We start from the raw sequence: 70207 nt of genomic DNA, 5'->3' as shown, positions 1-70207 counted from the left end.
TCAGCGCATTCACCTGAGGGTTTTGTCTCGGGTTTGAGGTCTCCCTTCGGCCCTCTGTAAGGCCGCTGTCCTCTCTGTAGTTCGTGTCTTCTGCACACTTCTTCTGCTTTGAGGTAGAAGCATCACCTGCTCTTGACCATACATGGCCCCTTCCCTGTCTCATATCCCTTGATGTCGTTGGATAAGACACAAAGGTTCCCCATCTGTAGACCCTCAGGGAACCGTTCACACCTCAAGGGGAGAAAATGAGTGAAATGAACCAGGGAATCGAGCCAGAAGTTCTCTGTGAGGCCAAAGTCATGCCCTTGAGGGTGGACCTTATTTCCCAAGTTCAGAAGATAGAATCTAAGTCCAGTGGTCACCAAGAAATAGTCCAGGGTCTCAGTGGTACTTGTGGGTCAGGGCATTGGCCACACCAGCCACCACCTTCTGAAAAGAAGCCTGCACGTCCGGGTTGAATTCATTGCCAAAGCGGCGAGCCAGAACAACCACTATCAAGTTGCCCAGGAGCTGTGGGGGAGAGATAAAAAGGAAGGGCCTGATTAGTAGAGGACCAGCTTAGACCCAGGAGTATTTCAGTCTCATCCCAAGCTGAGCCCCTAGAGGATAAACAGAAAGTGAGCTGCCGTGTAGACGTTACTATTGATGTGAATCCACCCATGGCAACCTGAATTACAGCTAGAAATGCTTCTCTCTTTCTGCCTTAGTCTTGAATTTATGTTATCTTTTTATGCTTTAGAACCATGCCAGGAAGCAATAAACATTGTATCCTTCTTGCTTCAAAAGGAAAGAATAAGGGGCATCTGTTAGATAACATTTTTTAAAGTGGCTTAACAGAAGAATTTTATTTAGAAAAGCTAAGCACTGAAAATAAAAGTTTAATTTAAAAGAGAGAGGGAAAAGACATTGCAGAGAACAAACAGAGGAGAACAAGAAAGAGTAAGAGGAAATGATGGCTATGAATAAGAAGAGGGAAAAGAAACTCAGTGGCCCTGCAGAGTCCCCAGCGATGTAACCAGAATGCTTCCTTTTCATTCTAAACGGCATCCTGCCTTTCGGCCCTCTCTTCATGACACGAGCTCAGCCATGACCAAGGAGCAGAAGGAGAACGTGAGGGTGCCCCAGACTCACCCTGAAGTTCTCAGGATCCACGTGCAGCTGGTCGCAATGCAGCTCACTCAGCTTAGCAAAGGTGCCCTTGAGGTTGTCGAGATGTTTCAGGCCGTCACTGAAGGACTGGAGCACCTTCTTGCCGTGGGCCTTCACCTTGGGATTGCCGATGACGGCATCGGCACTGGACAGGTCCCCGAAGGACTCGAAGAACCTCTGAGTCCAGGGGTAGACAACCAGCAGCCTGAGGGGTGAAAAGAGCGCAAGGCCCCAGGGAGTCAGCACCTGTCAGAAAGGCAGGGGCGGCTCTGTCCCCACCTGCCCACCTCCCGCTCCCTCTCCTGAAGCCCTGGATACCAACCTGCCCAGGGCCTCACCACCAACTTCGTCCACATTCACTTTGCCCCACAGGCCGAGGACGGCCTCCTTCTCCTCAGCAGACAGATGCACCATGGTGTCTGTTTGTGCAGTTGCTAGTGAACACGGTTGTGTCAGAAGCAAGTGTAGGTGGCCGCTGGCCCTGCTCTTCCTTTTATGTCCCCCCAGCCTCCTGCCCTCCCTGCTTCTGGGAGCAGAGCAGCCCAAGGCATAACAAAAGTTCATTGGTTTGGGAGAATTAAGATGTACCCTCGATCCCCAGTTTCCTTCATCTGAGATAAGGCTTATCTTTTACGTCTTGACTCAGAAGGAAAGGAGGAAGGCAAATTTATTCTCCCCTCTCTTATTTCCCAGCTTCTTTTACCTTTGTCAGCGCCACTTCTACAAATATACCCCCAGGCCCATTTATCCATAATGTTGATAAAAAAATTTCCATATTTTGCTAGTCATAGTATAAAGTAGTATAACTGCTTTTGAAAATATTTGGTAGTTTTTATTTGCAGAATATATGCAAAACCAGTGATCTAGCAATTATGCTTTTAAATATACAGAAATATGGAGTATTATATTTGTAACATTATACATTCGACTCTCAATTTGGTAGCAAATTAGATGTTCCTCATTTACTGAAATAGAAGAATTATGCTATAGTAAAAGGATGAAGGAGTTCCCTGGTGGCTCAGAAGGTTAAGGACCTGGCATCTCCGCTATGGCTTGGGTCACTGCTGTTTCTCAGGTTCAACCCCTGCCTTGGGATCTTCTGCACACTGCGGGCATGACCAAAAATTAACTAATTTGAAAATAAAAGAATGACATATTACACACACAGCAATGAAAACAAACTACGGCTTCATATTCGGCCCTACAGATTAACTGTACAACATCACATTGATTAAAAGGAACAGGGATAATAATTCAAACTGTATGATTTATATATAGAAAGATGGGGCGTGTGACTGATTCTAGTGACAAAGGGGAATATTTTGTGCCAGGAAGAAGCTGTGAGGGATCTGTAATATAGCTATTACAGATAATTTTTCTTTCACCTGAAAGTCAAGTAAAACTATTGAAGAACTCAATGAAGCGAGTGGCATGATTTGATTTGCGTTTTTCAAAAAACTATTCCGGTGTCAGTGTATAAATTGCTTTAGGGTTAGAGGGAATGATAGACGAATAGGATGCTGCTGTGGTGGGGAGGGAAGTCAAAATGCCATCTCTGGTTTCAGGCTTGAGCAATTGATGACATGATAGCCTTTAAGATGAGGGCACAAGAGGAGGCTCAGCAGGAATAAGTGAGCAAACGATCAGGAGGTCAGTCCTGAACATTCTGTGTTCGATGCACTTTTCAGCAGTCTGACTCGAGATATTAAGATAATAGGTATATAGGTCTGAAGCTCAGAAATAATGCAATCCGTTCAAGAATACAGGCTGTAACAGGGCACAGAGGGACGAGCAGAGATCATAATATGTCCTATACACGACCCCACTGGCCTTTCCAAAATGGACAGATATTCCCCTTGAAACCTTGGAACTTGTTTGTGAAGGAGGAATCCTTATCCCAAGTTTCAAAGAAGGAAAATGATTCCGAAAGATATTAACGAAGCTTTTCGAGGCAATGGGTCCATACTTTGAGCTTTGTCTCTTCATTCCAGAGCCCTGACACTTCACACTTATGCAAGGGACTTGGGTACAGGAATTTGGAGTGATTTTTACAAATGTGACTGTGCCTATCGCCAGCTCCAAGCAAGTGGCTTTTAGGCATTTTCTGTTTTGTTCATTCTTTTCCTTTGCGGAGAGAACCTGGCTATCAGCTGGCAGTTCTCCACTCTATTTCTCTGTGTGTCAAGTTCTGCAAGCGTCTTTGCCACACTGGTCCCTTACTTGACTTTTTTCTTAGTTCCATTGCTTCTGGCAAGTTTAAACCTTTACCTCTCTCTTCACTATAACCAGAGTAGATTCCTCAGGTCCAAATTCACAGTAGATTCTACCTTGTCAGGATCCCATACACGGATCCATTTCCATAGCATTTCCTCTTCATTATCTTACTCTCCAGTGCAAGAAACCTCACTGGATCTGCTTTGCTTGTGATGATAGCTTCTTTTTCTGCTTTTTCTGGTTTCTCTAGCAGCCTCTCTAATTTTATACGACCCCACTGCTTGTAAGGGACCAATTTCTCTTCTTTCAGTGAGACCTGGTGTGCTGATTCATGAAGTTGTCATTTCCCACGTAAATGTTCTTTTGTCACCACCAAAGGCTTAATGGAATTAGAAATACAATCAGGTCACGGAGCTAGCAAGTAAAGTACAGATACAAACACAGGCTGCCAGCTCATGGGCCTCAGGGATGGTTCCTCCGCTAACACCCCTGAAGATGCAAGGGAAAATTTAGAGCACAGCCCTTGACTGGGTCTCTAGAAAGTACCACTTTCACTGCATTACCTCTGTTAAAACTGTGTTTCTTATATTAAATAGAAGAGAACTATAGCCCCCAAAGAGCTCCATCCCGAGTTTATAAAACTAACAGCCTATACAGGTGCTTGTGTGCTACCTCTTCACTATCAATAATCATCTCAAAAGAACCCCCATTTCCTCCTTTTGGTAAAGACCTTGTCCAACTCAAAATCTACTTCCGCTTCCTAGGAGTGACCACCGAAGCCACGCTTATCCTATAGAATCTTGTAAGAGTCTTTTCTATATCCTCCCTGAACTCTCAAGCTCCAATATTCCCACTCCCACAGGAGTGCTTTCTTCTAGCTGAATCGTCATAAAAGATAAAGCCAGAGAGACAATACAAAGATATTCTTTATGAAGCATAATTTTTATCCAATGCAAGTTGTCTAGAGGCAGGACATGGCCCCCTCGTCTTCAGGAGACAGACTTTTGGGACACAGGGTGTCCCGTAGGCACCAGCATAGATGGACAGGCAGCTAGTGGTACTTGTGGGCCAGAGCATTAGCCATATCATCTGTCAGCTTCTGCCAGGCAGCCTGCCTCTGGGGGGTAAAGTCCCCTTGCTGAAGTGGGTTGCCAAGACAGTCAATATCATGTGGCCTAGGAGCTGGGGCTGAACAGAAGAGAGTGCATAATAAATAGAGAGCCTTCAGCTGGCCTTGCAGCAAGTAGATACAATATCCATTTCCTCTCTGAGAAGAGTTTGAGCAGCTTTCATGGTCATGCCCCCACAAACATGCATCCTTACAGATTTGACTGCAGTGACCTCCTCGCCCTGAACCCCCATCATGTTGCATCCTTCTCCACACTTGCCCTGTGCAATTCTGACCCCACAGCATCGCTATGGATTGCGTCTCTCATTTTTTAAAGCAGGATCCTAATACTGCCCTCTGTGTAGCCTTGGTCCGCAGTGTTATGTACATTTGCATCATCTGCACACCCATTTGACCAAGAAGCCACTGCCTTGTGTACAAGGGCATCTCATCTTTCCTGGGCTTGCGGAGGCGGGGGAGGGGGGGGGAACCGTGAACAAAGTACTCTTCCTTTGCCCTGCGAGTCCTAATTCAAAACTCAGGAACCACTGAGAAGTGTGTTCATCAATTTTCGGAGAAAACGTCAGTGATCAAAGACACGGCATTCTTCTCCCTGGCTCATTTTGTACTCTCCAGGAGGAAACATTTCACTCAATTTTGGCCAGTGTTCTTCACAACATGTATTTGTTCCAGAAATATCGGATGACCAGTGGCTTCCGCTGGTCGTAGTAATTACTCTCCTTGGTCTTACCTTTGACCTTGGAACAATCTAGCTACCAAAAGCAAGCCTTTCCCTGAAACATTAGCTCTCAAAAATACCTCTATAGAGTAAGCCTTAAGTACTTGTGTTCCCTCCCGTAACCACAGCACAAGGACCTGGGGTGAAAGGCCACAGCACACACATGTGCAGGACTCACCCTGAAGTTCTCAGGATCCACCTGCATCTTGACACAGTGCAGCTCACTTAGACATGCCAAGGTGCCCTTGAGGTCACGTGTGTGCTTAAGGGCATTTCCAAAGGAGGTCAGCACCTTCCTGCCGTGGGCTTTGACCCTGGGGTTGCCCATGACTCCAGAGTCAGAAGACAAGGTGCCAAAATTGTCACAGAACCTCTGGGTCCATGGTGGACCCCCAGGAGCCTGTGGGGTTGATCACAATCACAGAGCAGGTGGGAAGTCAGAGTTTATAAGAAACCTGACCAGTCCCTCTTTCTGGAACACTTTCTGTCCCCTGCCCTGCCCTCCAGTGCCTCCCTTCCCAGACTCCTGCCTCTGACCACTCCTACATTCTCCTTACTCTGCAGATAACAACATCCTTCTCCTCCGAAGGAAGACGAGCCATGGTATCTGGGAGTTGTATGGTAATCACAGAACCAAGTCTGTGGCCTCTTCTCTGTGTGGTCTTTTATTCCTCATTTCTGGTCCCCAAACCCTTACTTTCCCTAATTAAATGAGATCATGGGTCAGCGGTTCCAGATTCATATCCAGGGATGGGGTTTGGACCAGGGAGGGCTGGCCAGTTGGACGTGTGCATCTCTTGCCGTGTTCCACGACCCCTCAGAGGGACCATTCTGTTCGTGCTCAGTGTGATACTTCACCTCCCTCTCCTCTTTCCTCTTACAACTCCTGCCTCCCCCTCTCTCTAGCATGCAGCTCCCATCTCAAGATCCCACCACCACTATCCTACAGTGACTGAGAGCTGATGATGGAACATGGCCTAAAACTGAGGATGGTAAGAATTATGAATGTTTTAGGCCTTGGGTAGGGAGTTGTGACAATGTATTATTCTGATTTTCAAACCATCTTTTTATGGAAAATGTGCCAGCACCTTCTTGGTTCCCAGCTCTCTTAAGATTATACACTTGGTGCACAATTTCATTTCTCATAGTAGTAACAAACCCATCTGTCCAACCTTAAAAGGAATCGGGATATGAGAAAATTAGGTAGGTTAGGGAAGGGTCGGATGTTCCTCCAGCATCTTTTAATTTATTTAAGAGTCAGCACACTTGTTTGAGCAAGGTACGCCCTCTGAGTCATTGGAGATTCCATGTGTCTAGCAATTTGTGTCAGAAAATACAAGTGTTTACATTTGAGAAAGAAGAGTGCTTATGTGTTCAGTACAAGGCATAGAGGAATATTCCATGGCGTGATTTGGAGGCAGTGGCTTCCAAGGCTCACTGATGTCTCCTTGTTCCGCCGTATCCTTCCATTTACCCATGTCGTCACTTCTGACATGGCCTAAATCCTCACGGATAAAGCTATTTCTTTATGAAAGCCATCTCCCTGTCTTTCAAACATTCATTCCCGTGTGTTCTCAAGCATTTATTCAGTAGCTATTTGTTGAATGACAATGTGTCATAATTGTTCCATGTACAGAGGATTTAGGATGGACAAAGAAAACTTTCCTCTTAAGATTTATAATTTGGGAGTAGAAGATACAAAAATATGAATAAGCAAACCAATCAACAAAATAATACGTTATTACCCTTTGCTGTGAAGAAAAATTAATATCTGGACTTGACGAGAGTGGAGCACAGGTACATCAGAAGCAGTCTCTCTAAGGAGGCAGGCTTTGAGCTGCGGCCAGAGTGGAAAGAGGGACTCTCCCATGGGAAATGGTTGGGATGGAAACGCCGAAAGTTGGAAGAATGGAATCCCAGTCTCAGAGGAAGGTAAAAAGAGCCATGGTATGATGGAGAAGGGAATAGTGGACTATGTGGCGGATGGGTAATTAATTTGACATACTTAGTAAAGGTGAGAATGGCAGAAAGTATTATTGCCGAGAAAGCATAAACCTTTGGGATTTTAATCCTGGTAATGCAATAATCTCTAAACCCTCTGACTCTTGGCGAGAATAGCATTCCAAGAATAACCTGTTTATCATATTATTTTGTTCAGGTGGCTTTTATTGCTTATCGATAAGTAAGCATCCTTTCACCTGTGAAAGATCTGAGCCATCTAGACCTGCGTGTGTATGTGTGTGTGCCCATGCACACACACGTGGAAGGAATGCAGGTTTGTCTTCAGTTAAGTTGTCATGATGCGGCAAATTCTCGATCTGAATCCAGATTCCCTAGTGAATAAAGAATGCGTCTTCTGCCAGCCACTTCAATGCCACCGTCCCTGACTCCTTGATGTTCAGAGCCAGAATAATAGTCGAGGGGCAAGAAAGAGGAAAAGAGACTGATTGATTAAAAATACACATTGGGAGTTCCCGTCGTGGCGCAGTGGTTAACGAATCCCAGTAGGAACCATGAGATTGCATGTTCGATCCCTGGCCTCGCTCAGTGGGTTAAGGATCCGGTGTTGCCGTGAGCTGTGGTGTAGGTCGCAGACACGGCTTGGATCTGGCGTTGCTGTGGCTCTGGTGTAGACTGGTGGCTACAGCTCCGATTAGACCCCCAGCCTGGGAACCTTCATATGCTACGAGTGCGGCCCTAGAAAGGACAGAAAGACAATAAAATAAAATAAAATACACATTGTTCTCATTTGTTGACTGACTACCTGACTGTGAAAAGGTTAAGGGCCGTGAGGAGCCTCTGTTTCCTCTGTTTAGAGGCATAATGAGAGACTACAGGGCTCAGAGACTGGTGCTGGTGACAGTCTGAAACTGTAATCATGGATTTCTCATCCTTGTGGTGGAGACAAAAGGTCAAATTCAAAAGTAATTTACAGGACTGATTCTTTCCTTTATAGTAGGATGATTTTTTATTTTTTAATGATTTTCATTTTTTCCTTCATAGTTGATTCTGATCAGTGTGCGGGGAGCAATGAAATGCATACTCGTGTTCCATGGGCCAATTATTGGCCCTCTGACTGCAAGTGTGAAGGTTTTCATCCTTGATATGAGAGTGTGACTCAAAGTCTGAAGGTCATGATGCCCTGAGCAACCTGGCAGTACCTCCCTCAAGAAAGATTCAGTTAATGCCAGTCTTACCTGGGATTCCTCATGCCCTTGCAGGCCTCTTCTTGGCAGACCCAGGCTGGGAGCTTTCCTAGCTAGGTGTCACCTGCCACACCTCCTTCCTCCTCGTCCATGCCAACCAGTCAGAAGACATGTGCCCTTACTCTCCCTTGCCCACCCCTCACTTTCTGCTGACCTCCCTGCTCTTCCTGGGTGCAGGCCGTTATGTGTGTTCCCCTGAGGTAGCACCCACATCCATCTAGTCTCTGAAAATTTTAATTTCTTCTGTGTGCATTCCGTAGCTTCCTTCCCCCCAAATCTTATTTCTTGCGTCATTTAAAGGTCTAAGAATATTTGTTTACTCTTACCAGTAGCATGGTAAGAGCTCTTATTTTTATATTCAAGGCTTTGCACTATTTAGTCTTTCTTCATACGCTGCCTGTGTTTCCCTCTCTCCTCTACTTCCAGAGACCCTTTTTCTGCAAGTTACCGAGCCTGCCCTGAATGGCTGCTTTTAGACTATGAGCCTTTGTTGGTGCCTTATCTCCTACATGAGATCTTGGTCATCAGTTCCCCCCCCCCCCCAGTGCACATAATATCCTAATCTAACTTTATTTTAATGCATGTTACATTCAATCAGGATACAATGCACAGTGGGTTCGAGGGTCACAGCTGTGGCTCCGTCCGGAGACAGCAGAATCCTTTAGACAAGAGTGTGCTTTTGTCAGTTTTTGGAGACGTTGGGGGGAGACCTCAGCCATCCCTCAACTCATCGCCTTATCTCCAAATCAGTCTCATAAGACAGATGAGAGTGTAGCCGATTCAAAGTGTGTGTGAGAGCAAACTGAAAGAGTAACCCTAGCCTAGACCATGGATGCCCACAAAGCGTTTATTTTTTTCTTTCAACGGAGCCCCCTGACCCCACAGATCTGCCTTGTTTTGTCCCAGGCTCTGCTTACTACCTCCTTCCTTCCCCCGACACTACGTTCCTGTCCCATAACTCCCTGCCTGCTGAACTGACCATTTCCCACCTCATCTCAGTTGGGAAAACTTCTTGTCCCGTCGTGGCATCTTCCCAAAATCATCTAGCCGCCTTCCCTGCTGTCCCTCTTCTGTCGACGAGACCCCACACACGTCTCAAAGGGCTCCTGTTTCTCCCCATGTCTCTCCCCCCCACCCTCACCCCCCGGCAATGAGCCTCCCCTCCGGCAACACAGGAGCAAATGATGGAGACAACAGTAAGTTTTGATCACTGAACAGAATGAACTTTATTAAACAGAAGCTGTGTTCTCAAGGCCAAACCCCAGTCCCTATGTGCGGAAGGAAGGAGTTGGGGACACAAATGGCTCTGGGGCACTGAAGATTCAGTGGTACTTGTGGGCCAGAGCAGTGGCAACACCAGCCACCAGCTTCTGCCATGCAGCCTGCACTTCAGGGGTGAACTCTCTGCCAAAGTGAGAAGCCAGAATAATCACTATCATGTTGCCCAGGAGCTGTTTGGTGAAAGACAAAATGACAATTAGGCATGCTGAGTAGAAGTTTCCAAAAAGAATTACAGGAAATAATGGCTTAGTACCTATACTCCCTCCTAACGCCACGTCTTAAATTGCTCCAAGGGTCATATCTATGCAATAAACTCTGCTAAACTAGTCCTTAAATTCAATCAAATTTTATGTGCCTTCCATTCAACATTCTGTATATACCCATATCCCCACCCTCCCTTCCCACTTCCCCTTTTTTTTTTTGTCTTTTTGTCTTTTTAGGGCTGCACCCGCGGCATATAGAGGTTACCAGGCTAGGGGTCTAATCGGAGCTGTAGCCCCCGGCCTATGCCAGAGCCCCAGCAACGCCAGATCCAAGCCACGTCTGCAGTCTACACCACAGCTCTCGGCAATGCCGGATCCTCAACCCACTAAGCGAGGCCAGGGATCAAACCTGCAACCTTATGGTTCCTACTGGGATTCGTTAACCACTGAGCCACGACGGGAACTCCTCATGTCTCTCTCCCTCCTTTTCTCATTTACTGATTTTTATTTGCCTCTCTCCCTCCTTTTCTCATTTACTGATTGTCTAATTCTTATAATTAATAGGATTTCAGGGCTGCATGAGTTCTTAGAGTGAGCTTAGTAAAGTTTCCAACCAATGCAAGACTAAGCCTCCATTTAATCACAGTAATGACAGGTAATTTAATATACCTAGATAAGTTATTGTACCTACCTTCCTTCTTTCCTCCCTTCCTTCCTTCCTTCCTTTCTCTCTCTTTCTTTCTTTTTGGTCTTTTTAGGGCCGCATGTGCAGCATATGGAAGTTCTCAGGCTAGGGGTCGAATCAGAGCTACACCTGCAACCTACACCATAGCTTGGGATCCTTAACCTACTGAGCGAGGGCAGGGATGTAACCCGCATCCTCATGGATACAAGTTGGTTCTTAACCCCACTGAACCACAATGGGAACTCTGCGTTGTATTTATTTTTGAGACAAACTGCCTAAAAATTATTCTCCAAAATCTCGTCCTAAACGTCAGTCATCCAGAAGCACATAAAATAAGACATTTTTCCTTCCTTGAGTCAGGACTTCATCTACGAAAAGCCACATTCCACTTGTCCTTGAACAAGTAACGGTTTTTCCCTGATATTCTCTAGAGTAAATATATGCTGTTCCTACAGAAGTTCCTGAAACGTTTTGAGCAAACTCAGGCTGCTAGTAGCCCTTTACTGCCACTAGTTCTGAATCAAGAAGGTCTTGATTCTGCCCACTGGAGGTCTGTCCTCCTGACAGCAAGGTTGACCTATGATTTCTGAGATCTCTGCTAGTCTTTCCAATCAGATGCAACTTCCACCATTATTCTAAAGTAGAAAGCAAAACAAGAACGCATGAACATGTCCTGAACTCACCCTGAAGTTCTCAGGATCCACATGCAGCTTGTCACAGTGCAGCTCACTCAGCTTCGCAAACGTGCCCTTGAGGTTGTCCATGTTCTTGACCGCGTCTCCGAAGGAGGTCAGCACCTTCTTGCCGTGGGCCTTGACCTTGGGGTTTCCCATGATGGCGGAGGGCGAGGACATGTTGCCAAAGCTGTCAAAGAACCTCTGGGTCCAAGGGTAGACCACCAGGAGCCTGTGAGATGGAAAATCAGCCACTCTCAAAAATCCTGAAAAATGTCCTGGTCAACTCGCCAGGCTCCAGTGCACCAACCTCCCCCATGAAGTCCAGGTCCTACCTGCCCACAGCCTCGCCTCCAGTCTCTTCCACATTCACTTTGCCCCACAGGCCAGTGATCACAGCCTTCTCCTCAGCAGTAAAATGCACCATGGTGTCGGGTCTTGGAGCTTGCAGGTGCTCACTGAAGCGTCAGAAGCAAGTCTGTGCTGCTGCTGGAAGGTGTGCCCTTTTATGCTGTCCGGCTGGACTTCTGGCCCCTTGTTCCCCCTGGCACTTTGAAGTCATTGGTCAAGGCTGAGCCGTGTCCCTCAGGGGTGGAGTCAGATCAGGAAAGGGTCAGTGGCGAGGATGTACATCAAGTTTGTGATAACGTGTTGGCTCCTGGACCTTCCTTTCCTGGCTCCTCCTCCACTCTCAACACAATTGTCCCCTCATTCCCCTTTTTCTCTTCCTTCTCTCCCGTGTCATCCTCCAGGATGGCATCCAGATCTCCTATTCTTCTGCCAGAAAGATCCAGAGAGTGTGGCTAAACCCAAGATGAAGAAAGAGTTCCAGGTTTCATATTTGGGTTAAGGAGGGTAACACGGACCAAAACGAGGTCAAGAAAAAAAAATACAGTTGTTGACACAGAACCAGTCAGCTCTAGCTCCTTGAGGAGTGGATTACAACCAAGGAGTCTGAAATGAATTAAAACCAGGACGTTATGATCAAACTGATGAATACATTAGGTGATATAATAGGCCAGGAGTTGGAGTATGTTGAATATTTGTTGTAGCCATAAGTGTCGGAGACTTCAGACGTCTTGGTGTCCTGTTTTGTTTTGTTTTGTTTTGCTTTTTGATGTCCTTGTGGGCTCTGGGCTTCCCTAAGAACTCACCATGAAATAGTGTCTGCACCTTGCAACGTTTTCACTTGTAATCCACTGTCACTATACTGGAACCCTGCTGATACAGGGGTAAGGAATGGTGAAGAAGCAGCATTCCATAATTGCATAACCAAGTCTCAGCCTGTAGTGGAGCAGGTTACCTGGGCTGTGACCTTCACAAGTGTTTCTTAGCTTTTTCCCCTATTAAGAAAGAGGAAAGACTCCCTGGGCCAAACTCTAGCCTAGGATGACAGAATTTTAGGTTGAGAGAGAAGATATGTGGCCCCTGAAGTAGAGGACCAATCAAAGGATGAGAAACAGCCAGCTACTAAGTAAAGGATAGCCTTTGGGTGAATAAGAGTTTCTTTCTTAAGCATAGTTTATTTACAGTGTTGTGTCAGTTTTGAATGTACAAGTAAAGCGATTTAGTTATCCGTGTGTGTGTGTGTGTGTGTGTGTGTGTGTGTATACACATATATATATATTTCAGATTCTTTTCCCATAAGGGAATATAGTATATTATAGGGTATAACAAAATGTTGAATATAGTTCCCTGTGCCTTAAGTAGTTCCTTGTTCGATATCTATTTTATATATAGTAGTGTGTTTGTTTTGATCCCAAACTCCTAATTTACCCCCCCTTCCACTTGATAACCATAAGTTTCATTTCCAAGTCTGTGAGTCTGTTTCTGTTTTGTAAATAGGTTCATTTGTATCATTTTCCTTCAAATTCTGCATATAAGTGTTATCATATGATATTTATCTTTCTCCATCTGGCTTATTTCACTTAGTATGATAATCTCTAGGTCCATCCATGTGGCTGCAAAATGCTGTTTATTTTGTTCTTTTTTATGGCTGAATAATATTCCCTTGAAAAATGTATCACATCTTCTCTATCTTCACCCATACATGAACATTTAGGTTGCTTCCATGTCTTGGCTGTTTTAAAGAGTGTTACTGTGAATATTGTGGTGCATGTATCTATTCAAACAGTGGTGGATTTTTTTAATCAATAGAGACAGGGCTGTAGGTATCCAAGGAAATTACTATCGATCCACAAGTGTGAGGACAGTGACCCTTTGCTTAGACCTTGGGTACGAGATCAGACCTTGCCAAAGTCCAGGGATCAGAACTAAGCCCCTCAAGACCAAGAGTTTGGGAAACCCACCTCCCCTGATGGAGGCGGTAAGAGTGCGTCCGATCTCCCTCCAGGTTAGAGTGTGGACACAAATCTCCTCTTAAATTCAGAGGGTGGGGTTGAGCCCCCTCCCCTCCCCCACGCCTATTTCAGGGCCCATACATCCTCCTCTAGCAACAGCCTTTGGGAACAGAGCTGGCTTGCCTCCAACCATCTGGACCATCCCTTATGTCTTACTAGAAAATGCGGTGGGAAGGGGCTTCAGGAAAGATCACAGATTGGAAGGAAGCATGTGTGTGGCATGTGCAAGGCTTGTGCATTCTGGCCCTGAGGTCACTCAGGCTGAATAGAGTGTCATTATTATTTAGGCACTCATTGGGTCAAGCTCCATTATCTCAGCTGCTCGTGTTGAAATATTTTGTTTATTTCTCCTGTGAAATCCCATGATGGTTGACTCTTGGGTCTTGTTCTGGATGAAAAATCCAAAATTTAGAGCGATAAGTTACATGGTGAATCCATGAGAGATCAGAAAGGTTAAATGGCTGGAAAACAAAACAAAACTGAGACTATTCGTTTATTTCTTTTAAAATTTAAATTAATAAAAATTGATTTTCTTTCAATAAAAAGTAGTTTTTAAAAGAAACTCCAAAATTTGATAAAGATTAATTCCTGCCTCTTAGGCATTTGTGCTTTGGTAAACTCTGTGCAGGGTTTTAGGAAATGTAAGATGCCTGTTTTTAGCAGGGAAAAATAAAATATTTTTCTTAAATCTTGCTAGCTAATTTATGACATATATATACTAATCCTTTAAGTCAAATATTGTATTATCTTTAGATGTTATTAGTATGGATAATAGATGAAATAGGTCTTTGATCCCATTGCATGTTTTTCATAGGACTAGATGAAAAAAAAATACTTCAAACGTTATTCACCACCACAAATGAGGTCTTTTATTTTTAATTTGAAAATGGATAAATTATGGGTAGGATTTATAAAGCACTGAAGTACCAAAAGCTGCTTAGGATTCTTGATTAGAGAGGCTATAATTTAGTCTGATTTCGCTATGCATCTGAATTTATCTTCTGAGACCAGAAATAGATGGGATCAATTGTTCTATTAAGTGTTGCCTTAGCCTAAATTAAATTGGGTAACACCAGTAGCAGGAAATTCTAGTAGCTTCCTGGAAGCAGTAATGATTATGGCTGGACTCCATCCATTAAAAAGATCATCCACCATGAAGAAGTATGAGAAGCCAGCACCCTTTGTACTACATGACCTGGTGGGGGCAGTTAATGATTGCTCCTCTCCCAAACCCCTTTGGGGTAGATCTAGCCCCAGATGTGTTCCCCTTTCTGAAACCAAATTTTCACACCCCCTATCTTCATGAGTCTGAGGTGTCTGTGAGAGAAAGGAAAACTCTTAGGTTCCTAGACCAACAAGCTCCTGTGACCCTTCTCTGTATTCTAGCCCCATTCAGGGCTTGATGTCACCAGTTATTTCCTGCACCTGCTCTGCTTTTCATTTGTTTTTCTTCCCTTCCCCTTTCTCCTTCCCCTTCTTCTCCTCTTCCTCCTTCTTCTTCTCTGTACTCATTTGTTTTCTGGGACTTGGGGGCATTTATTTTATTTTGTTTTGTTTCAATTGACAGAGGTAGACAGATCCAGTGTTTTTCTCCTTCTGGGGATGCGGGCTGCTGATAGCTGGGTGGGGTCAGAAAATGTGGACATAGATAAGGGCTCAGGGCTGCCCTGAACCAGGGCAAACAGAGGGCTAACTCAAGACAGTGAGAGCCAGAGTGCTCCTCTCACTGCCTTCAAAGAGCCTGTCCTTGGTTTTCATACAAGGAGATAAATGGAAGATACTGTGGCTCAGTGCTTGAGGGTTTGGCATGCTTAACTGCTCAGAAGAGCCCAGTAAACATGCTCTGTGTAACAGATATGTGTGTGTCATGTGTGCGGGTGTGTGCGGGTGTGTCTCTACAATATGGGACTATTGCTAGAATATAAAGGCTATGATGACTAGATAACATGCAAGACCTCAAAACAGGGGGACAAATTTCCCTCTAAATTCAATTTGAGATCAAAAATAAATTAACTGATGAGAAAAGAGAGACTCAAAGTCACCTGAAAGATACAGAATGACTCCCAGGCTGGAAGCTCTTAACTATAACATGTGGAGTGTCCTGGTGTATAAGGAGAAGTGTGTTTATCATTGGGGAGTTAGCCAGCAGGAAAGTATGTGGAAAGGAAGGTTGCTCCCCTGGTTATAGTCTAGAGATGTTTTGAACCTCACGTAACATTTATGTCCTGGCCAAAGCTCTCCTTCCCTTGAAGATGGAGGAAAAAGCCATACGTGACCCTACTGGCAAGATTCTTATTGCCAAGATTGCATCCAGCTCCTGCTTTGACACAGTTGGTTTCCTCTACTTTGACCTAATCAATACAAGGAAAGAATTTATTGTGCACAAAGACATGAGTATTCAAGTTATGAGTATAAATTAATAAACACATACACTGGTTTTCTATTTTTAGACTTGTCTGCCTTTTATTTTGACCAGAATAAGCCTTCAAGGGTCAATCTCATCCTGTGAAACAAATGGACCACATCCTGGCGCTGAGTAATTCGAATAAGTCCTGCCCACTGGTCTCTAGTTGACAGACCTCTCTTAGCACACCTCTACTGGCGGCGGCGTGTGTGCGCGGCAGTGGACGCGTGTGTGTAGGTCATTGTAATTGTAGGCGTGCATGTTTGGCTCTTCAGTTATTCATTCAACACTGCAAAAAATGCTAAGAATACAGAAGCAAAAAAAAAAATCAACAAAGTCTCTCTTTTCATGGAGTTGACAGTGAGAGAAGCTAAACAATAAGTAATAACCAAGTAAAAGATGTGGTAGATGCCACACGATGTTTGGTGCCGTGGAGGAAAAGAACCCTGGAATGGAGACAGACCACGATGGGGACAGGCGTGGAAGGGCTTTGCTACTTGAATGTCCGTGGCAGGGATTTCTTTACTGTAAGGGGATCCTTGAGAGGATGTCTATAGATGATAAACAGCCAATGCATATGGATTAAATAGTTCAGGCACAGGGGATTACACATACAAATATCTTAAGGTGGAAGGATGCTTAGACTTGTCAGGGAATGACAATGAGACCAGCGTAGGAACAGATTGAGAAGGAGAGTAGGTTTGTTCATCATGGAGATATTAATGTATTGAATTTGGGACAATAATAATAACACCTGTATCATTAGAGTCTGAATAAGAAAATGCACAGGACTATATATATTGTTTCTGCATATGTTTGTAAATGTATTATATCTGCACATATAATACCTGTATGTGTGTATATATATGAAATACACACCTATGTTTAAGGGTACACACATATACATTTGCAATTGTTGCTGTTATAGTGGGAAACAATTATTGCAGTAAATTTGGCCTTATTATGAGTCATGCAGGAAACAGAGAACTTTGGACAAAGAGGCTACTGTACATGATGTATACACTTTCACAAGTGTATGTTGACTGCAGTGTTGGGGAGAAGCTGTCAGAAGGCAGTGGTGGAAATGGAAAGATCCGTTAGGGGTCTGCAGTAAGAGTTGAGGTGGAGACTATGGTTGGTAGCAATGCAGGCCGTAGCGAGGGGTCAGCCTCTAGATCAGTGTTTAAGGTGACGTCAAAAGGATTTTCTACAGTTAGGATGTAGAATTTGTGAGGGGTGTGTGTGTGTGTGTGTGTGTGCACATGCTCGTGTACATGCTCACTTCTGAATGTGAGTATGTGTCACTGGGAGGATTTTGAAGCTGGACAAGGAGAATCCTTCTGCTGAGTTTTGTCCATTCCTTTGTCCATCACACTAATTGCTTTACAATGAGGAGAGTGGATGGGTAGAGAGAAAAGCCAGAAACCATCTCTGGAGTGTGTTCACACATCAGAACTTTAGCCAAAATGACAGGACAAGTGAGAGCCTCGCTTGAATGCGGATCAGAGGCTTATAGGGTAAGACACTTTCCCACCAGAGTGGTGGCACCAAGACCGGCCTGAGATGTTTCCTTAAGTCAGGGGTTCCCAGGGGGTGTCCCTGTCACATGCCACAGGGACACTCACAGCATGTGAGTGTGGGCCCTCTAGGAACACAGGCCCTTTGTCACCAGATGTCTGGGGGGGGGGCGCAAAATGGTGAACAGTGCTTTCCTTTTCATCTGTTTTGTGCCTCCTTCTTCCATCCTCATAGCTCAATCCATACCTACAGGACACTGCAAGGTCAGGATGCGGGATCTTAGAAAGGTGAGACCTAGACAAATTATTTAGCCATCAGCTCTGTCCCATCTTTACATCCAGGAGGAAATTCTATTAAAGGTTCTGTCCTGGGTTAATGGTACATGAGAAACCGTCAGGAAGAGGTTGCGAGCAAAGGCCTTATGCTTCCAGTTACTCTGATCACATTTGATTAATGACCGCATACTTTGTAAATTAAAAATCCACACACATATGGGGTTTCCATCCTGGCTCACTGGTAATGAATCTGACTAGTATCCAGGAGGACGCAGGTTCGATCGCTGGCCTTGCTCAGTGGGTTTAGGATCTGGTGTTGCCATGAGCTGTGGTGTAGGACAGCAGCTACAGCTCTGATGCAACCCCGAGCCTGGGAACCTCCATAGACCATGGGTATGGCCCTAAAAAATGTATTAAAATGAAAATATAAAATAAAATATAAAAATCCATGCACATGTACTTCTAAGTTTGGGGTTTTTTTTTGTTTGTTTGTTTTTTGTTTTTTTTCCTGCTTCGAGGTGTGAGAGACTAATTGTAAGATGAATGTTTAATGAGCAATAACTGGCCACTCTGTGGAATCTATGGGACAACCAGAAATACCTTTTAAATGAGAAGGGCACACCTTCTGAGACAGGGTACATTTTGCCTCAGGGTTCCTGTCTCTTCCTGAGGCTGGTTGGGGTGGAGTTACAGTCAGGCTGTCAACTTCTCCTTTCTTGTCATCTGTCCCGTAAGCCTCCTGCTGGGGACCCAGATAACAGTCATCATGCAAGGCTGAGGACATCTGGCCACACACCCAAAGCTTCAGCCTGACTCAGCCTGACTCAGCAGGGCGGTGCTGGGGCCAGATCCTGGTCTATTAGGCTTCACAGACCAAGAAGATAGGGGGCAGGGCATTGACTCAGACTGGGGCCCTGGCAGAAATGGAGAAAAGGCAGCAATGGAGACTTAGACAAAAATGAAATATGAATTAAGGGGACGCTGGAGCTTATTTCATCAGCGAGGAGGGGGCTGGAGGGCATAGAGGGGTCTGTGCTCGCAGGCATGGCAGTCATCCAGTCAGTGGTTGCGGAGCAGCTGCTCTGTGCTAGACTCGCATTTCAGTGCCTGAATCAGAAAGAAGAAGAGATAGACCTTGCCTTCCAGGAGTCCTAGTCAGAAACAGGGGTCAGGACTTCCTGCTGTAGCGCAGTGGGTTAAGGATCCGGCTCGTCTCTGCAGCGTTGCGGGTTCACATCCGGCCCAGCACAGTGGGTTAAGAATCCAGCACTGCCGTAGCTCTGGGGGAGGTCGCAGCTCTGGCTTGGATTCTGTCCCTGGCCCAGGAGCGTTCATTTGCTGCAGGTATGGCCAAAAAAGAACAACAACAACAAAACAGTAGATAATTATATATACTATTAGAATACCTTTTCCACACTTAAAAGAGAAATATATGGGAGGGGAAATTACCACCCTCAGTCTGGGTTCCTTTTGGGGAGGGAGTGAGCTACCAAAAGATCTCATGGAATCAAAGGGAACATAAACTGGGCCTTGAAAGACGCAGTGGATTTTCCATAAGGCAGGATGTACCTGTCCTCCACCTGCCTTAAGGCCGGGCGGGCAGAACTGGCTACAACCGACGACACCATGAGACAGAGCCACGTAGCCTTGGAGGGGAGCCCCCCCCCCCCCGTGTGCGCTCGCAGACGCAGACTTCCTCGCTCGCCACAATCAGCCCTTCCCTCCTTCTCGCTGCTCCCTCAGAGGGTGCGTAAGGCTTCGGGGTCAGGAAGATCACAGAGGAATAGGGTGTCGGGGTCTGCGATGAATACGAGCCCATTCCTGATCCCGCAGGGCATCAGCGATTTAGCCACATGTCGCCTTGCGGGGCTGGAGGGGGCTCCGTGATCCCAATAGCACCTCCTTCTTCTGCCACTTTGGGCAATTCCTTAAGACCTCCCTGTCTCTGAAATACAGGACGAGACTGTGGCAGAGCTCATAGGGTAAATCATGAGAATTATTTTAGTTTATTGTGTAAAGGGATAGAGAAGTCATACATGCTCCCTAAATATTATTTGCAGTTACAATATTATGTCAAGCATATACATGTAACTCTTAGGCTCACATCTCACCTCCAAAGGATGAGTAGAAATATAGCTATTTTGAATACTTTCTTTTTTGATGCAACTCGTGTCATGCGAGCTGTATGACGTGGTGATTGGATGTACACAGACACAGGGAAACGGCTCCTCAGTCAGGTTACTTAACTGTCTTTTCCTCACAGTTGCCACCTTGGGGGGTGTGATGAGAAGACCCGAAATCTTCCCTCTTAGCACATGTCCAGCGTTCGGTGCTGCGTTATCACTGTAGTCCGTAAGCATTAGACCTCCACGTCTTACGTCATTGAAGATGCTGAAGACGGGTGCCCTTGACCCAGATCTGCGTGGTTCTCCCACTTCCCCACCCCTGCAGCCACCGTCTACTCGCAGCTTCTACGTATTCAACTTTTTTAGGTGCCGTATATACGTGAGATCATGCTTTTTTTTAATTTATTTTTTATTGTTATTTCTCCCAACACACTTTTTTTTTTTCCCCCCACTGTGCAGCATGGGGACCCAGTTACACATACACATTTTTTTTTTCCCCTCTCTGTGTCTGGCATTTCTTGAGTGAAATGTTGATGGCAGGTCCAGTTTCTTTTCAAACACTCCTCAGGCCTCGCAGAACAGTGCAGTGGGAGCTGTGTGGGCATCAGGTCATCATGTGGCAGCTTCATGCGGGCGTCTCGCTCTCGGACCCCCCTACCCACCACGCCCTGCACTGCCCTCTCATAGCGCCCTTCTTCCCAGGTCTCGCTTTGACCGATGAGTGTCTCCCCAGGCAATCTAAGACCTTCCGTTCTGACCTAGAAGGAAAAACACACATGGCTGATCTTTAAGAGGAAGTAGAAGAGCTTAGCCCCACGCGGGAGACAGAGGACTTCTGGAGGATTGATGCTGAGCGCTTCCATTCCGCTTATAGAAGAGGAAGACAATGTGAAGCCCAAACGGACTGGGGAGACCTTGCTATCGAAAGCCGGGTCCTGCACTGGGGACATTTGCCAGGACGCTCACCCCAGGCTCTGCAGAGGGAGGTACAGGGAACTTGCAGAACAACTTGTCACTTGCTGTATTCTTAACCCAAGACCACGGCACTGCCCCAGCACGGTAGAGTGCCCCAGTGTTTGGCACAGGTTAAGATGTCACACCGACTCAAGTAGACGCATATGCATAGGTTTTAGGCACAGTGGCTGTCTGGGTCAGCAGGGCAGAGAGGAAGGCAGTGGGTGATGCCTGACACGTAACTAAAGAACCTAACATATTCTCCTCCTTCGCCAAACGTGCTGCTTGGCCGAGGGGTGAAGTAGTCCTTTGGGCCAGTGCGGCCCTCCAGTGTTCGCGGAGACCTACACGTGACCTGAAGTCCGGCCATCCCTGTGGTCCAAGCTTAGAACCTCTTTTTATTCTGAACTTGGTTCTCAATTTTTTTTCTGTACCTTCTTTCTCCTTCGAACTTTCTCAAGGAGGTGAACCCATGTTGAGGAGGTATGGCCTCCATTTGTGGCTTGAAGCCTAAATCCAAGGTACAAAAGTGGGCAGTCGGGGTTGGTTTCACCTGCTCCTGTTTCTTGGGTCCACAGGGGGTGTCTGCTGCTGTCTTGTTGGAGAAGGAGCACAGTCTTTAGCAGCAGCAGACCTGGGCCTGCCTCCCAACCTCATTACTCACCAGCTCTGCGACCTCAGACAGTTATTTCATCTCTGACCCTCGGTCTCCCACACTGAAAGAGACAGTCATGTAGCCAGGAGGTGAGCCCAGACCACCGGGGTTCAAGGCGCACATTGGCTACTCAGTCAAGAAAGTTGCTTACATGTTCTGTGCCCTGGTGTCATCGTTAAAAAATATCATTGGACGTCCGCATACTGATATGAGGATAAACGAAGTTAACTCATATAATGAACTTAAATTGTAACTTAGTATATACTAAATACTCGAGAAATATCACTTCTTATTACAATGAATTACAATACGTTTCAAGATACACATTTCACAGAATTACCGTATAAAATGAGATGATGAAAATACCCTAAAAGAGGACCTGACACACAGAAAGATTTCCGTAAAGCATTAACTCCCATCCCTTTTCATTTCTCTCTAAATTCCTCCATTTCTTCAAGGGCCTCTCCTGTGGTCTCTAGTTCCTAACCCTCCTGTTTCCTGTTCAACTTCTGGTCAGACCCTTGGTGGACCCCCAGTGCTTCAGAATCCCGGGAGGTACATGTTCTGTGTAGGCGACATTTTTCTTAAAGTGCGACATTGCGGTCAGCTGCCTTCATCTACATCTACGCGTCCGGGTGTTTCAGCCCTAAAGCTAAGTACTGGACTTCGACTACCACCCCGAGGAAGATGGCCCCACTGGGGGACGGGAGGGTTCCTGCTGCACAACGTCTCAGGCCATTGTCAAGTGCTCGATTGGGCTCTGCCACCATCGCTGCATCGTTAAGAGTGGTTGGTGTTGTTTTCTAGAACCTGCTGCCTTGAGATATCTGGTCTCTCGGGAGCCTATAGCTCTGGCCTGAATTGCCGTCACCAGTCCAGACTGTGTGTCTCTCTTTTGAGCCTCAGTAGCCCCATAAGGTGGATGCAGTGATCACCCTTGCTTTATAGACGCCAAGCCTAAGGTCAGAGGAGTCAAGGCAAGGGGAAGGGGAGTGCTATGAGGTGGGCGGTATGAGAGGCTGTGCCCCCCTCCCCTTTCCCGTGTTCCCCCCGCCCCCACCCCCCAACTCGTAGTCTATCTGCCCTGAGAGACCCATGGCTCCACCCAGAGCCACCATCCTGACCCAACCACCTATCTGAGCCCACAGACCTGTAGCCTTGCTGGGCTCCGATAGCTGGCAGCTAAGTCCTGGCCCTGCCCTCTCTGCGACCTCTGATAGGCACATCTTGCACACCAGCTCCCAAAGTCCCCGTGGGCACCTCAGGTTTGCTGAGTCAACGTTCGCCGAACGCCAAGCCCTACGAAACTCCCACTCTCAAAGGTATAGTCGTGGACTTCTGCACGCCTGCCTCCGTCCTCCCCAGCCCAGTTCCCCTGCTCCCCAGGCCTGTCTGTCTAATGCTCCTCAGCAGTGCAGCAGAGGGCCTGGGAGCAGGGGATTCAGAGTCTGACTTGAGTCCAAGAGTTACCATTGCCTCGCACCTGTCTGACCTTGGACAAAGGCCTTGACACCTCTGAGCTTAGTCGTGTCATCTAAAAACAGGGTTAATGATTGAATCCACCTTGTGGAGTTGTCAGGAGGTTGGAAGGAAATATGACGCACTGTCTGTGATGAAGCAGCTTCATCGATTAGGCTTTAAAATATAAACGACCTCAGTAAATAGTCGAGATTGTACCGGCCGTTAATCCTGTCTGTTTTTTTCCCACCCTCTCCTCCATCCTCTGCGTTGCCTTATAACCCTTCACTCCCCTTCCTTCTCTCTTCCTTAGCGTGATTTCAGACATCGCGAATGGGGCTTGGGGATACTCTGCTAACCAGTGGAGTGTTTCTCAAAGAAGCCATCGTCATCAAAGGGACCATCTCAGCAAGGTTCGGGGAGAGGAGGGAGCCAAGGAAGGAACCTGGGGGACCAGACTCAGGAAGCTGAGCAGAGGATGCTAGGACCAGCCTCTGGATGCTGGGAGGGCCCCCACAGGGGACACAGACCAGGAAATACGGTTTCAACTCTAGGGACAGAGACCCGAGAAGAGGTTTCTGGATGGAGGTGATGGCCTCCTGAGAGGAGAGACAGAGAGTGGGGCTCTGGAGGTTTGCAGTAGGGGCTGCCTTCTCATGCAGGAAAGCTGCTCTGGGTGGCGCCCGGTCTCTGACTTCCCCAAGCCCTGAACACCCATCTGCTGGAGCCCTGGACGGGGAGCGAGCTTTGCGGTTTTCCCTTCACTTGGGATTCTTCCTTGCTCTGCTTCCCTCTTTGCTTCAACACACCTGCTTGAGGTTGTTTTTTTTTGTTTGTTTGTTTGTTTTTTTAATTTTAGGAAAGTATAGGTGACTTACAATGTTGTGTTAGTTTCAGGTGAAGGCAAAGTCAGTTGGCGATACACATACGTATATCCATTCCTTTTCAGATTATTTCTCCATATAGGTTATTGCACAGCACGGAATAGACTTCCCTGTGCTACACCGTAGGTCCTTATGGCTTATCTGCTTTATGTATAGAAGCACGTATAAGTTAATCCCAAACTCCTTATTTATCCCTCCCTGTAACATTTCCTTTTTGGTAACCATACATTTGGTTTAAAAATCTTTGAGTCTGTTTCTGTTTTATGAACAAGTTCTTTCGCATCATTTTTGTTACAGCCAACGTATTAGTGACGTCACATGACATTTGTCTTTCTCTGGCTCATTTCACTTAGTATGATAATCTCTAGGTCCCTCCATATTCTGCACAAGGCTTTACTCCATTCTTTTTAGTGGCTGAGTCATGTTCCATTGTGTGTATGTACCACATCTTCTGGATCCACTCCTCCGTTGATGGACATTTAGGTTGCTTCCATGTCTTGGCGATTGGAAATAGCACTACAGTGAACAGTGAGGGGGGGCATATGTATCTTTTCAAATTAGAGTTTCCTCTGGATGGATGCCCTGGAGTGCACTTGATAATCTGATTCATCCCATCAAGAAGTGTGTGGAGAGCCTTCTCTCCTGTGCCTCCATCGTTGTGTGTATGATGGGGAAGCAGAGGATAAAATGTAATGACATTGGCCTTCACAAAGCTATGGGAGTCTAGGAATTCATCAAGAACAAACAACCTTCCACTTAGGGTAGGAAACCCCTCTGAGACACTCTTGTTTCACACAATTACGAGTGAATCACTTTCTGTCACAGGCAGGGCTCATCCCTTTTCTACAGAGCCTCTGTTTTTGTTAGCATGATGTTTACAAAGTCTGAATGCAAATGAAAATCCTTTAACCTTGTGTCACATGGTATAACTCACATCTCCCTTCCAGAGGATAAGTTTTCCATGTTGGAGTATTCATATACTTGTTAAAACCAAATTGCATGTACTGTAACGTATGCTGTGACATAACACGGTCCTGACACCACAAAGCCAACCGTTTAACCCAAGACAGCAATCACAACGGCCGTCCTTTCTCCACTGACCTCAGAGGAATAAGTTAAATGATGTAAGTTCTGCAAAAATCCTTACCGCAGTGTCTGGCACACAAGTAAGTCTTCAGTAAAATGTCAGTTATTTTATTATTACTGATATAAATGGACTGTTGTAAAGTGCAGAATAAAATGATTTCCAGCTGCAGCAAGAATGTTGGGCGTTCCCATCATGGCTCAGCAGAAACAAATCTGACTAGTATCCATGAGCACGCAGGTTCGATCCCTGGCCTTGCTCAGTGGGTTAAGGATGAGGTGTTGCCATGAGCTGTGGTGTAGGTCACAGATGTGGCTTGGATTTGGTGTTGCTGTGGCTGTGGTGTAGGCCAGCGGCTACAACTCTGATTCAACCCCTAGCCTGGGAACCTTCACCCTAAAAAGACAAAGAAAAGAAAAAGGAAAGGAAAGAAAAGAATGATGGCAGTTAGACACAATGAAAAGAGCAACGTTTGTGGCGTGCTTAGCATACAAAAAGCCCTACTTTAAATCCTTTGCATATGTTAACTCACTTGATATCAGAACAACCTTGAGAGGATGTTAAAATCCCCTTTTACAGGTGAGGGAACGGCATCATACAAGGAGTAAGAGTCACAAAGCTAGCAAGGGTGCTGCAGCCTCTCAGGCCGTCTGGCCCCACGGTCTGTGCGCTCTTGGCGGCCTAAGCCTTCCCTGCACTTTGGGCCGAGTCGCTGAAATGAGCTGGGGAGACGGCTGCGTGGGGCGGGTGTACCGTCGGTCCTCGAGGTGTATGAGAAATGAACAGAGAGGGGGCCCCTCTCTGCTCCCCACGCTCCCCAGGGCCCCGGTGGGCTTGGTTTAGGAAGAGAAGGCCCTCCCTGGATGAGAGGACCCCAGGATGTCGTGCAGGCGAAGAAGTGATAGATGTAGCCACAGTCCCGGTTTAAGAGTTGAGGGAGCCTGTGTGTTTCAGCAGGAGAAATTCTCCCGCGGCAGAGGGGCCATTTGCAGGCCCTTTACAGAAGAGGCGGCTGAAGCGCAGAGAAGGACGGGGACTTTCTTGGGGTGATTTAATCGCCGTGGACAGGCCCTCAGCCAGGACTTGGGGCTTCTGACTTGCCTCCAGAGCTCTCTGACCGAGCCCCTTCCCTCCAACCATGCTCTTCCTGAGAGAAGGAGCAGATGCGGCCTAAAATACCCTAGCAAGCGTCTGTGCGCAGCCTGGGCTGGGTGGCTGCCTGCTTATTTCTTTAAAAATAAATATGCCACTTAAATACAGAAATAGGCAGACCCTACTCAGGCGCTGGGAGGGAGAGGCTGCCCCTCCCGGGTCCTGGCCCTGCAGATAGGGCTATCGGAGCCTCTTCCGCGGCTGGGCCTTGGAGTGAGTCAGGCCAGCACAAGGGCAGGGCCAGGTATCCTTCCGACCTGGCTGCGGAGAGGGAGCAAGCAGAGAGGGCTCAGTGTCCACAGACTCAGGCTGTGACTCTTCTCCGCCTAAGAAAGGTGATGACACCCGGAGGCCTCGGGATGCGCTGCATCCCGTTCTGTGTGCCTGAGCCCCGGAGAGCTGTCTGCTCTCAAAGTGATGGCGAGGGCTTTGCGCCGCATGCAGTCACCTGCAAGCCCTTGGGCCGCACCCGACACGGAGAGCAGCCTCCTCCCAGAGGGCCCCGTGCTTGTCTTTGCATCAGAGTAGAGGGATCACTGAAACACGTAATCTTTCTTTTTTTTTTTTTCTTTTGTTCCTCTTACTTCAGCAACTTAACGGGAAAAGCACATGATATTCCCCCCAGGAATGGACAGTAGGTTTAATTTCACAACAACTTTGTTGTGTTTGTATAAATTCACGTTAGCTTTTAACTCTTAGTGTCTGGAAAAAGTTACATTAGGGCGAATAAAGGAAAGTCATATGAGTTCAGAAAATTAAAGCTATCACCTCTAGGCCTCAGTTTAAAAAAAAAAAAGAAACAGTAATATAAATATTATTAAGCTAACGCAGTTATTGTGATAATGCATATTTAGCACCTGGTCCAACTCTGGCACTGGTAGAAAACTGAGGAAAGGCACTGCAGAGGTTTCCGGGGCGGCCTGCTGACCCTGACCGAAGGAGAGTCCCTAGCAGACAATACCTAGTTGCTGTTTCTCCCCAAAAAGTGACTAGGGTAGGGTCTGGATGGAGGTCAGAGTTCAGTTTTAATCATCAAGAGGAACTTAAATCAAGAACAGACGCTTGGGCCTCACAGTGGGGACTGGGGCGGACCGAGGAGTCAGGGCCCCGGAGTCCAGGCCCCCTCGCTGCTGTTTCTCTGTCCTCAGGTAGGAACCCCTGCGAAGAACTGGGGGTCCCCAAGTCCCCTGCCGGGAGGTAAATATCAGTCCTACGGAAAGCGGAGGCAAGTCCTTTCCCTGGAGTGGACACAGAATGACCCCTGCCCACCTTCGGGGTGACAGAGGACTTGGGGAGTTTGACACCGTGGCTTTGGGGGTTGACAAACTCTTCTTTGTCCACCAAGTTCAACTCTCCTGTTTTCTTCCAAAGGCTGTCACGGTCGGAGCAAGACACAAAGCGCTGAGAACCTGGGATCTCAGCTTCAGGGAAAGAGGGTTTGAGCAAAAGCTGAAGTATGACTCTGCCGCCCCCTGGTGGTCGCTGGACTACCCTGCAAGGTTCTGGTCTTTGTCAACGGCTTAGCTTAATTTTGAGCCGCTTTAGAGGGAGTAAGCCCCACCGCCTTAATAATTTTCAAAATAGAAGAAGAGTGTCAAGTGTAAGAGGGTGGTATCTAAAACTGGACAAACTGCAGCCTGAATTTAGTCTTTGGAACATATGTAGGACATCGAGCGATTTAATTACTGTGTATGAGTCTGGAGTTCAGTAGGAAATTGGGTTAGTGTAGTGTCTCAATCAGAAAATGCGAAGAAATAAAAGGAATCCAAATTGGAAAGAAAGAGGTAAAACTGTCACTGCTTATACATGACATGATACTATACCTATAAAATACTAAAGACACTAGCAGAAAACTGTTTAAGCTCATCAATGAATTTCATCAAGGAGCAGGATACAAAATTCATAGAAATAGATTGCATTTCCATATACTATCAATGAAAGATCAAAAAGAGAAATTAGGGAAACCATCCCACTTACCAACACATCAAAAAGGAACACATTACGACCTTCCTGTTCCTCTAGCCAGAACCAGGCACGTGGCCTGCTTGATCCCCGGGGCTGACGGAACAGACAGAGGAGCACAGAGACTTCTGGGATCTTCACTGTCTCTGCCATTCTAGTCACTAGTGATCAGTGTTATCTCAAAACTTTACGCCCAAGAACAACAGGAGTGCTGACTGTGAAATCAAAAGCATAAAAAAGTATTTATTATGCTTTAGGAGTGAGAGTAAGACCTGAAATGCCAAAATATTACTGAATTACATAGTATTTGGCTATATCGCTCTTCTCTCACCTCAAACTGTATCTTATTCCAGAACAAATAATTCAGGATTTGAAAAAGTTTCTTATGAGCTCTTATTGTAAGAGAAGCATCCATTCTGTTGTTCAAAGCATATATTCTGGAGCAAATTAGGTGGGTTGGATTTTCCCTACACTATTTCTTACCTGCTTGATGTTGGGACATTACTCTGTATCTTTGTGCTTCTGTCTCCTCATCTGTGGAAAGGGGGTTACAAAAATACCTGACTCACTGAGTTAATAACAAGTTAACATATGAGCAGTGCTTTGCACTTAGAGTCAGTCAGAATAATTATATTATGATTACTATGACTAGTGGTGTTATTAGTATTATCGTTGAATCATCCTGATGTGTATGTTGGGTCTGAGGAGTTGGAGCAGAGGCATGAAGATCAAATCTGTGGGTAGAAGAATAAAAGAATGGAATTGTACTGTCAAGTGTTTCACACAGGTCTTTCTCTGAAAAGAGAGAGAGAAGGTTAGTCCCCTCCAGAAAGTAGCATGGTGAAAATAACATTTTTTTTAAAGAAAAGCCATTCATTCTATATCCATGTGGTGAATAGCAGAATGCTGAGGAGAGCTCTGACCCAGAGCTTTTGAGAACCGTGTGCCAATGGATCGATACGCCACGCTATTGGTTGACTCATGGGTACATGTGAGATAAACCTCCCCTTTTTCCCACATATACCAAGACGTGGTTAGTCTAGACGTAGTTAGAAGTCTAAGTTCTAGTTTTCATGGATATGTACTCTATGTTACAATCATTTGGAGCATTCACACACACACACACACACACACACACACACACACACTACGAGGAAGAATAAAGTTTTTTCATAGAAATAAAGTTCAATGAAAATTTGAAAGAGTAGAGAACATATTGGGTTTATTCATTTGAACTAGACTCTGGAAAGGACATTTCTAGCAAGTAAATAAAAAACAAGAGCTATTTCTAAAGAAAAAAAAAGCAGCAAGAACAAAGTCACAAATGGAAAATTTCCAGTAATGTGTAGAGATTTCTTATTGGAGTATGACGTATGTCAATATATAAAAATTGTGCCGGTAAATTAACTCATGAACGATCTGAGAATCTCAGAGTTCATGAAATATTTAGAGGCTTTGTACAATTAGCTGCATTTTGCCTGGATATTTAAAATACTAGTACATAATTTTGCAGTTTTTTTCCTCAGGTATTTATGGTGGTGGACATAGCCTGTTCCATTAGCGTACAACTCTGTTGAAAATGTCTTTCCCACACTGATCTAAAAATGTACCCCCTTGTAACTTCCCACAATAGATTTTAGTTGTTTTATATAAAGGGATGCGGAATATGGGTTATTGTTTTCTCAGAATGCCACTTTTATACAGAGACATTCTCTACCCTTCTCATTTTCTTTACATAAACTTCAGTTCTTCTAATCCTTTCTCAGTCTTTATCTCCCTTGCTTTGCTTTCCTCCCTCCACTTCTCTTGTGTGTGTGTGTGTGTGTATATATATATATATATATTCTTACCTCAAGTCATACTTGGTAACAAGTTAATGAATGCATTTTTAGCAAAGACGGATGTATGTGAAAACATCTAACAAGCATAAATACTACCTTTTCAAATATAATGTATACCTGCATAGGCGCTAAGATTATAATGTCCGCATCTTAATTTATTCGAGGAGAAGAATTTGAGTTAGGATGCCCATCTCATTGCAGGTATTATTTATGGGCAGTAGACGCTTCCACTCATGGTATGCTTGATGAAACTGTCCACTAGAAAACGTGAACATATAGAGAAAAGTCAATCTTCTTTAGAGTTATATAACAATATTCCAGTGAACAGAGAGGTAAGAGAGGAAACGGGCTAGACACATGCAGAATGGTCTTTAGGAGTAGCAGTGATGGGTAAAATGTTATGTTAGTGAGCGGCTCCATCATGGCAACAGGTTGAGGAGATGTGGAAAGAGAATCTCCGTTATATTTTCTCTGTACAATCCCTTCGTATTAGTTAAATTTTTCTCATCTGCCCCTGACAGTGCGAGCTTCTTTTCTGTGGATCCCTAAAGCTTCTGATGAATACACTGCATTTCTTATAGCTCATGTCTACATATTGGAATCCGCGGGTGCACACCTTTGTTGCTAACTAGCCGGCACAGCCCTTTAAATTAGGGATTATGTTTTATTCATCTTTGTTTCTCTAGGACCTATTGTGGGACCTGGTGCAATTTAGACAATGAATTTTGGTGAGGGGATAAATTTTGAATAATCGCTCAGGTATTTGTTACATATTTACTATGATACACACTTACCACTAAGATTCAGGAAAGTGAATAGAGACAGCCAGGCACAGAGATGTGGTAGAGGAATACACACCTACGCACCAAACGTAGGTGACACTTCTGGGCACACCTGAGGACCCAGAAGCAAAGAGGCACACTTTTACACATGCGCTATTCATAAATATGGCCCATCCACACATACGAGCACAATGTGAATCTTGCATATACTCTCATAACTGGAGCCTTGCCAACCTCCTTCTCCTTTTCAGGGTCACCCGCTCTCATGCTTCTCCCAGATGGAGCTTGAGTTATGTACCCCTCACCCATGCCATCAGCAGATGTGAAAGGTCCCTTTAAACGTGTGATAGATGGGCTGAATACTCTCCTTGTTTTCATCCACCCAGAACACCCAAGAGAGCAAATCCTCCTCTCAATTGCACTCTAAACTCTTTTTGTGTGGATTTCTTTTATAAAGTTCCACAATGTATGATTTTGGACAAATTACTTGACTTACCTAAGTAAGCTGCCTAAGCCTCAGTCTCTTTATCTGTATATGAGGAGTTACCATAAAATGTAACCTAAAGTTTGTTTTGTTTTGTTTTGTGGATCAATTCGATAAAAGTTTGAAGCTCCCCAACAATTGCTTTGAGTAGCAACGGTAAGATCTCACCACCTAATTGACTTTATTCTATTATTGATATAACCTGAACGCGTGTGAGCATCCAGCCTCCCTAACTGAGCTTTTCAAGCCGCCTTAAAAATACCTGTATGTCCCACTTAGAGTTATGGAGTTGAATCTTAGTCAAGGGCGATCCCTGCGCTTATCGCTATGACCGTTCATTTTGCTAGATTTGTTCCCTTGCCTCATCCACCAACAATACGCTTGGATCCAGCTGTTCAACAGTGATAACACTCGATGGTCCGGCCAAGAGGCTTGGGTGGGCTCTCCGACGAGACAGGGCTAGAGAACGCCAGGAGGGACCCAGAAAGAAGTCAGATAAAGGGAGTGGCGGGGAAGCTGTCTCCCGAACGAGCAGCCGTAAGATGGTCAGAAAATAAAGAAAGGAGGAAAAGGATAGACACACTATGGAGACATCAAGGTACACGTGGTCTCTATAAGGCGTGGGAGTAAGCGAGGTACAGAATTCGGAGGATCTGGCATCTAAGGTTTGGATGTGAGAGATGTCGGGCCGAGGGAAGTGTCTTAGGAGCGGACATGGACAAGCTGGTCAAAGTGGAACTTATGTGGAGGTAACACCAACCAGTGGCCCCTTATCAGGAAAAGGCAGGAAAAGTTCATATCCATGCGATGCAGCATCCGTCTGGGAAATGCTACCCAGTGGTTCCAGGGGAAGGCGCTGTTGGTAAACACAACAACTCAGATGCATTTCACAGGCACTGCGGAAGTGAGGGACGTTAATCTCAACACATCACCCACCGTATGCTTTTTGTTACATGATGTTTTCGGAAAGAGCAGTGCGGCGGGCAGGGGTTAGGGTACCTCTAAGACATAACGAGAGGGAAGCAGGTTAAGGGTGTTGACAATGCTCTGCATCCTCAGCAAGTCAGTTTTACGCTCTGCTCCCCGAGGCAGAGAGACGGCTCGGGGGCCCAACAGCCTTGCGTCGTCGGTGGAGAACCCGACCTGAGGCCCGGACAAGGTCAATGTCCAGGGAGTGATTCTGGGGACACCCCACCCACCAACACCCCACCTTCCTGCCACACACACACAGACACGCCCCCCCAAACACACACACTCACACACACACACACACCAAACACACACACTCACACACACATACACACCAAACACACACACACACACACTCCCAGGCCCGCAAACCACCCATGAAAGAAGGCGGAGGGGACCAAACCCAGAAAAAGAAACTTTTAGGAGGCCTAGTAAAATGTTTGGAAATGTGGGGATGAAAATATATTTTTCAGATTCCAGGCAAAAATAAAAGGAAAAGGAGAGAAAACGTGGACATTTTCATTATCACGTTTAAGTTAGAAAATGCCTGCAACGACCCTCTTCATTCGTAAATCGGGACTGGTCAATATTGCCAAAGTCTGTGTCCACACCCGGGACACCGTTTGAAGGTTGTGTGTTGCTTAGATTTTTGTTGTCGCGTCTTAAGAACTGCTAAGCCGGCAGGAGCATGTAACAAATTAATGCATGTAAAGCTCTTGGAACGATGCTTGAAAGAGGGTGTTTGCTATGACGGTGAGAAATTGAAGTCTGTCGCACTGAATTAGATGCATCAGCCCTCGCCACACCCCCTAAAGAACTCTGTTTATTCTTTAAAGCACTGCATTAACAGATTTGGAGGCTTAGAGAGTGGCAGGCAGGCATCTTTGGGAAGACCACAAGCTGATGGGGAAACACAACTGCTGCCTTGGCCAAAATCATGAGATGACGGAGGATAAATTGTTGGGACTTGATCCTCCTCGGGAGGAAAGCAGTGATGTGACTCCTGCTTTCATGTCAGTACTAACTCCGGGTGGTCTGTGTAGGGCAGACTGAGGTTTGGCAAACTCCGGGTAGAGGTCAGAGTGAAAATGGAGACTAAAAGCCTTGTCTCAAAGCTGCACTTGTTTGGAAAGATGCTATTTTTTACTAAAATTGTACTGGAAATATCCTTACATGTGACTGGATCAGTAGGTGAATTTATTGATTTATTAATGACAAGGTTTTTTTCAAAGCAAGGAATTATAAAAAGAATGCATATGGTATTTAAAATTAAAATCTATACACGCACATTTATTTTAAAAAATCAGTAATTTCAATGTTTGTCCTGTTGTTGTTCATCATTGAATTTTGACATTTGAAACAGGCTGTTTAAAGACCAGCAGAGTGTAAAATCCTGTTGTGGCATCCTTTGCACCTGCATGAGTAAATCTGGGTTCTCAACTTGATCCCATTTGTTGATTTGTATTTAGATTCCTCAGTTTCTTTTTCTGTTCTTTTTTTTATGGTTGCACCGATGGCATAAGGAAGCAGGCCTACACCACAGCCACATCAACACCAGATCTGAGACGCATCTGTCCATTAGCAATAGACTGTAGACTATGGCTCAGCCAAAATGAACAGCATAAAGACTTTGAAGACAGTGGAAGGAAGAACCTATTCCATTGGTGTATAATATTACTTTTGCCAGGTTTTCTGCCTTGATCAGCAGACAAACTTCATAAAATAAAAAAAAACCCTGAGGTCTCATATGTGAAAAGCGAGGAAAGAGAGGTGGACACAGGAGGTGAGGCATCAGAAGGTGACATGGAATGCTAGAAAGAAGAAAATGTGGTGTGTTGATGCTGTACCGCCATTGGGCAGAAGGAAATGAGGGCTGGGGGTCCAGCTTCCGCTAGCTCACAGGAAGCTGGCTGGTTGCTGCTGAACTTGCTATTGTATCAGTTTCCCTTTTGAAATAAAATACAGGAATGTGCTACGGGAAACCGAAGTGTCAGGAGGAGGTTTCCTAGAGTTCTGTACATGGGCTAGTTTTCCTCACCAAGGCTTGTTTATTTATAAAGCAACATCATTGCCAGTACAGTTAGACTCAAAACATAGGTATGGGAAGATGATAAACACATCATTCTAATTCTGTTGGATGAAACACACAAAATGTACCTCCAACTGCACATCTTTTTTTTTAAGATCACCCAAGCTTGAGCCAGGCTATTTTGGTCAACTTCTCTTGACATTTTCTAAAGTAGAATTTCTTCTTCCATCTCACCATTTCTTATATCTCTTTCTCCAAGATCACTGGCATGTATTTTTTTATTAGAATCTATGTCCTGATATAGTATAGTATAATATATGCATAATCTGCTCAAGTCAATTTCTAGCTTTGTGTTATAGTTAAAATCTCATCTATCTCTGAAAAGAACATTTGAGCATGAAACCAAGGTTCTCTTCCAATAATGGGAAAGACCAAAACACCCTAGAGATCTCAAGAGGCTGAAATGAAGGCTCAAGCCCTACCGCGCACAAAAAAGAGGCGGATGATGCGCCTCTGAATCTGCTTGGTCTTGATGCTGTACATCAGAGGTTCATGAACGGAGGAAAGAGGAAGTAGACGCAGCTCATGGTCATGTGCACCGCACGCGGTGCGCGCCTCCCAAACCTGTGGCTGAAAGTCAGGCCAGTCGCAGCCAGGTAAAAGACGAGGGCGCAGCTGGCGTGGGAGACACACGTGTGGAGCGCCTTGGCTCGCGCCCCTCCAGAGGCGACGCCCATCACGGCCTTAAGGATGAGGATGTAAGAGACGAGGATAATCAGAGCGTCCAGGAAGAAAGTCAGAGCAGCCAGAATAACGGGGTACACACGATTAAAAGTAACATCAGCACAGACGCGTTCCATGACATTTTGGTGGAGGCAAAAGGCGTGGGAAAGGACGTGGGAGGGGCAATATGGGAACCAATGGAGGGGCAGAAGAGGGGGCACGAGGGACACAAAGCCCCTCATCAGTACCCCTAGGCCTACCTTCATCACCCGGGGTTTGGTAAGAATGGAGCTGTACCGCAGAGGGATGCAGATGGCAAGGAAATGGTCACAGGCCATGGCGAGCGGGATGCCCGACTCGACGATGGAAAGGGAGTGAATGCAGTAGGCCTGCAGGAAGCAGGCTCCGTGGCTTCTCTCTCGCTGATTCAGCCACAAGACACCCAGGACAGTCGGCATCGTGGCCAGTGTCACGGTCAGATCCGTGCCGGCCAGCATGGCCAGGAAATAGTCCATGGGCTCGTGGAGACTGTGCTCCCCCCCGATGAGGTAGAGGAGGGAGCCGTTGCCGAGAAGCACCGAGACGTAGACCACCAGCAGGGGATGGAGACCCAGGGATGAGCTGCCTCCAGACCTGGGAAGCCAGTCCGCACAAAGCGGGCAGCACTGATGTTGGGCCACATGGTCTGTCCACAGCTGGGGGCAGCTTTCTAGAACCTTTTACCCAAGAACCCAGATGTTTCCGTTTGTACCCTCTCCTCCTAGGAGTGCACCACTGCAGCCTCAGTCAGAAACTCAGATAGGATCGTCAATATTGTGTATGGTTTTACAAGTATCTTCTTTAGGAAGAATAAGAGATCTATAAGCTGTCCTCCTAAGGAAAGGAACAATGGCCTTTTCCTAAATGAAGTACAGTATTAAGTTAATTGCTAAAATGTTCTCAATTTAAAACAAAAAATTACAGAATGCCAGTACTCATTCTTATATATAGGCTGAAAGGCGTTTGAAGCTGTGAAGGTAACAAAAATAAGATAGATGTATACAAATGGATAATATTGCTTCACTGGATTATCTGTTTGTTTGGCTATGCATTGTTGATACATGCAATCTTTATTTTACTTTTTTATTACACAATTCTGATAGAGACACAGTTCTTGTAAGGAAATGGTTCTTTGTTTTGCTTGGAAATTGAGTGTCAGTGGTTTATGGAATTCTAACAAAAGCCATAAACCCTCTATGCTGAAAATGGACCAGAACAGACATGCACTCTTTAGACTAAATGCATTCCCAGTTTTCCTGAAGCCTGCCCGTGGTTCCCCATTGGAACCTCCACACCTGCCTGAACATGCTTGTCCTGATGAAGTCTTGGTGTCGGAGGTGACCATTCTGGGGGCGTAGGATAAGACCCTCTACGCAGACCTTGAGAACCATCTCTCTATCTTCCTTTGACTGCATCTAGCCTCAGCAGCGAGAGGAGTTGTGTCCTCCCTCCTTCTGTGCCTGGTGCTCGTCCACACCACAGTCGTGCTGCGGCAGTCCTTTGAAGGCTGAGTCCAGGTTCTCCCACCTCCAGCACCGAGGAAGACACGAGGTGGGAGAGACTTTGTCTGTAGAAATCACCTCCCCAGGGCTTTCCCTTTCCAGCCCCTGGGGAGATTCTTTGATTTGCCTTCCCCTCCTTCTTATTCTGGGAGAAGCTGGGCTCCTCAAGCAATGCCTGCAAGTCTGCAGTTCCCCAGGGGTCTAATGAGAAAGTGGAAATTCAGATGTTAACACAGGTGCGAGGAGGCCAGGCTTCCCCTGTGCAGAGTCCCCACACAGGTGTGGGGATGTGGCCTGTGATCCTGTCATCGGGACTTAGGAAACTGATGAATGGGTTCCCATTGTCTGTCTCAAGGTCAAGGTAGTAGTTTTACTCTCAGGAGTCATGTGTGCCTTTGCTAATCCTGGAATTAGTGAATCCCAATTGCCTTCGTGTCTTTACTGTTTCTTTGGGGAAATCTGTTCTGATCTACAGAATCCTCAATGGCTCTGTGCATAAAGGACGTCTTATACTGTGTCTTAAAAGTCCTTCATCGTCTGATTCGTTTTCAGTTGTGGCAAGTTCAGGGTGATGGACTTGTTCTTTTCATTAGCAGAACTTAAAGATCTAGCTGGGGCTAGGCTGGAAATCTCCCCTTAAGTTTACATATCACACTCATCACTGTGTGAAAGTCAGTGTGCTGGGGGAGGAGCATAGAAGATATAGCTGGCATCCAGAAACCTTGAGAAAAAGTGCTATTTATGCCGAGAATTGAATAATGCCAAGAGTAAGGAATGTGTTAGTTTTTGGCCCGGCACTCCTTTCACGCAGAGGAAAAATAAAAATAAAAACAAAACAAAGAAAAGCATCTGCCCTGGTCATGGGACAAGAGAAAACATGACGACTTTTGAAAACATCATTTTGTATTAAATGTATGTGGACAACTGAGGTATAGTATCATTAGAACAGGACATGGAACAGAGCTTGACCTCAAATGAATCTGTGTCAGTAGGTTCGGATCACATAGGGTCTTACAAACCAGGTCAGGAGTTTAGACTTTATTGTATTGGTATGAGACCCATCTACTTGGGGAACTGGGTGTTTCCTTCACTGGTTTCATAAAGGGAAAATGTACTGTAGCGTAAAATGTTTGAGCCATTGAGCTCCAGGCTCCAGTCTTTCTAAGTCCTGACCCTCTCCGCATTAACTGCCATCCAGCCCTACGGACAATACCCAGTCACAGCCACACCAGCACAATGTCTCAGTGGATGACTGTTTGCTCTTTTTCTTCCTTTTCCCACCTCTTTTCCAATGGACTCTTCATGCTGTAGCAACGTGAGCTGTAAGCAATGACCATCCACCGCAAGCCTGGCCCTACCTCTCCTCATCAGCCATGTAGAAAACGCCTCCCAACCCCTGTGTTTTAAGCACTGCAGGGATGATACCCCATGTCCTGCCATCATGTTCTGTTGTCCCATAGCTCCTTGTACAGACGGGATGGGCAAATATTTGTTGCAGAGAAATCATCCATTCCGCTCTGGCCTCGAGGGACCTGCACGGCATTGATGTTTTGTATTTTTGACTGGGGGTGGGGGGAGGCTTCTATTTTCTTCTCTCTTCATAGTCTTGACATTTCTTTCCTGGCATGAGGACGAGGAGAAAGGTGATGTAAATCATGGAGCAGGAAGGATTCTTCCTCCAGGAAGCATGTCTTGTTTTCTCTGTCAAGAGTCTAGTTTGCACAATAGGAGGTTCACCGTGGGAAGAGGTGCAGCAATATGTTTTTGTAGCATCTGGATGGACATCCTGAGGTGAATGCTTCAACAACGTACAGGGACTCGTGACTTCTTTGGAAAATTTAATATGCAAAACATGGTCACAGAGAGTCTCGGAACTCAGGCCAGAGGGCATTCAAATAGTCTTCATGATACACTGATTTAAAAGAAAACTTAGGAGTTCCCATTGCGTCTCAGTGGTTAACGAATCCGACTAGGAACCATGAGGTTGCGGGTTCGGTCCCTGCCCTTGCTCAGTGGGTTAACGATCCGGTGTTGCCGTGAGCTGTGGTGTAGGTTGCAGACGCGGCTCGGATCCCGCGTTGCTGTGGCTCTGGCGTATACCGGCGGCTGCAGCTCCGATTCAACCCCTAGCCTGGGAACCTCCATATCCCGTGGGTGCGGCCCAAGAAATGGCAGAAAGACAAAAAAAAAAAAAGTAAACTTGACTAATTTATTGTCATTACCTTTATCATGAGGGCCAATAAGAGGTTCAAAATTAGAATTTATTTACAGAGAATAATGACCCCCCAATTATGTTCGCTCACAAGCGTATGTGCATCAGCACCTGTACCCGCCACCGTGTACGCTCACAGGTGCACACACACAAGATGCACACACACACACACACAAGACCCCCCCCCCCCCCACACACATGCACACACTGATGCAAAGCTTCTTCTTCCTTGGAGATGGATTGTTGTACTTGTTTTGAGAACTAAGGTGGCTTATCTCCCGGTGCACATGAAGTAGGGATTTTAATATGACCGTTTCCAGTTCCGTGTGGGCTTCCTCAGAAACCCGTGACCAGGCATCCGTAGGCTGCGAGCCAACCCTGTGATAACTTGTTTAAGCCCTAGTGGAAAAATCCCTTTCCTTTCCAGTGTAACTCAGCTCTTTGCTCAGAGAGGAATCCAGGGCTTTCTTCTATCTTTGCATCTGTGCCTGTATCCAGTGCTCCATCTCTAGCCCATTGTTTCTTATCATAAGTTATGGATTTCTTGAGTATTTCATTTGGCTGTTGATTTACAACTGGCTCCTATTTTTTTTTTTTTTGGAAAACCTCCAGTAAAAGTCACTCAGTAGAGACACTTCATTTAGCTATCGATTTACGACTAGTTTATATATATTTTTTTGGAAAACCTCCAGTAAAAGCCACTCAGTAGAGACCCTGATCTATCCAGTTCTCTCCCAAATAGGATTGCAAAGACCTGTGCTGTGATTTTTTTTCGGTCAACGACTTCCGTTTTATTTCCATTGTCTTGTACTTCCTAAACTTTGATCACATACTGAAGTAGTCCTAGCTTTTACTATAATTATTAAGAATTAGACAAAAAATACATATACTAACATTTATTTCTATATATGTCTATTTAATGAATATGTTATTGCCTTCCCTTAAAAGCCTACAGTACAGAATATTTCCAAAGGTCATTTTCATAGGTCACCATTTCATCATTTGGATTTGGAATCATCTCCAAGTTTCCAGAATATTTTTTTAAATGGTAAATTTTTTTTCTGATGCATGGATTTGATACATAGTAGATAATATTTGGGGGGGGGTTAATGGCACTAATGTTCTTTAATAATCCGGAAATTTAATATCATATTTTTCCTCCCAAACTTTTATCTGCTGTTCTAAAACACCCACACGTCCTGTTAAATGGTAGGTCTTGACAGTATCTCATGTCTACCCACTCTCTTCACCTTCACTTTACATAGCTTCGCTCCTAGGCGCTCTTTCTCAAACTGGTACGCAGTCTTCTTTCTGCTTCTCTTGGTCCCCTGTTGCCTCACTCAGGTCCACACAGTTCCTGAATTTACATCTTGTCACCATCACTGACGTCACCTCGCCCCCTTGCCTAGAACTGCTGGGTAGCTTCCCGAGGCTCTTGGGTGAACACCCACACCCTTGCTGTGGCCACCAGGATGCTCTTGTCTCGACCCCCTCCTTCCTCTCCACCTCCGCTTAGAACTGTCACCCTCTTCGTGTCAGCCACGTCCGTGGAAGCTTCCATCCTCTATCCCACGTCCAGCCCCCCTCCCCCATGCTGCTTTCTGCTTAGAACGTTCTTATCCCTGTTTACCCGTTATTTTCTAATCTATTTTCGGATCTGAGCTGAAGGGACACTGCTCAGGGGACTTTCCCTTTCCTCAGCTTGGCTGTGATCCTTATTGAGTCCCATACCTCCAAGCCGTTTGCATTTTATGTGTTGTCACTAATCATAGGGATTATTCTCAATGTCATTGTTTTAAAATATTTGATTCTCCAATGGGTTGTGATACACAGAAGGCAATATTTTACACCTGTTTGCTTGAGTTTAGATCATTTTTGTTTAGCATCATTCCCATCTCTTGTCTTTATTTTTTTTTTATGTCTTTTTGCTATTTCTTTGGGCCACTCCGTGGCATATGGAGGTTCCCAGGCTAGGGGTCTAATCGGAGCTGTAGCCACCGGCCTACGCCAGGGCCACAGCAACGCGGGATCCGAGCCGTGTCTGCAACCTACACCACAGCTCGCGGCAACGCCGGATCGTTAACCCACTGAGCAAGGGCAGGGACCGAACCCGCAACCTCATGGTTCCTAGTCGGATTCGTTAACCACTGCGCCACGACGGGAACTCCCCATCTCTTGTCTTAAAATGGAAAAATAGTAGTGCTGCTACCTTTGAAAATGGATACAATGGGGTTCCTACTGTGATGCAGTTGGTTAGCACCGCAGCAGATCAGGTTGCTGCAGGTGCAGTCCCCAGCCCAGCACAGTGGGTCTAGCATAGCTGCAGCTGTAGCTTAGGTTGCAGGTGCAGCTCGAATTTGATCCCTGGCCTGGGAACTTCCATATTCTGCAGGTATCGCCATGAAAAAAAAAATAGAAAATAAATATATTGAAGTCTGATTTAAATTCCTTACTTTTCTCCAAATATTAAGTTACTATGAAATAGAATAAACAAAAGAATTTATGCACAAAATAAGAAATATATAAATCAACCTGGAATCAGAGAGGTCTTTAACCACATGGCCCCCAAATCTCAACAAAGTAAATAAAATAAAGATATTTGTATATGAAATTCCATATGTAATAAAGATGAAAAAAAGGACATATTTTGGGATTCCTCTTGTGGATCAGCAGGTTGAGGACCTGACATTGTCTTTGTGATGATATGGGTTCAATCCCTGGCCTCAATCACTGGGTTAAGGATGCAGCACTACCGCAAGCTGTGGTGTAGTTCTCAGATGTGGCTCAGATCCATTGTTGCTGTGGCTGCGGCATACACTCCAGCTGCAGCTCTGATTCGACCCCTGGCTCAGGAACTCCCATATCACCGGTGTAGCCATTAAAAAAAGAGAGAGAGAGAGAGACAAGTCCAAAGTTAGACATGAAAATCATTACAAGCTGAACATTTTTCATGCTTTTAACAGTAAAAAATAACTGAATATGCAAAAAACAAAATATATTGCACTGAGTCCTCCAGACATTCCAAAACTGTTTCTAGCCTCTACTTAGCATTTGGACAGAAGAACACAGGCTAATGAGAAACAAAACAACCCAGGAATTTAACAAATGGCATCTCCATCAATGACGTCGTCGCATCTGGGGAAGTGGAGGCTGCCATGGAAGTGCTGAGATGTAGCGGGATCCCGTGGCCCTCTGTGCAGAGGAACCTCAGATCCCCCCATCCTCCCTGGTCAACCCCCCAGAGCCAGGTTAACGTCTCAGCCTATGTTTAGATAAAAGGCGGAGAATGCCGTGCTGAATCTGCTTGGTCTTGATGCTGTAGATGATAGGATTCATTAAGGGGGGGAAGAGGAAGTAGATGTAGCTCATGGTCACGTGCACCACTTGTGGCACATTCCGCCCAAACCTGTGGACGAACGACAGACCGGTCACAGTGACGTAGAAGATGAGGACACAGCCGATGTGGGAGATGCAGGCATTGAGGGCCTTGGATCGCTCCTCCCCGGAGGCGATGCCCACGACTGTCTTAAGAATGAGGATGTACGAGAAGAGAATGATGAGAGCATCCAGGAAGACTGTGAAGGAAATGAGAACTACGGGGTAAAGTCTATTGAAAGCGGTGTCAGCACAGGCCAGGGTCATGACTTCCTGATGGAGACAGAAAGCGTGGGCGAGGACGTGAGAGCGGCAGTATGGAAAAGAAAAAAGACGCAGGATCACAGGCAGGATGGATAGAAAACCTCTCATAAAAGCTCCCATCCCTACCCTGACCACACGCGTGTTGGTGAGGACGGCCGCGTGTCTCAAGGGATGGCAGATGGCAATGAAACGGTCACGGGCCATGGCGAGCGGGATGCCCGACTCGACGATGGAAAGGGAGTGAATGCAGTAGGCCTGCAGGAAGCAGGCCCCGTGGCTTCTCTCTCGCTGATTCAGCCACAAGACACCCAGGACAGTCGGCATCGTGGCCAGTGTCACGGTCAGATCCGTGCCGGCCAGCATGGCCAGGAAATAGTCCATGGGCTCGTGGAAACCGTGCTCCCCCCGATGAGGTAGAGGAGGGAGCCGTTGCCGAGAAGCACCGAGACGTAGACCACCAGCAGGGGGGTGGAGACCCAGGGGTGAGCTGCCTCCAGACCTGGGAAGCCAGTCCGCACAAAGCGGGCAGCACTGATGTTGGGCACACGGTCTGTCCACAGCTGGGGGCAGCTTTCACCCAAGAACCCAGATGTTTCTGTGATAATGCGTCACAGAGGCCTCCATCACAATCTTCATACCTGAGGATGGTTAATTGGTGTGATAGATGTAAGTGGACAATATCTTCCTGCAGAATAAGAGCAGAGATTTGCAGGTTACACTGCAGATGAGTAATACCGGTCTTTTCCTAATTAGAAGAAAATCGTGGCTAATGGTTAAATTTTTCTCCACTTAGAAGAGTAAGTTCATTAACTTTTCCTAAAACGTCAGACCCTAGTAGTGTGTGTATGCTTAATTTTTTTTTGCAGCAATGCCGACAGCAACAACCGTAAGGGAATTAATTGCAAATGGACAAAGATCCTAGTTAACTGGTGTCTTGCTGTGATTGCCAACTTTGGGGACACATTCGACTTTGGTTTTGTTTTTCAATCTCTCACGGGCATGGTAACTACACAATCTGAGCTCAAAGAATTTTTCTTTGTTTTGGAAATTGAACACCAGCGTTTGATGGCGCGTTCTAAGTAGTACTGTCACTTCCAAGGGCTTTGTCACTCCAGTGATTATCACCCTTTTGTAGAGCTTGGCCACCAGAGGTGTGGGCCGCTTACCAGCCACAACTCACCAGGACGAGGACTTACTGGACATGCAGCCTTAGACTCCACTTCCAACTCACTCAACCCCTTTTATTACAACCCCCAGGTGATTCAGGTGCCGGGCAATGTCTGAGAGGCCCCATGCTAAGCAAGTCTTCTGTGGTCCATCTTTGGAGAGAGGTGCTTTTTCCATTCTTCCACCTGATTGGTTACCTGATGCATGCCTCCAGATATCCTCACGCAATATTTTTCATTGCTCTCTCATTGCTTTCTCACCACTCTTTCTGCCTCTTGTCCTTTCTGCCTCTTGTCCTGTCCAAAACTGTTTGACACAGGGGAATGTTCAGGTTCCTTCTCATGTCCCCTCTTATCTCTCCTTTCCCTCTGATATTTAACTCCTGATGAGCTGTTGCTCATGTGACTGGTCACAATGCAAGGTTCCCACGGCCTGAGGTGCCTCAAGACCGTCCCCACCATTTCCGTTTGCTTGGTCGCCTCACTCAAAATAAAGAACCTGACACCTTTTGGGCTGAAGTCTTATTTTACCATAAATTCAGGAGCATCGAGGCATATCTCCTTAATAAGATACTCTTAATATCAGAAATATCAGAAATACATCAGAATCAAGACCAATCACAAAGAACCTAACACTTGTATAAGAAAATGCTTTGACGCTGCCTCTGTGTGAGCACGGTTCTCATTGAGATGGAAATCGCCAACACTACAAGTTGCCCAAATTAAGTCACAGAGAGCTTTAACCTGTGATTATTGTGCAAATGCTGTTCTACTCCTGAAATTTTCTTGCTGGAAGATATGGATGAGAGAGTAATGCATAAGAGGAAGAGGAAGACAGTTTGGTGAGGTAGCGAATTAGAGATATATCGATCCTGATGATGAAAATATGCAGAAATAATAAAGTCCTGGACTCATTTAAGAAAAGATAGAATATATTTCCAGACTGTAGCGACTGTAGAAAACTTTGGCGAGCTCCCCATTGAAAATTAAGCAGGTTTTTGTAGATAATGCTAATAAAACATTCAAGACCAAAACGGATACATGTTTTTACTTTTTTCATGAGAAGAACGGTGTTTGAGAAACAGGGAGACTGTATTTCTCTCTGTAGTTAGGTCAGAAAAATAAGAAATAGAGAAGGCTGTGGTAGTAGCTCTAAGTATGTAAAAAGCAGGTCATGTCCCTGAGCCTTTTGAAATGAAGAGAAAACTTAACAGACCTAAGAGAGGACCCTGATATTTGCGCAGAAGTGGGTTTGTGGATTTCTAAGAGTACAAGGTACTGTCCTCAAGCTGAGACCCACTATAGTCAGATTCTTCAGACCTAGGACCAGGCTGCATGCATCTTTCCAAGCTTATGTTATGGAGCAGCAATTCCACTAACAAGGCTTGGCTGTGTATGGGTTTATTTATTGACACATGCTAATAAAATTACCTCAGTTGCCTAAGAACCAGTCTGTCTGGCTATAGATGGGGGAACTATGATCTTGAAATTGATTGACAGCTCCCAAACACATGTTCTTTATTTAGTGACATCCTAAGATTCTCATCTTATCAATATCTGACGAGTTGTCCTATAAGGGACACCTTATTCATGAAGGTATAAACAGCCAGTAGAACTTCTCAGTATCCTGTGGGACTAGCAGAAAGATTACTATTTCAACTCTGCACAGAATTCATGAGCACCTGCCATGCACCTGCCACTGTGTTTATTAATGGGAAAACCACTTAAGCACAGTCTCTGTTCTGAGGAAGCTCACAGGTGAACAAGGAGTTTATAACAGGGGTATGATCATGCTGCAGTTTTATGCAAAGCGTTGTTCATATGTGTCTTAATAGGGTCTCTAATTCTAAAAGCATGAAAAAGCATAGGTAGATCTGAGCCATGTTCCTGGCCTCATTTCAGATCTCCTACCAACTTGATTTTCATGCGAAGGCATTTATCTAGGTAACACACAAAACACATCCATGGAAACAGCCCAAAGCACTCAATCCGAGAGCGTGAACTTGATGGGAGAAGAAGGGACGGAGAGGGGACTTTGTTGTAGGAGGAAAGAAAGAGTAGGAAAGACACATGGCCCTCGAAAGAAAATAGAGAATCGACCACAGAATCCAAACGAGCACTTGGATGAAGAAGACAGAGCCATTTCTCCTCCCTCCCATTTCCTCTTTTACATACACTCCAATCCTCTCAAACTGGGTGGAGCAGAGGCCCCCCATAGACTCGAGGGTGCTGAGCCAGGACCGGGGTCTCAGGGGTCTTCCTGCTGAGTCTCGCTGTCATTACCCGAGCCCTTTCTGAGAGTAGTTCCTCCAGTAAACACACAGTCTGCTGTTAGGATCTAATAAAACCTATAACCCTTACCCAGCAAGCAGATACGCGTCCACAATGTTACATTTAACTTGGGGCGCACGCATTTATCCTGGTGCCAATCGGGGGTTCCAGATTAGAAAGCCGAATCTCTCCGGGTCCCTTGAATACCCTCTTTAGAAGGAGGGAGAGCTCTGTGCTGTAGCCTTTCCCACCTCAGCGGGGACCTGCCCTCTAGACCGGCCTCTGGAAAATGTTCACGTCTCCCTCCATTGCCTCTAACATCAGAAGGGAGAGGCGTCCCTTCCACACGTCTGCTCCTGACACTTACCCACCGCAGTCTTGTTGCAGGAATAGGGTCTCCTCATGGCCCTATTTGAAGACTCCATCCCGGGGGTTCCTCACTTAGCCTCCTCCAGAGGCCCCGTTAGAATGCTCCTGTACGCTGGGACGCCACCCCCAAGTCTCAGCTTCACAGCCACCCAGGGGACCCTGGGATTTCTCTACCCTCTGTCCTCTTTCTGGGAGGAGGTGGGGGCTCAGTCAAGGCCCTCGGGCCTTTCAGAGCTTGATTCATGTCCTTAGGAGACAATCAGTTTCCCAAAGGGTGTGAGAAAAACCGCAGACTGCAGTGCCAGCTGAGGTAGGGATGTCAGGACAGGCCCTGGCTCATCCCCTCCCCTCTCCCCCAGCATCCTCGGCCTCAGGATGGAAGAAATCCAGGCTTGACCTTCCTGTTGTTTATTTCAAGTGTCAAACACTTGACAGTTTCCCTCAGGGATCACATGTGCTGTTGTTTATCCCAGAATTTAGGAGTCCCAGTTGCATTTTTGTCTTTCCTGTTTGTTTGGAGAATTAAGTTCTGGTCCAGGCTAGCATCAGTGGATTTCTTCATAGCCGTGTGTATGGGCCCTGTCCACTTATTCTTACCATCACATTAGCTTTAGATCACTGGCCATTTCGTGTCAGGTTCACAGTGGGACGCACGGTCTCTTATGCACAGCGTGTGACCGTATAACCAGTTCTAGAGATAAAATATTCACCATGAATGTTTATAACACTGTCATGGCTGTATGAACACCAGCGGGCACAGGAAGAAGCTATGAATGGCAGACATGGGACAAAAACTCAGATGTGTGAGAAATGGAACTTTATTATAGGTGATTTGGCGCCTCAACCCATTCGGTGGAAGACGCCAGGTGTCGTCACTCAGAATCTTTTTAGTAACCCCTGGCGGGCATCTAGGTTTCTGGTTTTGGCGGCAAGACCCCCCTCAGACTGAGTATCGTACTCTCATCTGCTTGTCGTCCACTCTAAATCCATGTGGCACCAGGGGGAGTGTCTAAGACCTGGCCTCACATGATGCACCGCTGGGCATAGAGAACAGTCAGTTTAAACCGCTTGCCACTGAGTAAGGAGGGACTCTACCCAGCTCAGCCTCCTCTCTCTCTTTTTAATAGACTGCAACCGTTTCAAGTGTCACTGACTTCGGGTAACTAGTAAGACAAGTGATTCTGCTCGAGTAGAAAATTATAGAATGAAAGAGACATTCTACCAAGTAGAACAATAGAACTCAGGTCAAAGTCATTGGCACTGCGAAAGGGGTCAGGGGCTGAGAGTCAGAGCAATGGTTCTGTGTCTTTTATGTAATTAATTACTTGGCTTATTTATATATTTTTCTTTTTACGACTGCACCCACGACATATGGGAATTCCAAGGTTAGGGGTCAAATCAGAACTGCAGCTTCCAGCTTACACCACAGCCACAGCGATGCCTGATCCAAGCTTAATCTGTGACCTATGGCGCAGGTTGCGGCATCACCAGATCTTTAACCCACTGAGCAAGGCCAGGGATCAAACCTTCATCCTCATGGGTACTATGTCGGGTTCTTAACCTCCTGAGCCACAACGGGAAGTGCCGCTTTCTGTCTTTCAAAAGGCAGGAATCCAGCCTTCTGACTCTGAGCTGCACTGACACTATAGAGTCTCTTCTGCCAAGAAACCATCCTGCAGTGGGGAGAATGCCCCGAGTCAACACCTCATGCTCAAAGTCTCTGGAAAGAGAAAAGGCGAGTGAGACCATTCTGTGTCTGCTTTGTCTTAACACTGTAGATTACTGGATTCATAAATGGGGGGAAGAGGAAGTAGACAGAGCTCCTGATAATACGAACTGCTTGTGGCGCGTATTTCCCAAATCGATGAATGAGGGTCAGCCCAGTCACAGTGGTGTAGAAAACCAGAGCACAGCTGATGTGGGAGACACGTGTGGTCAGCGCGTTAGCCTGCTCTTTACCTGAAGCGATTCCCATGACAGTCTTAAGGATTAGGATGTGAGAGATAAGAATGAGCACAGAGTCTAAAAACCCAGCCAGTGAGACCAGGGCTATAGGATAGAGTCTGTTGAAGGTGATGTTGGCACAGGCCAGTTTGATCACATCCTGGTGCAGGCAGAAGGCGTGGGAGAGGCCGTGGGATCTGCAGTAGGGGCATCCAGAGAGGGTGGTGATTATGGGCACTACAAGTATAAATCCTCTCAGTAGACGCCCGAGACCTATCTCCACCACCTGAGCATTGGTGAGAATGGAGGTGTATCTCAGAGGATGGCAGACGGCAACAAAACGATCATAGGCCATGACAAGCAAGATTCCAGCCTCCACAATGGAGAGGGAATGGAGGAGATAGGCCTGGAAGTAGCAGGCTCCGTGGCTGATCTCCCTGTGATCCAGCCACAGAACACCAAGCACGGTGGGCATCGTCGTCCAGGTCACGCCAAGGTCTGTGGCCGCCAGTATCGCCAGGAAGTAATACACAGGCTCATGAAGCGTGTGGTCTTCTCGGATGAGGAAGAGGAGGGTGCCATTGCTGAGGGGTATGGAGACATAGATGACAAAGAAGGAGATGGGAATCCAAGGATGAAATATCTCCAGACCTGGGAAGCCAGTCAGCAGAAAAGGGGCAGCACTGATGTTGGACCACATGGTGGGTCGCTGGGAAGAAAAAGTTAAAGCTTTCTCTAAATTAGCCCTGTCAGTAGAAATGTAACTTGAGCCACCAAGGTGATTTTTAAATTTTCTAGCAGCAACATTAAAAATAGTAAAAAGGTAGAATTACAAGTAATTTAATACACACTTTATCTGCTCTAAAGTAGTATTTCAAAATGTAATCAGTGTAAAATCATGCATGAGATATTTTACATTTCATTGTACATTTCCAAATTCAGAAAGTAGGGAGGTCCCCTTGTGGCTCAGCAGCAACGAACTTGACTAGTATCCATGAGGATGCGGGTTCGATCTCTGGCCTCACTCAGTGGGTTAAGGATCCGGCTCTGATATAAGCTATGGTGTAGTTCAGAGACATGGCTTGGATCTGGTTTTGCTGTGGCTGGCAGTTAAAGCTGACATTCGACCCCTACCCCTGGAACTTACATATGTGCTGCAGGTGCAGCCCTAAAAAAAAAAAAAAAATTAGAAAGTAGTTAACACAGAAATTCCTAACTCAAGCTAACCATAGGGTACAATATTCAAAAGCACACATCTAGACAATAAAGTTATTTTGCCATATCATTTGATAAATAGGAAATTACAGTATTTGTATAGAATTTTTCTCAACTTGTATCGCTTCATAAATTTTTCACCCCAGTTCTCTAATCCTGATTATTTTCTCACAGCTCATTTTCTTGGTCAGAATCCTCTGCTAAAGTTTACTGGAATATCTGACCTGATCTCACCTGAAATCCAAGATGTTTTGTCAATTTCTAGTTGTGTCTTCTAGTTTCTTCTTCTCTCAATTGTGAACATATTTTATATTGTGGGAAAGAAGTCAGCACTTTGCTTTTGGAAATATATATGTGCATTGATACTACGAATAAAAATGGATGATTCCTGCATAAATGAAGACCCAACTGAGCATTAGGGATGCAAAGTTCATGACCTTGCTAGTAACAAAAAATAAGCTTTCTTCGGGTTAAGCCCTCTTTACTTAAATTGAAGATCACATTATAGTTATTTGTATGGATAAAACTGTTCCATCGCCCCACGGTGCCAACCCACTCAGGGAACCCCGAAGGAGGATGCCTGATGTCTGTCCAGGTACCTGCTGATCTCATGGGATTGTTATTACTAAACTTACGGAGTTCACAATTTTACGCTTCAAGGAAGCATTGCCTTTGTCCATAGGGGACAGAAGATAGAAACTTGGAGGTGATTCTTTTTTTCAACTTCTAAAATTTAAATGAGTGGCAATCATATTTGTCTCTATTACTCAATGATGATATTCTTGCTTCTATGAATTTCATGGTTTGTGCTAAATGCAGTGAATATATTTGTAAAAAGGCAGATGTTTACACACTTATTAGAATGGCCAAAATCCTGAATGCTGACAACACCAAAAGCTGACGAGACTCTGGGGCAACAAGAACTTTCACACATTGCTGGTGGAGACACAGAACAGTGCAACCACTTTGGAGACAATTTGGTGGTTTCTTACAAAACTAAAGGTACTCCTACCGTATAATCTAAAACTTCCACTCCTTGGTATTTACCCAAAGGCGCTGGAAACTTACGTCCACACAAAACCTGCACCCAGATGTGTATAGCAGCATTATTCATGATTATGCAAACTTGGAAGTAAGGAATTCCCATTGTGGCTCCGTGGAAAAGAATCTGACTAGTATCCATGAGATGCAGGTTTGATCCCTGGCCTCGCTCAGTGGGTTATGGATCCAGTGTTGCCAGGAGCTGCAATGTATGTCATAGATGCAGCTCAGATCTGGCGTTGCTGTGTCTGTGGAGTAGACCAGAGGCTATAGCTCCAATTTGACCCCTAGCCTGGGAAACTCTATATACCATGGGTGCAGCCCTAAAAAGACAAAACAAACAAACAAAAAAAAACCAAACACTTGGAAGCAAATGAGATATCTTTTAATGGATAAATAATTGTGATATATCTGACAATGAAATATTATACAGCACTAAAAATAGCTATTAAATCATGAAAAAACATGGAGGAACCTTAAATGTATATGAAAGTAGCCAGTCTGAAAGTCTACATATTGTATAATTCCAATGCTATGACAGTCTGGAAAAGACAAAATGGAAATATTATAAAGATGAGTGGTTGTCAGGAGTCAGGGTGAGGGGATGTGTAGGTAGAGCACAGAGGACTTGTAGAGCAGCAAGAATATTCTACGAAATATGTGAAATACATGAAATTCTAATGATGTATATTTGTTATTATTATTTTAGTCTGAACCCATGGAATGTACACCACCAAAGGTGAACCCTAGGTAACCTGATGATTGAGATGTCAATCAGGTTTATCTCTGGTTTCAAAAAAAATCATTTTGGTAAATGATACTGATCACAAGGAAGGTGATACATGTATGATAGCAAAAAGCACGGGATTAACATATGTACTTTCCTCTCAATTTTGTTGTAGCTCTAAAAACTAAAGTCGTGTTTTTAAGAAAGCAGAGAGTGGAGTTCCCTGTGACTCAGTAGGTTAAGGATCAGCATTGTCACCGCTGTGGCTCTGGTTACTGCTGAGGCACAGGTTCAGTCTCTAGTCTGGGAACTTCCGCATGCCACAGGTGCTACCAAAAAAAAAAAAAATGCAGAAAAGAGAATTTCCCTGAACTCTTACAGTTTATAGTCTAACGGGGTGGATGTCAGTAAACATTTGTCAAAACAGTCTTATATACAAAAAGGGACAGTGAATGTCGAGTGCTTAGGTCACAGTAAATGCAAACTAGATGTTGCCGAGCATTAAATGTAAATATCTTGCCCCGTCTTTCTTTTAAAAATGGTGTTTCTCCTCAGTCTTGACAATTGAGCGTTTAGTTTTTGATCTATTCTGACTTTTATTTTTTCTAAAAACTCTCATTATTTCATTCTCAGTGTCTACTCTAGCTCATTCAGGCTCTTATTGCATAAAAAATAGAAAAATAAACATTTTGCAGGTACTGTATAAATAACACACATATTGGATGGAAACGGACGTCTCTTTCACTAACAGATGCAGTAGTCAGAATTCTAAAACTCCCTCCACCACACACATCTAACCAAGATTCTCTGTCCTAATCCCTGGGCTGTTAGGTTGTGTGTAGGATGAAATGCCTGCTAGTGACTATGCAGATGAAACTAAGATTCCCGATCAGTTGACTTTTAGTTAATCAAGGGAGATTCTATGGGTAGACCTAGTACAATTATATGAACCTTTAAAAGGACACAAAGCAATTCGAATTCGAGGACTTGACAGACAGTTACTGGTTTGAAGGTGCAAGGGGCCACATTAGAAAAAATTCAGGCAACCAGCCTCCAGGAGCAGAAAGAGGGTCTCTGCTGACAGCCTGCAAAAAAGTAGGGACCTCTGACTTATTACCACAAGGAACTGAGTTCTGCCAACATTATCAATGAGTTTGGAAGTGGATTCTTCCCTAGATCCTACAGATAAGAGCCCAGCCCAGCCATTACCTTGATTTTGGCCTTAGGATGCTCTAAGCAGAGAACCCAATGAAGCCTACTGGATTTATGACCACAGAGTCACGCTATTATGAACGAGTGTGGTTTTGTAGTACTATAAATAGAAACCAGCACAGTTTGTAGTAATCTGTTGTTCAGTGATAAAAAACTAGTGCTATTTTCCATATTTTACTCTTAACAAGAAGTTCTCTTGTGGTGCAGTGGATTGAGGATCCAGCATCGTCTCTACTGCGGCTCGGTACGACCCCCGGCCCGGGAACTTCCACATGCCATGGGCAGGGTCAAAAACACCCTGAATAAATTAATGTTTAGAGCGTTGATGTAAGTTTATTATGTCAATTAGCCACAGAGTTGGCACATGACAAAGACCTCTACGGCACTGCACGTTTACTTCTCACTCATATGCGGGGTTCCTCTCATTTTGCCTGGTCTTAGCTGGGTACCTCTGGTGAATTCTGTCCCTCTTGCTCATGCCTCTCACTCAGCTGGACGTCACCTCCATCCTATCATTTTTTGCTTCTTCCTTACGTCCATACCCTTTTCTTGAGTTTATTACAGTTGGACCCCTCACGTTGCCTCCTTCCCGCTAAGTCCCCTAAGTCCTGGACGTCTTTGCTGCATCACCCAGTCTTCAGAACAAAATACAAAATGTTGTCTTTTACATTATATCACTTGTTTCTCAGGCCGAGGGGCTCTCATGAGCTCATTCTAATTAAAATATGGATGAGCTCCCGGTCCATAATGAAAATAATGATGGTCAGCTCACTTATGAAATTTTAATTATTATTTTTTTTGTGTGAAAACACCGATGCACTAACTGGCTGGTATGCTGATGGTTAAACTGATGCAGGTAATGACACTGAGTTCCAAATCATCATTTGTGATGCCATCATTGGCTAATGTATAAGCTGACTGATTCATACTGTTTTTTTCCCAAAGAAATGTCCAGTTAAGAATCACCAATAACTCACACACTGCCTGCGTCTTGAGTCATCATCAAGCCCTCCAGCCTCCATTTTTTTCCCCCAAAGGTAGACATCACTTTGTCTTTCTCTCTGGAGCTCTCATCGAATGATCCTGAATGAAGTAGCAGCTCTTAAGTATCGGCATTGAAGCATGGACACGTGCACAGTTTTGTCCTGTAACTGAGACTCAGTCATATCACTGAAGGCAAAGGGCATAAAGAAGGGAGACTGTGTAGAAAGGTAACACCCAGAGGTGTGAGAGAGAGAAAACTGGATGCAGAGAACAGCACTTGGAGGAGGAGATGTAACAAAGAGACCTTCACGCGTCTCGATCACGCCCTGTCATCACTCAGCATCCACCTCTCTCCCCCTGCCCACCTCTTGTAAAGAATATAGCCCTGTTGGAAAAACAGCTTGAGAGTCAGTCCTGGGTTAACAAGAGAGTCTATGTAGAAACTTGGATCTCTTAATTATTCATATAAATACTGGGGAGTTCCTATTGTGGTGCAGTGGAAACGAATCCGACTAGGAACCATGAGATTGTGGGTTCGATCCCTGGCCTCGCTCAGTGGATTAAGGATCTGACGTTGCTGCAAGCTGTGGTGTAGGTTGCAGACACGGCTCAGATCTGGCATTACTGTGGCTCTGGCGTAGGCTGGCGGCTACAACTCCGATTGGACCCCTAGCCTGGAAACCTCCATATGCCGCAGGTGCGGCCCTAAAAAGACAAAAAGACAAAAAAAAAATTATTCATATAAATACTCATGACCAAAAAAAATCATTGCTTATTTCTGAAAGTCAATATTTTTCAAGGAATTGAAATTTTATGTTATACTCTGTTACACTGGACAGAATTCATAAAGGCAAATAGCTTTCCTCAGTGTTCTATTTATTTTCTTGCAACAAGTCCTAGAAGGAAGTGTGGTCCAAGACAGGTAGTCAACTCTATTTTCCTCTCTAGTCTTCCCACTCCATTTTCCCAGGGTTATCAGAGCCTTACCTGTGGCATCAGGAATAAAAGGGAAAGGTAATTGTTGGGTCTTGATGTAGGACCTAGTATTATTTTTGACAACTGATAACAGCATCAACTGGTGAAGTTATTTGTATAGAAAAATGGTTCCCCAGGGTCCCTCTGGCTGCAGACACTTAGGCTTCTAAAATATCGTTCTAGTCGCCTCTGAGGAAGGGGAAGGTCCCCAGAGCTGTGTCCTACAATTACACACTTTTATTGCATCCAGAAGGCATTATTATAACCACATCTAGCGGGTGGAAGGCATGCGGTCAAATCACCTTTGTCTTTTCTGATCCCCACCACAGCAGAGAAGATACCATCAAAACCACACTTGACTTTGTTTTCATTCTTAAATCCTGGAGCGAGTAAGGGCAGTAAACTCAGAAGAAACGTGAAAATTTTCTGATGCCTTTCTTTGGTTTCAGATGAGATCATTCACTGAATACTCAACATACATATTCTTAAAGTAATATTTTCTCACAAGTAAGTGCAATTTTTGATAAATTCCAGTAGGCAGTGAGGGTTTTTGTTTGTTTGTTTGTTTTTGTCTGTCTCTTGGTCACCATTCTTGCCTCTAGAACAAATGGTGAAAAATTCCTTTTACTCTAAGTATGAGATAGTAAGATGAAGTAGTGGACATGGAGAACATGTCCTTCTGACCTTGACTTTCTCCAACAGTTTGTACCTGAACAGAAGGGACTACCCTCACTCTCTGGCAGGGAAAAAGATCTGAGGGACTTTGTCCTTGTTCTCAGCCTGGTCTCCTGAATCTGTCCTGGAGCTTTAGCCCAACTGCAAGCCTTTCGCATGAGTATGAGCATCATGTGGTCAAACACGCGGGTCACATTTTGGCTTCTGACATTTCAGGTTCAGTTTAGCTCTTCCTGAACTCTCTCCTCTGCTCAAAAGTCCTTCTGAAAGCCAGTAAGGTGGGAATTCATGATCAGAGTCCGTCCCAGGGGATGACTTGGGTCTGAATGTCCTTGAACCTGGAAACTCTTTGTCTTAAGTATGAATGTAGGGGTGCCTTGATTTGGGGGAGCTACGTCGCAAGCTCAGAATGAGGTGGAAATAGCGAGCACCTGAGATAATCTACAGTTTTAAACTGCCCCCCTCATTGCAATCGGAAGTAGACTTGCCCTCTGATTTTCATGGCTCTCCTACCCTTTATGTGTAACACCGTTCCTGGCACCAGGAAACTCCTGTAGTTCCATCTCCTACTCGCCTAGATTTTTTTCTCTGCTCTGATTGAGCTCTCACGAAGACATAATATATACCCTTTGAGGATATCTTAACTTAGGTCACAAGTCCCTTTCTAAGTCATCAGAAAATTTCAGTCAAAAGAATAACAATTTATTCCTTGAGATATTCACACTTTTAAAATGCAATTGGGACACACTTATAGAAGGTGACTCTCCCGCCCCCACCCAAAAACATGGAACTCCCCTCCATTCCCTCAGGCCTTGCTCATAGCAAAAGGAAGGAAGGAGCTGGAACTACCTTTCCCACTCAGGTGGACTAGTTAGCCACTGGTAGATGCCCTAACGTCCCAGCTAAAGACGGGGGGAGTAGGGTAAGGATGAGGATGGAGATGGGAGGAAGTGCGCCACCTATGTCCACTTCCTCTCCTCTGTTCTTAAGCAGGTACTTGTCGGGAGACATGTTTCTACAATATTTTCTCAGCCTCTTTGCTGAAAACTCCATCTTGTCCTGCTTTACTTGACCCCATCTTCCTGCTTGAAAAACAGTCCTAGTGCTGGTCAATGACTTAAGCTTAAGAACAAAGACCTAAAGGCATAAATTATTCATAGGGTCAGCTGAATGAGGATATAATGTGTTGGTCTAGGCACACCCGGACCTGTGCAGATTGGCACGCTGTTTGCACAGCATGATAGGTCCTCTAAAGAATAAGAAAAAGGAACCTCAAGTGGTTTATGAGGGGTCGTTAGCAGAATATGCTTTAGCAAGGAGAATGGAGGTGCAAACCTAGGCACGCCAGGTTGCTGCAGATAAGCATACAGTTTTTTGGAAGCACAGTGATGATTCTCTAGATGCTATGCATAGATAGCTGAAGCCAAGCTTCCTCAAATGCTAATGATTGTTAAATGCCTAAAGGTCAGAGTAAAAGCTTAACGAGCTATGTGACTTTTAGAATAATAAAAGAACTTAAAAAAAACCAAAAAAACAAAACCTATATTCCGCACCTACAACCCCCTCCTCATTTGAGGTAATCCTAAAGAGCACAATAAAAGCCATTTCTTGAGGCAGTGCTCTTGGTCCCTGAGACCCCGAGTCCCCTGGTTCCCACCTTTAATTAAGATAAATGTCTTGTTTTATGTTAACTTTTTCCTTAAGTTTCACAGCACCCATTCTTTAGCCCTCACCTGCTGAGCTGGTCTCGGCAGGTACTGCCTTGGAAAATAAGTGTCATCTACCAGTTCTTGAGAAAAAATCATGATCACTTAATGTGGGGGGTGGGTAGAAACCAATGAGTTGGTTGAGAAGATGAGTGATCACATTTGTCAAGGAAGAATGCATATTCTTTTAGGGAAAACTCCTGCTTCGGGGACCAGTCATATGGGTTTCCATCATTTCTGTGGATGTCTGTGGGGGGATTCATGATTAGAAATTGGATCGTCTATAAATAGACTAAACTTGGTCCATTTCACCCAAGCTGACTTATAATTCTGATCCCTGTAATCCCTTTCCCCTCTTCCACCTTTCAAACCCTGAATAAATTATATTTTACTTAGAGACACACCTCTGCACACCAAATGTATCATTATCACAAGAATTGATGGCAAAGCAGACAGAGATACCTAGTATACAGAATTTTATGTTTTAATTGCACAAAGGAGACCAAAGATCTGGGCTTCCAGAGATCCCTTGGGCAATGTGTGATCCACTTTGACAATTGTTTTATCAAGAGGTCTGATCATGGGTGGTTGATAGGAAGCTTCTTTGCTCCCCTGCCAAAAACCAGAGTTACATTCTGTGGGAGGGACTGCAGTGCTCAGAGATCAGGCTCTAACTCTCCAGGTAGCAAAAAGGCGAAGAATGCCTCTCTGGATCTGCTTGGTCTTGGCGCTGTAGATGACAGGGTTCATCAAGGGAGGGAACAGCAAGTAGACATAACTCATGATGAGGTGGACGATCTGTGGGACCTGCTTCCCAAACCGATGGATCAGAGACAACCCAGTCACTGGGACATAGAAAACCAGGACACAGCAGATATGAGAGACACAGGTGTTGAGGGCCTTGACCCTCTCTTCTCGGGCGGCAAGGCTCAGGACGGTCCTGAGGATCAACACATAGGAGACAAGGATGACCAGAGAGTCCAGCACAAATATAAGAGCTACAAGCACCACTGGATACAGTCGATTGAAGGAGGTGTCCGCACAGGCCAGTTTGATGACATCCTGGTGAAGGCAGAATGCGTGGGAAAGCACGTGGGAGTGGCAATATGGAAAAAAATACAGGGGCAAGACTGGGGGGATGACAGATACAAACCCCCTCATCAGAATGCCCAGCCCCATCTTCACCACTCGAGTATTGGTGAGTATGGAGGTATATCTGAGGGGGTTGCGAATGGCAATAAGACGATCACAAGCCATAGCAAGCAAAATGCCAGACTCTACAAAGGAAAGGGAGTGTATGAAGTAGGCTTGCGAGAAGCAGGCTACGTGTCCGATCTCCCTGTGGTCCAGCCAGAGGACTCCCAGCACCGAGGGCATCGTGGTCAAGGTCAGCCCCAGGTCTGTGGCTGCCAGCATGGCCAAAAAGTAGTACATGGGCTCGTGAAGGCTGTGGTCTTCCTTAATGAGAAGGAGGAGGGCACCGTTGCCTAAAAGGACAGAGAGGTAGACGAGAAAGAAGGGTATGGAAATCCAGCGGTGAGCTGCCTCCAAGTCTGGAAAACCCGTCAATAGGAAGGAATTGAAGCTGCTGTTGGGCCACATGTGGGGTTTATCCAGAAGAAATGTTCTTTTTTCTCCGTTATAACCACAGAAATGCAGCTCTACTTTCAAGGTATCACTCCAAAGATCCTGGCTTGGAATTCTTTCTTAAAAGTAAGAATGACATCCACGTAAGCCATTGTTTATGAAAACGTATTCTCAGGACAGCCTGTATTTTTTGAGTTCTTATCCACTTATTCTTGGGGCCATCTCCTACCTACTTAATCAAATACTTGGAGTTTCATTGGTCATCTGCAGAGTAACAAGCTCCCCAAGGAATTTTTGAGGCACACTGCAACTTAGAAGCCATCTGCCTCAATGATGCTGATTTCACAGAAGACTCTATCCTTGTGGGATTTCAGGGAACCCAATTCTCACCTTATCCCGATCCGCTACTTGAAGTTTAATTGCCTTTACAGTGGTGATTCCTGGCACATGTTATCCTGCATAGATGTATGATTTCTCTGAATTCTCAACAAAAGTCTCCAGATCTAAGAGAAAAGGCTTAGGAGAAGCCATACGACTCCCACCGTCGCTACGTAGGTGGATGTGAAGAAGAGACACTTGGCTTCTATTCCATGGATTCGGGCCGGGAAAACATGAAGGGTTTCCTAGCCTTGCCTGGACACTAAGAACTAGTCACTGCTCACAACAACGGCCCAAACGAATTGGAACTTAGATGATCCTGGACCCTCAGGCTGGAGGCCAGCCGAGGACCTGGCTCCTCCTAAAGTCTCCTTGCATTTGAACATTTGATGTTCTCTTATTCCCACTTAGGTTCTTTCTCTTTCCCCATTATTTTCTGGTGGCCACCGAAACAACTTCCCAGAGCCTGACCTTTCTCCTTCCTAGGTACCCGCTTGTACTGTAGAAAACGACTTCCTGGCCTCCTTGGCATCCAGCCGCAGGCTTCTGAGTGTGTCTTAACCAACACTCAGTGAGGGCTCGCTTGCTGTTGGAGCAGAGCCTTGTCCATTAACGGAGAAGGGCTTAGGTCCTCGAAGAGGCCTTTGATATCTCTTCTGCCATAGACGATGGGCTGCTTGTTTTAGTGCCTTGCTCAAACCTCCTAAAATACGGAACGTATGTTTAGGCATAACATGCAGTCCCGTTGTGGCTCAGGGGAAACGAAGCCAACTGGTATCCATGGGGATACGGGTTCAGTCCCAGTGGGTTAAGGATTCAGCGTTGCTGTGAGCTGTGGCGTAGGTCACAGGTGCTGCTCACTGCTCGGATCTGGCATTGCCATGGCTGTGGCTGCAGCTCCGATTTGACCCCTCGCCTGGAAATTTACATATGCTACAGGTGCAGCCCTAAAAAAAGCAAAAAAAAAAGGTATGTATACATCAATCATACATATATACAGGTATACATACATACCTCTATGCACATATGTACATCAGTGCATGTGTATGTGTGTATATATACACACACGTACATATATACATATATTCATTAATTCCCTCAATATTTTTTGAACACCCACTATTTGAGAGGCATAACATTTTAAGCATGGGAAGTAAATGGTAAAAAGACAAAGTCCTCAATCTTACAAACAATAAATTAAGTTTAAAAATAAGAAAATGTTATGTTCCTACAATTTGAAAACAAAACATTGAGCTGGCATTGCAATCAGAGTGGTTTGGGTGATCTGAGACTGCATCTCTGAAGACGTGACGTTTGCGCTGCGACCTGAGTCACAGGGAAGAGCAGGACAGGTGGGATTTGGAGGAGGATTCGTCCACGGAGAGGGCAACTTAGCATGCCTGGAGCTTGGTGAGCAAGTAGAAGAGAGACAGCGGTGATATCAGAAACCCAGGCAGTGGTGAGCTTTCCTAGAGCCTCAACGACAACAATAGGAGTTTTGTTTTAGCTACAACGGCAGTGAGACGACACTGAAGAGTCCTAAAAATCTCAGTGGAGGAGGGGCAATGGCATATTCTGATTTGCATTTGAAATTTTCACTCGGACTGTTAGGTGAAGAATGGATAATCAAGAAAAAAATAAAGGGAAGGAGAAAGCTATGAAATAATTCAAATAAGGGGCAATGATGACTTTGATAAAGACAGCAGCAATGGAAATGGAAAAAAATACTTAAACAGGTAAGGAGGCATTTTTCAGGTCCTGTAAAGATACTGACATGTTGGAAATGAGAATGAGGGAAAGATGAAATGAGACTGACTCTAGATTTCTAGCTGGAACTAATGGGAGAATGGTGAAGTCTTTTACTCAAAAGGGGTAGTCTGAGACAAGTATATATTTTCCTGTGAAAAAAATCAAGAGTCATCTGTAAATATTACTGAATTAGAACCAGTGGATGTTCTGCTCTTTTCCTGTCACATACTGGAACGGTTTTTTCAAGCTTTTTTTTTTTTTCTTTCAAATTAAAAAGATGTTCTTATTCAAACCTGCTTTTTGGAAGGTATTTTGCCAATGTGAGCCACCACCTTAAGAGATTCCCAAGGAAAACCATCCTCTTACCTTGTACCTGTACAGGTGAGATTTATTGCAAGTTTCCAGCAGGGAAGAGGTGCCAGACAACTGGGTGAAGCTGTAATTCGGCACTTTTGACTTGACCCCAAGGGATGGAAAGTTGACTGAATCACTTCTTATTCTCCCTCCTCTGTCCCCAGGAATGAGAAACAAACCAACATTTAGTGCCGATTGAAAATATAAGTGATGTGTATTCTTCAGTCCCTTTTGTAAAGATAACCCCGCATAGCTGCCCCTCCGTTGTGTTCTCAGTACAGCTCCAGTCCCCTTTTTTCTCTGCCCCTTCAGCAATGATATCCTTTAATCCAATAGTTTCTGGCCATGTTGTAAGACTCCCCTTTTGTACAAGAATATGTAGCACAAGTAATGAATCAGTCCAGACAAATCTACGCAACATGGAAGGATCACGTCTGCTCTGCTAATAACCTTCAAATCAGTTCCCTCTTCTCTAGTCCCAAGAATTTCATGCAGATTCTTAGTGTGCTTCACGCTGTAGGAAATTCACATGTCTTCAACTGGGAGCTTCTCTAGGTTTATGAAAAGGAAGATCTTGAAGGAAGAGACAAAAGGTGAGGAAAGAACATGAGGAAGGAAAGAAGTTCCGAAGGTGGAGGGTAGAACCAGGAGACTAGTTGCTGCCCAAATTGAGGAAACCTAATGCCATTCACACCCATAACCCTTGTCTGCAGCATTTAAAAATCTGGTAAAATAAGAAGTGCCCCTGTATTCATCCCCTAGAAAGAATAAGAGACAATTGAAGAGGTCAGCCATATTTATGTCATGGGGTGTGGCACGTCTTAGATACTCTTGCCAAACTCCTTTCCAAGTGCTACAATTTCAGACTAAGATCTGTGCACTTCTTGAGAAGTGTTGGCTATGGAGACACTGCCCTTCTTCCCCTTATTTTTCTGGCCGGCTTAGAGATGCGTTACAGCAGTGGAAATGAAAACAAAAACAAACAAAACCCAAAATAAAAAGAAAAGAAAAAACCCCCAAAACTTAAACAGGTAAGGATGCATTTTTCAGGTCCTATCAAGACACTGATATGTTGGAAATGAGAATGAGGGAAAGACGAAATGGGACTCACTCTAGATTTCTATCTTGGACTAATGAGAGCATGAAGTCCTTTGCTCAAAAGGGGTCGTCTGAGACAGGCGTCAGCAGAGGAGACGTAGTGCCTTCTTTCGGCATCTCCTGGGTGTTTCCCACTCACACGTACTGCAGCTCGTTAGGGATGAGGACCAAGGTTTTGGGGTCCAGCCTAAAGACTCAGATATTATGACTGTTTCTCAAATCTGCTAAGAGAGCCAGCCAGAGAGGTTATTAATAAAGAAACACCTCCCTAGAGTTCTTCCTTTTCCAGCCAGTTGGGGTCTTAAGAAATATCTTCTCTGTCTTAACCTTCCTGTGAAGGAAATGAGACACTTAATTAATCTCCCCAGGGTCTTAGGACATTTTCTCCAAATAATATATGAAGCTAATAGAGCCTCAGGGGACAGCCTTGTGTGTGAGGAGAGGGAAAGCTCATCCTTATGGGCCCAGCAGACCCTGGGGTCACCTGTGGGAAGGTATTTATCCTCTACGTCTACCTTAAACATTATTTTTTTTCCTAGTTGTTCTCAGGAGGAAACTCAAGCCTCTTCTTGGCCTCTCTTTTGAATGCTAACTATGTTTTCTGCTTGGTTTATCCCAAAGCTAGCTTGGAAAGTGGGACTAAAGTCAATATGGTGAAAGCTTCTCCCAGAACCCATCATAAACCCACAGTCTGCAATACCCACCACTCCTTTATTGTTTATCCTGCCAGAATTGTTCTCTTTTCCTAGAAATGCAGGGAACGTGATCATAACACAGTATTTCAGCGGAGCACACCCTCCCTCAGTCCTGGGGGTGATGTTTGTTGTTCCTCCTCCTCTTACAGCGACCATCCTGCCTCTTAGCAGTTCTAGAGGAAAATAAACATATGTTACCGGAAGAGCAAATTTCCTATCCCCGAAGAAATGTTTTGGTTCTTATCAGGCTTTGTTAGGATTAAAGTAATGTTTATTGTAGGCCTGAGGCTCAGCTAAATCTTGCTAGAATCATCAACTAGCTGTTATGGGCTAAACTGTGCCAACTCCCTAAAATATATATATATATATATGAAAGTCCTACCCCTCAGCATCTCAGAATCTAACTATATTTGGAGAAACCACTTTGAGGAGATGATTAAGTTAAAGGGAAGTTGTTAGAATGGGCTGTATCCAATCTCACTAGTGTTCTTATAAGAAGAGGAAACTTAGGCACACAGAAAGATACTAGTCAAGGAGTTCCTGTTGTGGCTCAGTGGTTAATGAATCCGACTAGGAACCATGAGGTTGCGGGTTCGATCCCTGGTCTTGCTCAGCAGGTTAAGGATCCGGCGTTGCCGTGAGCTGTGGTGTAGGTTGCGGATGTGGCTCGGGTCCCGTGTTGCTGTGGCTCTGTCGTAGTCTGGTGGCTGCAACTCCGATTAGACCCCTAGCCTGGAAATCTCCATATGCCAAGGGAGTGGCCCAAGAAATGGCAAAAAGACAAAAAAAAAAAAAAGATATCAATCAATATACACAAAACAAACACGTGTAGACACAGGGAGACTGCTGCCATCTGCAGGTCCAGGAGAGGGGCTTCGAAGAAACCAACACTGTTGCCACCTTGAACCTGAGTTTTCAGCTTCCAGAACTTTGAGAAAATAAATGTCTGTTGTTTGAGCCATACAGTCTGTGATACTTTGTTAAGGCAGCCCCAGAAATGTGATACTCTAGCAATGCAACATGAACAAGTTACATAACCTTTTAAATACTGAATGTATATTTGGGCATAAACTTAATTTAAAAATATACAGGGGTAGATGCTAAAAACTACAACATCAAGGAGTTCCTGCTGTGGTACAGCAGGATTGGCGGCATCTCTGGAGCACTGGGATGCGGGTTCAACCCCTGGCCAGGCACGGTGGATTAAGGATCCAGCATTGCTGCAGCTGTGTCCTCGAACCTGATCCCTGGACAGGGAACTCCACATGCTGTGGGGTGGTCAAAAAAGAAAAAAAAATTACAAAGTCGTGATGAACAATAAAAAGAAGATCTACCAGCACTGGAGATACATGCTGCGCTCATGGATCAGAAGACTCAATATAGAAAGATGTTAATTTTCCTAGAATAGAACTATAGGTTTCATGCAGTTCCTAGTAAAATTCCAGCAAACCTTTAAAAGACGTAGCTTATTCTAAAATTTATATGGGAAAAAAGGAAACCCTCGTACACTGTTGGTGAGAATATAAATTGGGGCAGCCATTGTAGAAAACAGTACGGAGCATCCTCAAAAAATTAAAAATAGAGCTTCCTTGTAAAATTAAAAATGATCCAGCAGTCCCACTCTTAGGTATATATCCTAAGAAAATGAAAACACTAATTCAAAAAATATATATACACACACACACTAGAGTGTTCATAGCAGCATTATTTATTACAGAGATATGAAAGGAACCTGTACTCAATAACAGATAATTGGTAAAAAAGATGAATTATATGAAATCAAATATTATAGGGGTTCCCTGTCTCAGCTCAGTGGAAACAAATCTGACTAGTATCTGCGAGGACGCAGGTTCCATCTCTGGCCTTGCTCAGTGGGTTAAGGATCTGGCATTGCTGTGAGCTGTGGTTTAGGTCGCAGACATGGCTTGAATCAGGCGTTGCTGTGACTGTGGCGGCTACAGCTCTGATTTGACCCCCAGCCTGGAAACTTCCATATGCCGCAGGTGCGGTCCTAAAAAAGACAGGAAAAAAAAAATTACCGTATTACTCAGGCCATAAAAAGATTAAAATTTTGGAATTTCCAATGACATGCATGGACCCAAAGGGTTATTATGCTTAGTGGAGTCAGACAGAGAAAGACAAATGCTGTGTATTTTTACTTATTTGTGAAATCAAATAAATAAAGCAAAGGAATGAATGTTACAGAACAAAAATAGTCATAGATACAGAGAACAAACTAGTTCTTACTAGGTGGGGGGGCCATTGAGGGACAAGATATGCAAGGGAGATTAGAGGTACAAACTGCCAAGTATAAAATAAATAAGACATAAAGATGTAATATACAACACAGGGAATGTAGCCAGTGCTTTACAATAATTTTAAATGGAGTATAATCTATAGAAGTATTGAATCCCTAGGTTGTACGTCTGAAACTAGAATATAAAGCAACTATGCGTGAACTTAAAAAAATGTTCATTGAGTTAGACCTTTATGAGTCATTCACATTTCTTTATATAAATTAACTTCAATAATATTTTTTACTAAAAAACATGTTCATTGAAGCTTTTCCTGATTGTCAGTTTAGGTGTATCTAAAAATACATTTTCTCAGTTCTGCTTTCTTTTTCATTGTATCAATAATTAAATAATTACAGGAAAGATTATTGGTAATTAATTTAAATTGAATCTCTAATTTGCTTAACTAAAAAAGGACTACCTCTGTGTGTTTACCTCTATATGCTCTTACATAGGTCTGTAGCTAAAATCTAATGTAGCAGATTAGCTGTTTGGCTCAAAAAGCTGTTTGGCTCAATAGAATGGTGTTTGTGAGATAGTTGTTTTAAGAGGGAAATGAGGAGTTCCCTTTGTGGCTCAGTGGTTAACAAACCTGACTAGTATCCATGAGGACTCAGGTTGGATCCCTGGCCTTGCTCAGTGGGTTAAGGATCCAGCATGGCCATGAGCTGTGGTGTAGGTCACAGACATGGCTCGGATCCTGTGTGGCTGTGGCTGTGGCTGTGGTGTAGGCTGGCGGCTACTGCTCTGATTTGACCCCTAGCCTGGGAACCTCCATATGCCTAAAAAGAAAAAAGACAAAAAAAAAAAATAAAAGGAAACGAAAATTACTCTCCATCAATCAGATACATTGTAACAAATTGCCTGTGATATCATCCACCTCCAGTAGCAGCAATCAGGGAATATGAGGTTGATTCTATGATTTAATCACTTGGACAGCTATGTGCCATTAAATGGTGAAAGATGGAGTCTATTTCTCAAACAATTCACTGTTCAGTAGGGAAGCAGACTAATTCCAAATGAGTAAGTGTGACTGATCCTGACAGGTGTAATAGCTGACGTCGCCTGGGTACTTCTTACAGGTTGCGGACTCTTCTAAGTGATTTATATTTAAACGTCACAACAGCTTTCTGGGGTGTGAATCATCATGGCATGTATTTTGGCAACAATAAGGAACACAGAGTTCAGGGAGGTTAGACAGCTGGCCCAACGTGACATAGCAAAGCCACGGTCACGGCGTAAACAAGGTACTGGGGACCCAGCGTCAGTGCGCCCCATCTCATGTCCACTGGGCTGCCATTTCTCTGGGGGAGGATGGGAGGACCCCTGGCCTGCTGACAGCTGTCCCCCATATCTTACTTATGACTCGACTCCAAGTGTGCCCAACCTTCCCTGTCTCCTTGTAGAGAAGCCAGGAAAAGAGGACACAGACAGAGGGAGGAGGGGAAGCTTGGGACTGGAAGGAGAAGCTCCCTTCCATAAGACAGGACTCTGGGATCCCACTGGCTGCAGCCAGACATCAAAACTCGGGGAGAGAGGGTGGGGGGTGAGGGTGTTTACTTCACCGAAACCAACACCCTGCTCTCTAATGTGTACACACTCCTCACTTTACGGACAGACTATGAGAGTTCTCATAGACGGCTGGGCAAAAGTGCTCCCCGAAAAGCGCCATTTCAGAGTTCCCTGGCGGCTCAGTGGGTTAAGGATCCAGTATTGTCACTGCTGTCATGTGGGTTTGATGCTGGCCCTGGAACTTCCACGGGTCGTGATGGGTGCCGCCAAACCAAACCAAGCCAAACCTCTATTTCGTTAAAGATCCATAACTAGCCTACTCATTTTTTCCCCCTGCGATGATAGATATAAGTGACTAATCACTCTCCTGGCAACAGGACCTAAGTAAAAGCTGGGACAGAGCCCTTGGGGACTGCTGTTCAAAGCCCCAGATCTCCAAAGCCGAGGGCGCAAATAAGGATGAAGAAGAGGAAAGAACGGAGGCATAAAAGGAAGGAGGGAGAGGGAGGACAGAGAGGGAGGGGACGAGGAGCTGCTGAAATCCAGAATGCGCTCCTAGAAGGCTTCTAAAGTGAATGATCCCACCAGCCAGCATTGCGTGGAGATGATGCCAAGAAGGCATTTTGACTAAATCCTTGATGAGGCTAAGAGCTCTCGATTGCGTGACTATGGCCCTGAAGAATGGGAAAGAACCAAAATTCAGGTCAGTGAAGGGACCTACAGCATCTTTCCGCTGAGGTCTCACTGCAGGCAGGAGGGTAGAGAGGGCAGAAAATGAGGATCGGGTTTCTCCGGAAGGAAGCGTGGTACTCTTCCATGTCAAGAGGATGTGGAGCGTGGGCATGGGGCCCTAAGACTGTCCAGCATCCCCAAAACCTGGCTTCTTGAAGCTTTACCTCCTCAGATGTGTAACAAAGTCAAAGATAGATTCTGGAACACATGAGGCAAAGGAGAGTTTATGGGAGCGAACCAGGTGATGAGTGTAGACTCAGAGATCAATTACCGGTTTCTACTCCTTGCTCTCCTCAAGCTGAACACTCAGCCTCGCTGGCTCCCACTCTAACCCTGTGAATTCCTGCATGGCTTTTTCTTTTTCCCTGGAAGTTCAGATACGCTCAAAAGATAGGATCTCTTCCAAAAGTCTGAGGAGGGGTAGCTCCGTAATCATCAGAGACTGAAATACTTGGTGGAGAGACGTCACTATTTGACTGTCGGCCAGGACTAATAAGCCCCATTAAATTAAAATGAATCTTGGATGGAGCCTGGGATGTATGTGCGTTTAGATCAAGGGCAGTGATTTACATAGTTGTGTATCTTCAGCATCTGCAAAAGTACACAGCTTATTCAATACCACCTGAGTTGAAAAATAGGGAGGGATTCTTCTTTCTATATCCTTTATAACAACCCTCGAGGCATCCCCAGGTGCAGAGCAAGCAGCTGTGTCTTGAATCAATCAACCACTGGGTAGGGTGTGCCAATCAACACATATGCTTTGATGATTTGAGAATCTGCTCAAAATCAGAAATTAATTGGCTGCCTGTTCTGGAGGATACCTTAAAATCTGAATGTTACAGTGCCTTCTCACTTTTTAAAAACCAAGATTTCTTTCAAAGTATGTGAGATGTGCAGTCCACACCAACCATAATAGAAAGCAGCCCCATTTTTCTCTGGCTGATGCCACCAGTGCACTCCCTTTTTTTTAACTCCCAGAGATTGGCTGCCTGTACCGGAGGATACCTTAAAATTTGAATGTTACAATGCCTTCTCACATTTTAAAAACTTCATCAGACTCCATAGCTTTTAAAAAATATTCTGCTGAACTTGCCTAAATAACTAATTTGTATCTTTGCATCTCCAAACAGGTAACTTGCCAACACGAATGTGTCTTGTGCTGTTAAAAACTACTGCTTTCCAGTGTCTATCATAACATCCACCTTTTACAGCTAATTTTTGTATCTATATGCTAAAATGATGAATTCTTTGAGGCACAGCAGCCCCATAGCTAAGGCATTACGATGCTGGGCAACATGGGTTGGTTTTCAGGTCTATGTGTTTGGGAGATGAACACATAATTAACGCATTACTTTTGCAGCTTCCCCAAAGTCTCCAGCGTGTCAACTGATTCCCTCCAGGGATATTGAATGTTAGTCATTCCCACAAATCAAATAAGTCTGCCTTATTTTATTTGTTGGCTGTTTTGTCTATGTATTATTTGCTTGCGTGTCTTACCATGGGATGTCCGTGCTTGCCCCTCTAATGTCGTGTAGAACTAATTTTTCCCTGATCTTTCAGGTCTCACACACTCTGGGGATTTCCCGTCGACCCTCGATGTCACCAGCCAAGATGAGCCCCACGAAGAATGCCCTGTAAGTTGCAAGGCTCTTACGGCCTCATTCAGATACACTGACTTGGTGTTGTTGCTGATTTTGTCTTTAGCTTTGGGCTCTGTGATCTCTAAGGGCATCCACCAGGTCTATCCTGCACACACTGTTCCATCCCTAGTGTTTTGTCCAAAGCCTTATCTCTATAATCAACCCTGAATGATATGTAGGTTTTTCTTTATACATTTTATTCTGCCATACCTTGGAATTGCCAGGGAATGACTGAATTACCTTCCTTGCTGTCACTGGAAGTCAAGACTGATAAACATCTTCTGAGCCGGTAGCACCGTCGAGGGCAACTTCTCTAGGACTCGAGTTTCTATGGCCTTATCCGAAGGAACTCGTTTCCTCTCTGCAAGGCCCACCATGTGGCTCAACAGCTCTGCTTCCCCCTTTCTGCTCACTGGCTTCCCGGGCCTGGAGAAGGCCCACCACTGGCTCTCCATCCCATTATTGGTGGTTTACGTCTCCATACTTCTTGGCAATGGCGCCCTTCTCTTTCTCATCAGGGCCGATCATAACCTCCATGAGCCCGTGTACTCTTTCTTGGCTATGTTGGCAGCCACTGACCTTGGAGTGACCCTGACCACGATGCCCACGGTTCTGGGTGTGCTGTGGTTGAATCACAGAGAGATTGGCCACAGGGCCTGCTTCTCTCAGGCCTACTTTATTCACATGCTTTCTATCGTGGAGTCTGGTGTTTTGCTCGCCATGGCCTATGACCGTTTCATTGCCATCTGCAACCCCCTGAGATATACTTCCGTCCTCACCAACACCAGGGTCCTAAAGATTGGGATGGGGGTCTTGATAAGGGCTGGTCTGTCAATCATGCCGATAATCCTTCGCCTTCCCTGGTTTCCCTACTGTCGATCCCATGTCCTCTCCCATGCTTTCTGTCTACACCAAGATGTCATCAAGGTAGCCTGTGCCAACGTCACCTTCAACCGTCTCTACCCAGTGGTGGTTGTATTTGCAATGGTCTTAGTGGACGTCCTCCTCATCTTCTTCTCCTACATTGCGATCCTCAAGACGGTCACGGGCATCGCTTCTGGAGGAGGAAGGGCCAAGGCCCTCAGCACGTGCGTCTCCCACATCTGCTGCCTCCTGGTCTTCTACGTCGCTGTGGTGGGGCTGACCTTCATCCACAGGTTTGGAAGGCACGCGCCTCGTGTGGTCCACGTCACCATGAGCTATGTCTGCTTCCTCTTCCCCCCCTTTATGAACCCTGTCATCTACAGCATTAAAACCAAGCAGATCCAGAGTGGCATAATTCGCTTCTTCTCTCTGCCTCGTTCTAGAGCATCCCTTTGACTCACTGCCCTCTGAAGCATCAGGTAGGGAACCCGGACAGACTGACAGCTTTGTTGGTGGCAGCAACGAAGGAAAGCTGCATTAATGGAAACCAACCTCTCTGCTGTTTAGATCATCGTACCCGGCCCATTCGTTTTGCTGCATTGTATGTTAGTAGCATGTACACAATATTAAGCATATGCCTCAAGGGCCCAACTGATGTTTGTGCTTTTCCCAGGTAACTCACCCTGTCTGGTGAGCCTATGGCACCTG

General features: G+C 45.1%; 7 protein-coding genes and 1 pseudogene across 7 annotated transcripts; 1 reads left to right on the top strand and 7 right to left on the bottom strand.

Moving 5' to 3' along the window:
- Positions 1–381: 381 nt before the first annotated feature.
- Positions 382–1632, bottom strand: LOC125110809 (hemoglobin subunit beta-like). Its single transcript, XM_047752407.1, has 3 exons — positions 1472–1632; positions 1132–1354; positions 382–510 (listed from the first exon to the last, which is right to left on the bottom strand). The coding sequence occupies exons 1-3, from the start codon at positions 1561–1563 to the stop codon at positions 382–384; spliced, it is 444 nt and encodes a 147-aa protein (XP_047608363.1). The 5' UTR covers positions 1564–1632.
- A 2782-nt stretch (positions 1633–4414) lies between these two features.
- Positions 4415–5812, bottom strand: LOC125112065 (hemoglobin subunit epsilon-2-like). Its single transcript, XM_047754325.1, is given in 4 exon segments — positions 4415–4498; positions 4501–4545; positions 5389–5610; positions 5768–5812. Coding segments are annotated over 4 exon segments (396 nt in total).
- A 3805-nt stretch (positions 5813–9617) lies between these two features.
- HBE1 (hemoglobin subunit epsilon 1) lies at positions 9618–11766 on the bottom strand. Its single transcript, XM_047752603.1, has 3 exons — positions 11595–11766; positions 11269–11491; positions 9618–9867 (listed from the first exon to the last, which is right to left on the bottom strand). Exons 1-3 carry the CDS (start codon positions 11684–11686, stop codon positions 9739–9741), a joined length of 444 nt encoding a protein of 147 aa, XP_047608559.1. The 5' UTR covers positions 11687–11766; the 3' UTR covers positions 9618–9738.
- A 22901-nt stretch (positions 11767–34667) lies between these two features.
- On the bottom strand, positions 34668–35601 carry LOC125111621 (olfactory receptor 51B2-like; annotated as a pseudogene).
- A 6320-nt stretch (positions 35602–41921) lies between these two features.
- Positions 41922–43514, bottom strand: LOC125112064 (olfactory receptor 51B2-like). The gene is given in 3 exon segments (XM_047754324.1): positions 41922–42718; positions 42721–42842; positions 43498–43514. Coding segments are annotated over 3 exon segments (936 nt in total).
- A 4314-nt stretch (positions 43515–47828) lies between these two features.
- LOC125112063 (olfactory receptor 51B2-like) lies at positions 47829–48761 on the bottom strand. The gene has a single exon (XM_047754323.1). The coding sequence runs from the start codon at positions 48759–48761 to the stop codon at positions 47829–47831; it is 933 nt and encodes a 310-aa protein (XP_047610279.1).
- An 8498-nt stretch (positions 48762–57259) lies between these two features.
- On the bottom strand, positions 57260–58198 carry LOC125111646 (olfactory receptor 51B5-like). Its single transcript, XM_047753662.1, has one exon. The coding sequence runs from the start codon at positions 58196–58198 to the stop codon at positions 57260–57262; it is 939 nt and encodes a 312-aa protein (XP_047609618.1).
- Positions 58199–69010: 10812 nt separating this feature from the next.
- Positions 69011–69955, top strand: LOC125111660 (olfactory receptor 51B6-like). The gene has a single exon (XM_047753682.1). It carries the CDS (start codon positions 69011–69013, stop codon positions 69953–69955), a length of 945 nt encoding a protein of 314 aa, XP_047609638.1.
- Positions 69956–70207: the final 252 nt, after the last annotated feature.

Source organism: Phacochoerus africanus, chromosome 11 (assembly GCF_016906955.1).
Source record: "Phacochoerus africanus isolate WHEZ1 chromosome 11, ROS_Pafr_v1, whole genome shotgun sequence".
In the NCBI taxonomy this organism is placed as follows: Eukaryota; Metazoa; Chordata; class Mammalia; order Artiodactyla; family Suidae; genus Phacochoerus; species Phacochoerus africanus.
The sequence above is the reverse complement of the archived record's forward strand: the minus strand, read 5'-3'. Positions and strand labels throughout refer to the sequence as shown.

Excerpts from the sequence above, each read along its gene's own strand:
- LOC125111646 (XM_047753662.1), bottom strand. The coding sequence starts at position 58,198 with ATGTGGCCCAACAGCAGCTTCAATTCCTTCCTATTGACGGGTTTTCCA.
- HBE1 (XM_047752603.1), bottom strand. The coding sequence starts at position 11,686 with ATGGTGCATTTTACTGCTGAGGAGAAGGCTGTGATCACTGGCCTGTGG. Across the intron at positions 11,492-11,594 it reads GGAGGCGAGGCTGTGGGCAG|GCTCCTGGTGGTCTACCCTT; the intron begins GTAGGACCTGGA and ends TCCATCTCACAG. Across the intron at positions 9,868-11,268 it reads TGGATCCTGAGAACTTCAGG|CTCCTGGGCAACATGATAGT; the intron begins GTGAGTTCAGGA and ends TTCACCAAACAG.
- LOC125110809 (XM_047752407.1), bottom strand. The coding sequence starts at position 1,563 with ATGGTGCATCTGTCTGCTGAGGAGAAGGAGGCCGTCCTCGGCCTGTGG. Across the intron at positions 1,355-1,471 it reads GGTGGTGAGGCCCTGGGCAG|GCTGCTGGTTGTCTACCCCT; the intron begins GTTGGTATCCAG and ends TTCACCCCTCAG. Across the intron at positions 511-1,131 it reads TGGATCCTGAGAACTTCAGG|CTCCTGGGCAACTTGATAGT; the intron begins GTGAGTCTGGGG and ends TCTCCCCCACAG.
- LOC125112063 (XM_047754323.1), bottom strand. The coding sequence starts at position 48,761 with ATGTGGTCCAACATCAGTGCTGCCCCTTTTCTGCTGACTGGCTTCCCA.
- LOC125111660 (XM_047753682.1), top strand. The coding sequence starts at position 69,011 with ATGTGGCTCAACAGCTCTGCTTCCCCCTTTCTGCTCACTGGCTTCCCG.